This window comes from Pelobates fuscus, chromosome 1, assembly GCF_036172605.1.
Source record: "Pelobates fuscus isolate aPelFus1 chromosome 1, aPelFus1.pri, whole genome shotgun sequence".
NCBI classification, from domain to species: Eukaryota; Metazoa; Chordata; class Amphibia; order Anura; family Pelobatidae; genus Pelobates; species Pelobates fuscus.
In genome coordinates, this window is record NC_086317.1 from 289,731,193 (window position 1) to 289,803,281 (window position 72,089).

Consider the following 72,089-nt stretch of genomic DNA (forward strand, 5'->3'; position numbering starts at 1 on the left):
CTCTTTGACTCCGACCTCTCCTTCACACCTCACGTTCAGTCTATCGCCAAATCCTGCTGCTTCCATCTCAAAAGTATTGCGCGCATCCGACCCTACTTAACGCCAGATGCGACTAAGGTGCTGGTCCATTCCACTGTCCTTTCTTGCCTTGACTACTGTAATCCGCTTCTCAGTGGTCTTATGTGCTCCCAACTAGTGCAATTACAGTCCATAATGAAAGCGGCGGCCATGATCATCTTCCTGTCTTCCCGCACCGCCCACTCCTCACCCTTCTGTCAGTCCCTACATAAGATTCCTGTAAGTTATAGGGCTCAATTTAAAATTCTGTTTCTTGCTTTCAAATCTCTGCATAATGCTGCTCCCACCTATCTCTCCTCCCTAATACACAAGTAGGTCCTGACTAGGCCCTTACGCTCTGCTGAAGACTTACGTCTATCTTCTGTCCATACTCCCACCTCTGATGCTCGCCTTCAAGACTTCTAGAGGGCTGCACTGTTCTTGTGGTACTCACTTCCCTCCTCTGTTAGATGCTCACCCAGTCTCCACTCCTTCAAAAAATCATTAAAAACCCACTTCTTCATAAAAGCGTATCAAACAAACTGTTAATAGCTCCTGACTGATTCCTCTCTTAGTCTAATACTATCTGTGGTGAAAGTAACCTTGTCACTTGTACTTGGAGAGGCCTGCTTGCCAGCCTCTTGCCCTGTGACTATGGCCCCTGGGATGTATTGTCCTTTAAAAGCATTATTTTGTCTTATGGGGTTTTAATACACTATTTCTGCCCCAGGACTATGACAACCATGGGAAAATGTGTCTCTACCCCTCCCCCTTTTTCCTGTCCTATTGTTCTCCAGCAGGGTGTTGTCCCATGGACTGCCAGACCAGTTGAAACTGGCTGCTTTGTCCCTCCTCAATCTCCCATCAGCCCTTGCTATTGTCTGACCCCACCCTTCCGTGTACTATAGGGCACTTTTAACATTGGACATATTGAGTGCTCAGATCCAAACTTTCTGGGGATATGCTGGACATATAGTTTTTGTAGCATTTTTTGACTTAGAGATATTTCCTGTACCTGGAGATAATTAAGTTACCACAGCCACTTAAGCCAATTATCTCCAGGATAGAGAAGAAGATAGACCGGCCGCACAGCTTAAATCTGTGGAACTGTTTTGGGCATGAAAGACATGCTTGCGGTCGGTCAAATGTGACTTCCAGGAATTTTGGGGGGATATGTTGTGTTTTTGGGGTGTTTTCTATACTTTGGGGAAAATGTGTGTTTTTCTGCCTGTGGATAATTAGGTTATTGTATTAGCTGCTTTAATTATATCCCAGGCAGAGAGGAGGGCTTGTGTGCTGTATGTTGGAGTTTCGGACATTGTTGTATTGTTTTGATTGGTTTATGTCCCTTGTGTGCCTGTGTACCATCAGGTCCAGGGGGTGTGCCTCTGGCCTAAATTGTGAATGCTTGCTTACATTAAACAGACCTGCTTGACCCCTTCTTGAAGCCTTAGCTCATGTTTGGGGGATGGGATAACTACACTCTTGGGGATTGCTATAATCACAATACTCCCCTGAGTATAAGCTCTTGTAAGAGTTCCTGCTACGCTCTCTGGAAAAGGAGAGGTCTAACCACTGGAATCTGGATCCTGGTCTTGGGTCCAGGGTGGGTGAAGGACGGCGAGACCCCGGCGCAGCTGCATTGCTGGAAGTGCGGTCTGCAGTGCTTATGGTGTCTAGTGAAGTGCTTGGAGTCAGACTATCCTTACCTTTTGTGTCACTTTACCCCACTCCCTCTAGCATGTAGGCTCATTGAGCAGGGCCCTCAACCCCTCTATTCCTGTGTGTCCAACTTGTCTGGTTACAAATACATGTTTCAAAGCAGAGGGTAATAGGCGCTCGCTATAGTAAGTGATGGGCAGGCAGCAGTGTACAAAACAAGGATTCCCAAAACCTTGTAAGTGAAAATAGAAATCGGAAGAGAGGAGTGTATACCGCGCCTAGAGGTATTAGTATAAAAAATTATAAAAAATTATACATACATATAGTCGATGGAAATTTTGACAATGGATGGTAACCTCAAAATAAAAAGCAAAACATAATAGTGCAATACAGTAAATAAACAAGAAAGGTCAGATAAAGCTATACACAGTCCACTCACATGGGGATGAGCTATAACAGAGCTCAGCTGTGATGCGCCTGGACGGTATAATCCCCGTCTCGGGATATATGGTGGTTTTGCTTCAGGGATTTTCCAAGGTGCAGTGGTGCGTAGATCATAAAATCCAAAGATAAAAATATGGCAGCATATGGTGAAGTACGTACTGATAGAGTAGTAACAAGTATAAAAGGTATTATACTTACAATTTCTAGAGCATATAACCTGCTCTAGTATAGACAGCCTAGGTGGTATAATCCCCACCAGGGATATGCAGGATCCAGGGAGTAGAAGGTGATAATAATAAAACTATATATAAAAGTAGGCTAAAAGAAGTACTTTAATATATAAAACAAACAAGTATAATTACAAGTATAAAAGTCCACTTTACGCGTTTCGCCTCACAGGGCTTCTTCAGAAGTGTGGATCATCTCCTTCATGGATCCGTTTATATATGGCTGTCAATTTAGGAAAGTTAGTTGGTGGTGTAATGGTTTCTAGTTCCGGATTCGCTGTCCTGGAACGCTCGTTTCTATTTCCGGGTAGTGTCTGTGGAACGCAGGTGTCGCCAGAATGATGACGCGGCACCCGCGTCGTACCGGAAATGACGTGATAGATGCGTCATTCCGGAATATTGGCCAGAATGACTTTTTTAGATTTAAATATTTACATTAAGAACAATAAAATGCACACAAAAACTCATTTTAAAGATGTAAATGTGAACAACTATATAAGTACAGACAGTTGCCACAACAAGATATGGTTGGATAGCATCCCCAAAAGCCAAATTATGAGACTCAAAAGAAATTGCTCAGAGACATTAACTTTTCTGGAACAAGCAAACACACTAAAAGAAAGTTTTACACAAAAGGGATATGATGCAAAAAATATAGATCTAACAATCAAGAAAACAGCTGCAATAGATAGAAACCAGCTAATACATAAATTAAAACCCCTGCCAAACCAGGGAAATCCAGATTTTACCCTACCAATTGTTTTAGATTATAATAATAAAAACAAACAACTGAAAAAAAATTTAACCAAGCACTGGCACTTATTAAAAGAAGATGAAATTCTGGGAAAAATAATCCCAAATAAACCGAAAATAGTATTTAGAGGTGCTCCAAATTTAAAGATGCATTTAACTAAGAATTTTACAAAGAATAGTCCTAATAAAACCAATAATTTTATGGATAATAAAGGTTTTTATAAATGCAATTGTTGCATAGCGTGCAAGAAAACTAAAAAAAACAAAAAGAATGGTGACAGAATTTAAATCTAATTATACAGGCAAGAAATATAATATAAAGGACGTCATTACATGCAACAGTAAAAATGTCATTTATTTACTGGAGTGCCCGTGCGGCCTCCAGTATGTGGGCAGAACTATTAGACCCTTAAAAATAAGAATAGCAGAGCATTGTAGAAATGTCGAAAAAGGTTTAAAAACCCACTCTGTACCCACACACAGGGCCGGCCTTAGGGGTGTGCGAGCTGTGCGGCCGCACAGGGCGCCATGGTGCAGGGGGCGCCCTGCGGCCGCATAGCTCACACGGCATGTCTGTTAGCCGCAATGCTAACAAGACATTTGCCTTGGGCGGCATTTTCCAGGGGGCGGCAAAAAAAGCCGCCCCCAAATGCCCAAGGCAAATGTCTTGTTAGCCTTGCGGCTAACAGACATGCCTGGCTGCTGGGCGATCGGGCGGGCGGCCGGCGAGGGAGCACTTCCCCTGAGCTGTTTGCTCAGCTCCCTCGCCGGCCGCAGAGTGAGGCTGGGAGGCGGAGCCGGAATATGACGTCATATTCCGGCTCCCAGCCTCACTCTGCGGCGCGCGAGGGAGCTGAGCAAACAGCTCAGGGGAAGTGCTCCCTCGCCGGCCGGCCGCCCGCCCGACCACCCAGCCCAGCAGCCACTGGACCACCAGGGAGGAAGAGACCCCCCCCCAGCATTCCCAAAGGTAAGGAGGCTGGGGGGGTGTCTAAATAAATTTAAAAAAATGTGTTAATGTGGGTGAGTGTGTGTGTGTGTGTGTATGTTAGTGTGTGTATGTTAGTGTGTGTCTGTGTCTGTTAGTGTGTGTGTCTGTTAGTGTGTGTGTGTCTGTTAGTGTGTGTGTGTGTGTGTTAGTGTGTGTCTGTGTATGTTAGTGTGTGTATGTTAGTGTGTGTCTGTGTCTGTTAGTGTGTGTCTGTGAGTGTGTTTGTCTGTTAGTGAGTGTGTGTGTCTGACTGTGTGTGTGTGGCTGTCTGCCTGTGTGTGTGTGACTGTTTGCCTATGTTTGTGTGTGTGTGAGACTGTCTGCGCGTGTGTGTGTGTGTGTGTGTGTGACTGTTTGCGTGTGTGTGTGTGACTGTCTGCCAGTGTGTGTGTGTGTGGCTGTCTGACAGTGTGTGTTTGTCTGTGTGTGTTTGACTGTTTGTCTGTGTGTGTGTGACTGTGTGTGTGTGTTTGGCTGTCTGCCTGTGTGTTTGTGTGTGGCTGTGTGTGTGGCTGTCTGCCTGTGTGTGTGTGTTTGTGTGTGACTGCCTATGTGTGACTGTCTGGGCCGACTAGATGGGCCGAATGGTTCTTATCTGCCGTCACATTCTATGTCTGTGTGTGTGTTTGTGTGTGGCTGTCTGCCTGCCTGTGTGTGTGTGTGTGACAGGGTGTGTGGGAAGGGGTAAGGAGTGGGGGAGGGGAGGGGGCGCTGTGAAGATTTTTTGCACAGGGCGCCCAAATGCCTAAGGCCGGCCCTGCCCACACACTTCTGCTTACACAACAATGACCCCAAGCACCTTTCATTTACTGGTATAGCTGTAGTAAAAAAACATTGGAGGGGAGGGGATATTGTCAAAAAGATCGGCCAGATAGAAATGAAGTGGGTGTACCAGCTCGACACCCTACACCCTAAAGGGCTGAATGCAGATTTTGATCTTTACAATTTTCTATAATTATATATTTTTTTATATATATATTTTGATTAGCTCTTATTGGTTTTTTAATCCGCTCAAAGATCTGCTTATTTATTTTATTCTATTTTTTATTTTTTATTTTTAATTTTTAATATCATGTGTATTTACACTATCTCTTTATTTTATTTTATATTTTATTTTATTTTTAATAATTTTCTTCATTTCATTCGATCTTTTTTACACTTATCAACACCCCTCTATATATCCACTTGTTCTGCATGATTTTTGGTTTTATATACATAACCCTGCCTGTAAGAATAGAATACAGGATTACTTTGACCTCTAAGTTATGCTATGTATGATATTTATTGTAAGATAGTATATTTTTACTCATTTATGTAATACCGTATATACTCGAGTATAAGCCGACCCGAATATAAGCCGAGGCCCCTAATTTTACCCAAAAAAACTGGGAAAACTTATTGACTCGAGTATAAGACTAGGGTGAGAAATGCAGAAGCTACTGGTAAATTTCTAAATAAAATTAGATCCTAAAAAAAAAAAAAATTAATTGAATATTTATTTGCAGTGTGTGTATAATGAATGCAGTGTGTGTGTATGAATGCAGTGTGAGTGTATGAATGCAGTGAGTGTATGAATGCAGTGAGTGTATGAATGCAGCGTGAGTGTATGAATGCAGCGTGAGGATATGAGTGCAGCGTGTGGATATGAGTGCAGCGTGTGTATGAGTGCAGTGTGTGTGTATGAGTGCAGTGTGAGTGTATGAATGCAGTGAGTGTATGAATGCAGTGAGTGTATGAATGCAGCGTGAGTGTATGAATGCAGCGTGGGTATGAATGCAGCGTGGGTATGAGTGCAGCGTGTGGGTATGAGTGCAGCGTGTGGGTATGAGTGCAGCGTGTGTATGAATGCAGTGTGTGTGTATGAATGCAGTGTGAGTGTATGAATGCAGTGTGAGTGTATGAATGCAGTGTGTGTGTATGAGTGCAGCGTGTGTATGAATGCAGTGACTGTATGAATGCAGTGTGACTGTATGAATGCAGTGTGAGTGTATGAATGCAGTGTGAGTGTATGAATGCAGTGTGAGTGTATGAATGCAGTGTGAGTGTATGAATGCAGTGTGAGTGTATGAGTGCAGTGTGTGTGTATGAGTGCAGTGTGTGTGTATGAGTGCAGTGTGTGTGTATGAGTGCAGTGTGTGTGTATGAGTGCAGTGTGTGTGTATGAATGCAGTGTGTGTATGAGTGCAGTGTGTGTGTGTATGAGTGCAGTGTGTGTGTATGAATGCAGTGTGTTTGTGTGTGTGTATGAGTGCAGTATGTGTGTATGAATGCAGTGTGTTTGTGTGTGTGTATGAGTGCAGTGTGTGTGTATGAGTGGTGTGTGTGTGTGCGTGTGTGTTGCAGAGCCTTGGTGGGGGATGGGGATTTTTTTTTTATTATTTTAATTTTTTTTATTATTATTTATTATTATTTTTATTTTTTTAATTTAATTATTATAATTTTTGTAATATAATATTTATTATTTACTTTTTTTTATTTTTTATTATTACTAATTATTTATTTTTTCGTCCCCCCTCCCTGCTTGATACATGGCAGGGAGGGGGGCTCCTTCCCTGGTGGTCCAGTGGGATTGGCAGTTCAGTGGGGGGAGAGGGGGGCTGGCAGAGCTGTACTTACCTTTCCTGCAGCTCCTGTCAGCTCTCTCCTCCTCCGCGCCGTCCGTGCAGCTCCCTCTGTCAGCTCCCAGTGTAAGTCTCGCGAGAGCCGTGGCTCTCGCGAGACTTACACTGGGAGCTGACCGAGGTGCTGAACGGACGGCGCGGAGGAGGAGAGAGCTGACAGGAGCTGCAGGAAAGGTAAGTACAGCTCTCTGACAGCCCCCCTCTCCCCCGGTCTGTATTATGGCAATGCAAATTGCCATAATACAGACTATGACTCGAGTATAAGCCGAGTTGGGGTTTTTTAGCACAAAAAATGTGCTAAAAAACTCGGCTTATACTCGAGTATATACGGTATATATATTTTGTCTTATGCATAATATTTATTATTTTACGTTTCCATTGTATTTATTATAAGCAATTTTAGCTCTACATACTTATGCTACATCATATATTGATATAAATATGTATATCAAATTACCCCTGAGGTTGAAAGTACCCCACCTTTATATTGCTTTTATATTGCTTTTATATTGTTTCAAGTTAATGTAATAATCGTTGAAATGTTAATGCCCACAACTAATATGGCGGTTAAACACTCAGATTACTGTGCCCATATTCATTTTTCTATTGCAGCTATTTGCCTACAGACGCTCTGGAACGCAACGCACGCTGTTTTCGGACGTTGCGTGCGTTCCACTTGAGCGTCACGATCATTCTGGCCAATATTCCGGAATGACGCATCTATCACGTCATTTCCGGTACGACGCGGGTGCCGCGTCATCATTCTGGCGACACCTGCGTTCCACAGACACTACCCGGAAATAGAAACGAGCGTTCCAGGACAGCGAATCCGGAACTAGAAACCATTACACCACCAACTAACTTTCCTAAATTGACAGCCATATATAAACGGATCCATGAAGGAGATGATCCACACTTCTGAAGAAGCCCTGTGAGGCGAAACGCGTAAAGTGGACTTTTATACTTGTAATTATACTTGTTTGTTTTATATATTAAAGTACTTCTTTTAGCCTACTTTTATATATAGTTTTATTATTATCACCTTCTACTCCCTGGATCCTGCATATCCCTGGTGGGGATTATACCACCTAGGCTGTCTATACTAGAGCAGGTTATATGCTCTAGAAATTGTAAGTATAATACCTTTTATACTTGTTACTACTCTATCAGTACGTACTTCACCATATGCTGCCATATTTTTATCTTTGGATTTTATGATCTACGCACCACTGCACCTTGGAAAATCCCTGAAGCAAAACCACCATATATCCCGAGACGGGGATTATACCGTCCAGGCGCATCACAGCTGAGCTCTGTTATAGCTCATCCCCATGTGAGTGGACTGTGTATAGCTTTATCTGACCTTTCTTGTTTATTTACTGTATTGCACTATTATGTTTTGCTTTTTATTTTGAGGTTACCATCCATTGTCAAAATTTCCATCGACTATATGTATGTATAATTTTTTATAATTTTTTATACTAATACCTCTAGGCGCGGTATACACTCCTCTCTTCCGATTTCTACAAATACATGTTTGTTTGTTCGTCCACCCACTGTAAAGCTGTCACATATTCATCCGCACATAAAAATGTGGTTAATGTCATTTACTGTCCTGACTTTAAAAGTTGTGCCAAGCAGCAATCATGCTCATGGAAACCTGGTAATTTCTTTTGGGGTCAAAGGCCGGTCATGGCTAATCAAATCAACAGGAGGGGCATTTAAACCCAGCTCTCCTCTTGCTCTGTCTTGCCCTGTCGTGGTTTAATGCCTATGGTTATCTGAGAGTGCGTTTCTGATCTTGATTTTCTGGTATTTGACTTTGGCTTTGTTTTGACTTCCCTGATATCTGGTATCTTTGACTTTTGGCTTTCCCTCATCTTTGTGTCTGATTCTGTGTCCCTGACCTCGGCTAGTATTTTGACTATACTTGGAGACGTAAAGTCCGGAAATTCTAAGGTCCAGTTATACGTTATCATTAGTACTAGGTGTGACACAGTACTGCGTGCTGGATCAACTTGTAATCCTGACAAAACCTCTGCAGAATTTGTTGGAGCTATATCAATAATAACATAATAATAATACTTCCCTTGCATTTCTTCCCTTTGATTGTGATTAACTGATGGTGATTAAGTTCTGTTTTTTGTATTGATACCTATGTGGATTATGACATTTTGCCCATAAAGAATATGGAGTTTTCTCTTCTTGGACTGCGGGCTTATGCTGCCACCCCTAAATAGGCGCACTGGAGTGACATGCTGACGTCAGACCGGAATTGATGTTCTGACGTCATATCGGAAGTGATGTGCAGCTGGACGACATCATCTATTTCAGAAAGGATATTTAAACCGACCGGAGTGGAGTCTACACAGCACTAAAGAAGGCATTGTATGAAGCCGATACGCGTCTGCTGATTCTATTTAAGACTTGCTTTCAGAGGACTACATGTGCAGTGATTTTTATGCATATATTTGTATACCGTTCTCTACATATATTTTTATGAGGGTTTATATATATATATATATATATATATATATATATATATATATATATATATATATATTCGGGTGCACATATACACTGCCTTTTATACAGGTTCAAGTCCTGCAGTTTTTAATTGTATTTACTTTGGTTTTAAAAAAATCTGTTATTTTATACCTCCTATCTGATGCTTCTGTACTGGGCAACAGCCTGTATAGGCACCCTTAAGGCTGTCACTATACTTTTGTTTTACAGATTAATTGAATTATTGCTATACCATTACATTAAGTATACTTTGTGTGTACACAAGTGTCTTAGTGTCCCCTAGTGTCTCAGTGTCCCCATGTCATATGAACATATGAACAAGAGACAAGGACCTTGCTTTTCTTAAAGAAATTATATAGTGATACTGGGATTACACTACATTCAGGCATGTACCTAGAGCATTTGGCACTCAGGTCGAGTCCTATTTTTGGCACCCCTTCAACAGAACGTAATAAACACACACGCACTTTTTTATGTATTTAACACTGAGCAGTGTTTGTGCGTTTGAATGTAAGCATGTTGGCGTTGCATTTGCATGTATTGTTGGGGAGTTGCAGTGGAGCGGTTATATATAATGGTGATGTATTAAAACAGAGGTGTGTTGGTGTGTAGTGTTGATGTTTGAATGCAGGGTTGTGTCTGTATGTAGTGTTGACATTGGAATGACAGTGTGTATTTGTGTGTAGGGTTAGAGATATGCTGATATGTATAGAAGGCTGAACTTGATGGACACTCTTTTCATCCTATATAACTATGCATGCACATATACACATACACACACACACACATATACACACACAGAGACACATGCAGATATATATATATATATATATATATATACACACAGGTACACATGCAGATACATAGACACACACAGATACACAGACACATTGACACACATGCAGTTACACAGACACAAATACACAGACACAGATGCAAACTGGGATACACACAGAGGCGTAGCTAGAAACCACGGGGTCCTAGTGCAAAAATTGCCCTGTCCCCCTCCCCCTCATAAGTCTACCCCTTCCCCTCCCCCTCCCCCTCCATAAATCCTCCCCCCACATACACACAGAGACACATACACACACACACAAACATACATTCATACAGACACACATGCAGAGAAACATACACACATACATGCATACAGACACACATACAGAGAAACATACATACAGACAGTAAAAAATGGGTCGGAAGAGAATACTGAGAACGGGCAGCAGCTAAAATAGCCTGCCCTTCGGTCAATCCCCACTCAGTTCTCAAGCTGTTTTTTGCTCATCTTGTGCCATTACAGAGAGAACTGAAACATATCAGACTGGTCCCACCCATACGGGCAGTCCAGATCCAAAATGCCAGCAAGATCCCTCTGCACGAGAGACACAGCAACCCCAGACGATCGTTTCAGCCTTGTTAGGCATCATCAGTGAGGCATAGCTGATATCTCCCTAGGCACCGTGAGCAAGGGGTCCACGTCTGGATTATCCCTTTAAACTTGTGGAGAGTAAAAAATGGGTCGCAAGAGAATACTGAGAACGGGCAGCAGCTGAAATAGCCTGCCCTTCGGTCAATCCCCGCTCAGTTCTCAAGCTGTTTTTTGCTCATCTTGTGCCATTACAGAGAGAACTTCTCTGAAACATATCAGACTGGTCCCACCCATACGGGCAGTCCAGATCCAAAATGCCAGCAAGTTCCCTCTGCACGAGAGACACAGCAACCCCAGACAATCGTTTCAGCCTTGTTAGGCATCAACAGTGAGGCATAGGTGATATCTCTCTAGGCACCGTGAGCAAGGGGTCCACGTCTGGATTATCCCTTTAAACTTGTGGAGAGTAAAAAATGGGTCGCAAGAAAATACTGAGAACGGGCAGCAGCTGAAATAGCCTGCCCTTCGGTCAATCCCTGCTCAGTTCTCAAGCTGTTTTTTGCTCATCTTGTGCCATTACAGAGATAACTTCTCTGAAACATATCAGACTGGTCCCACCCATACGGGCAGTCCAGATCCAAAATGCCAGCAAGTTCCCTCTGCACGAGAGACACACAGGGCCGGACTGGGAATTAAAAGCAGCCCTGGAAAAAAATTATTTACCAGCCCCATAATGCGTCGCGCCAGCAAATAGCAAATACAGCGTTAGAAAAGATAATTTAAGATTAAAAATTATTACTCCAACGTGAAAAAAAGCACATATAGGCTTAAAAAAAAACAAGAGTGCAGATTTATTTTAAGCAGACGTGCCTTTGCATATAACCAATGTTTCAGTCCAACTACCTTGACATATTAAGAAAAGCTTGGTGATGGGACTGAAATGGTGAATGTATGTAGGGCACAACTGTAAAAAATGACGGTATCTTGTTTATTTTGAAGTCCTGTGGGTGCGCTCTTCACTTAGCAACAAGACTGGGCCAATATCTGCTCATTACATATGGTACATATCAATTACATTTCTCTGTGTATTACGTATATATATATATATATATATATATATATATAACTAATACACACATTAATATACATGAGATATATATATATATATATATATATATACACACACCCACAGCAGTGGCGGATCCAGAGCCTGATCTCGGCAGGGGCACTTATAGATTTAAAGAAATAATCCATGCACAATTACAACTACTGCTCTGTGTAGTGGTTATGGTGCCAGGAGTGCCGGGACCCGCTCCCAGAGTAAGTAGTCAAACCGTTTAAGAACAGTTTGACAACTTACCTGGGGTCTGCTGGGATATGGGGCTGTAGTAGGGTATAGGAGCAGGGGTGCAGTTTGTGTGAAAGGTTCAGTGTGTAGGGTGTGTGGGGCAATGTGTGTTTGGGTGCCTGTGTGTGTGTGTGTGTGTGTGTGGGCAATGTGTGTATGGGGGGGGTCTAGGTGTGTGTATGGGGCTAGAGGTCGCAGTGGTGAGAGTGAACTCTAGCCCATTGCTCCAGCGCTAGAGTTCACTCTCGCGAGAGCTGGAGCGTTGCCACTGTAACCGCGGCAACGCTCTGTACTCGCGCAAGAAGGACCCGGAGGAGCTGCAGGCTGAGCTCCCGGGTCCTCTCTTCCTCCCTCCCTTGCCGGCTGCCTGCATGGTGCCTCCAGAACAGGGAGGGAGACCTCTGATCTCCCCTCCGGTCCGTGAAGGCACATGGTGCTTGGACAGTGCCAGCCTTGCATTGGCCAGCAGGGGAGAGCATCTGGGGGGGAAAGGGCAATTGCCCGTTGCCCCTCCTGAATCCACCAGTCATATATATATATATATATATATATATATATGTTTCTTTCTCCCCCTCACTGCTCCTCTGTGTCCATGTCTCCCCTCTCCCTCCCAGTCACTCTCTTCCCCCTCTGCCTCTTTCCCCCCTCCCCTTGTGTATCTCTCTCTTCCCCTCTGTCTCTTTTTCCCCCTTCTCCCTGTCTCTCTCTCTCCCTCTCTAACATCTCTCTATCCCCCTCTTTCTCCCCTTGTGTCTCACTCTCCCTCCCCCTCTGTCTCTCTCTATTCTCCCACTGTCTCTTTCTTCCCTATCTCTGTTTTATTTTCCCCCCTCCCCTTGTGTCTCTATATTACCCCCCTTGTGTCTCTATATTACCCCATTGTGTCTCTATATTACACCCCCCCTTGTGTCTCTATATTACTCCCCCCTTGTGTCTCTATATCACCCCCCCTTGTGTCTCTATATCACCCCCCCTTGTGTCTCTATATCACCCCCCTGTGTCTCTATATCACCCTCCCCCTTGTGTCTCTATATCACCCCCCTTGTGTCTCTATATCACCCCCCCTTGTGTCTCTATATCACCCCCCTGTGTCTCTATATCACCCCCCATTGTGTCTCTATATCACCCCCCTTGTGTCTCTATATCACCCCCCCTCTTGTGTCTCTATATCATCCCCCCCCTCTTGTGACTCTATATCACCCCATCCCCTCCATTTACCTGAGAGTAGTCAGAGGGGGCCGGCCGCTTTCCACGCTGGTGCCGTCGGGCCGGGTGGCAGCCTCGCCGGTCCGGCGGCACTTCTAATGCTGAGGATGGAGGAGCATGAAGGAGGAGGGAGGAGCTCAGGAGCATGTCTCTGTACCATGCTCCCTCGCGGTTCCTGTGCTGGTAATTGTGGGAACCGCGAGGGAGCATGGTACAGAGACATGCTCCTGAGCTCCTCCCTCCTCCTTCATGCTCCTCCGTCCTCAGCATTAGAAGTGCCGCCGGACCGGCGAGGCTGCCACCCGGCCCGACGGCACCAGCGTGGAAAGCGGCCGGCCCCCTCTGAGTGTGCCACTGGACCGGCCACCCGGTGGCACATACCTCTGCAGCCCCCAGGTGCCGCGGCCCACCGGGAAATTTCCCGGTATCCCGGTGGGCCAGTCCGGCCCTGGAGACACAGCAACCCCAGACGATCGTTTCAGCCTTGTTAGGCATCATCAGTGAGGCATAGCTGATATCTCTCTAGGCACTGTGAGCAAGGGGTCCACGTCTGGATTATCCCTTTAAACTTGTGGAGAGTAAAAAAATGGGTCGCAAGAGAATACTGAGAACGGGCAGCAGCTGAAATAGCCTGCCCTTCGGTCAATCCCCGCTCAGTTCTCAAGCTGTTTTTTGGTCAGAGTGTGGCTCTCTGTGATTTCTGGGAGGAAGTGATCAGGACAGTCACTTCCTCCCAGCATCTGACATCATCACAGGGGGTTCGGTTGCGCTGTTAAAGTGCCACAGCGCTGACTGGGCCCCCTTGATATGTATTTCCATTGCGTGACCCTAACAGCATGGGCCACTCGATGGGCCCCTGAATGTGCAGCCTCGGTGGTTGTACAGCGTGGGCTGAGGCCCCGTTACATAGCCGGCAGGCACCTCAGTCACAGGGGTCCGCGGGGTGACCGTGCCCGTCACTCCAGGGGTCCACAGCTGTGACCCAATGCAACTGTGGTACTTACGCCACTGGATACACATACAATTACACAGATACACACACATGTTATATGTGTTATATGTTATCAGGGTGGGAATAATGGGGTTGGGTGTTCTATGGCAGACATGGTATTATGTCAAGGAGGAGTTTATGGCAGGGTGTGTATTATGAAAGGGTATTATAGCAGGGTGGGTGTCACAGGGCTGCCATAAAAAATGTTGGGGCCTCTGACAAAGCTCAAGGACCGAGCCCCTGGGGCCCGCCCATGAGTCCGCCCACAGTGCTCTTCCTGAGTTCCCCCACAAGGATGCAATATTGAATGTGGTGTGTGCATAGTGGATGTAAAATTAGTAATGGATGCAGAATGTGTGTGTAAAGTGGATGCAGAGTGCATGTGTAATGGATGCAGAGTGAGTGTGTAATGGATACTCAGGGCCGGACTGGGCATTAAAAGCAGCCCTGGAAAAAAATTTTTTACCAGCCCCATAATGCGTCGCGCCAGCATAGTGTGCAGATACAGAGTTAGAAAAGAGAACTTAAAATTAAAAATTATTACTCCAACGTAAAAAAAAGCACTCATATGGTTCAAAATAAACAAAAGTGCTGATTTATTTTAAGCAGATGTGCCTTTGCATGTAATCAATGTTTCAGTCCAACTACCATGACATATTAAGGAAAGCTTGGTAATGGGACTGAAATGGTGAATGTATGTTGGGCACAACTGTAAAAAATTGACGTTATCTTGTTTACTTTGAAGTCCTGTGGGTGCACTCTTCACTTTTAAATATGTTATTGTGCTGGAGTGTGCACCTACCTAGCAACAAGACTGGGCCAATATCTGCTCATTACATATGGTACATATTAATGAGATTTCTCTGTGTATTATGCATATATAAATGTACATTAATATATGTGTAAATATAATAGACATAATTATATATATATATATATATATATATATATATATATATATATATATATATATATATATATATATATATATATATATATATATATAATACACACATTAATATACATGTCATATACCAGTGGAGGATCCAGAGCCTGATCCCGGGAGGGGCACTTGTAGATTATTTAAAGAAAAAATCCATGCACAATAACCACTACTGCTCTGTGTAGTGGTTATGGTGCAAGGAGTGCCGGTGTTCTATCAGTCTGCTATACCTCGTCAGATTTCTATACCCTCGGCACTTCCGGGGAGGGGAAGCAGCTGGATCCTGTGCTGCACATGCGTGCTAGCACTCCTGCTACTCCTCCACAGCCAGGTCCTGGAAGGTAAGTAAAACTAGTGTTACACTTTCATTATATTTAGTGCATTCACTAAGCTTAGGCACACGGGACATTTAGGGTTAAGTGAGGGTTCAAATTAGGGTTAGGTAAGTGCTTCTAACCTCTCTCACTCTCTATTCTTACCCTAACCCTTGGGGTAAGGGTTAAAATAGAGTGTGAGAAATCCCTATTTAGTGATATTCCCCTATTGTGAAATATCACTAAATGTGAACAAGTCCCTAATCCTAACTCTAATTTGAACCCTAACATTACCCCTAAATGTCCCATGTCCTAAGCTTAGTGAATGCACTAACTATAATGAAAGTGTAAAACTAGTTTTACTTACCTTCCAGGACCTGGCTGTGGAGGAGTAGCAGGAGTGCTAGCACGCATGTGCAGCACAGGATCCAGCTGCTTCCCCTCCCCGGAAGTGACGAGAGTATAGAAATCTGACAGGTATAGCAGAATGATAGAACACCGGGACCCCCTCACAGAGTAAGTAGTCAAACCTTTAAGAACAGTTTGACAACTTACCTGGGGTTTGCTGGGATATGGGGCTGTAGTAGGGTATAGGAGCAGTGGTACAATGTGTGAGGGGTGCAGTGTGTGTGAAAGGTTCAGTGTATGTGTGTGTGGGGGGTGTAGTGTGTGAATGTGTAGCGTGTGTGGGGAAATGTTTGTATGGGGGGGCTGTGAATGTGTGTGTGTGCATGGGGGCAGTGTGTATGGAGGCACTGTGTGTGTGTATGAGGCAATGTGTGAATGTGTATGGTGTGTGTGTGGGGGCAGTGTGTGTATGGGGGGCAGTGTGTGAATGTGTATGGTGTGTGTGTGTGGGGGGGCAGTGTGTATATGGGGGGCAGTGTGTGAATGTGTATGGTGTGTGTGTGGGGGCAGTGTGTCTATGGGGCTAGAGTTCACTCTCAACACTGCGACCACCAGGAACTTGTGGTGAGAGTGAACTCTAGCCCATAGCTCCAGGGCTAGAGTTCACTCTCGTGAGAGCCGGAGCAGTGCCGTGGTAACCGCGGCAACGCTTTGTGCTCGTGCGAGAAGGACGCAGAGGAGCTGCAGGCTGACCTCCCGGGTCCTTTCTCCCTCCCCTGCCGGCTCCACCCTTTCCCTTTGTCTCTCTCTCCCCCACATCTCTCTTCCTCTCTGTCTCTCTCTCCCCCTGTCTCTTTTTCCTCCCTCCACCATCTCTCTATTCCCCCTCTGTCTCTTTCCCCCATCCTTTCACTGTGCCCCTCTATTTTATTTGCCCCCTCCCCTTGTGTCTCTTTATGTCCCCCTTCCCCTTGTGTCTCTTTATTTCCCTCCTCCCCTTGTGTCTCTTTATTTGCCCCCCCCTTGTGTCTCTTTATGTCCCCCTTCCCCTTGTGTCTCTTTATTTCCCTCCTCCCCTTGTGTCTCTTTATTCCCCCCCTCCCCTTGTGTCTCTTTATTTCCCCCCTCCCCTTGTGTCTCTTTATTTCCCCCCTCCCCTTGTGTCTCTTTATTTCCCCCCTCACCTTGTGTCTCTTTATTTCCCCCCTCCCCTTGTGTCTCTTTATTTCCCCCTTCCCCTTGTGTCTCTTTATTTCCCCCCTCCCCTTGTGTCTCTTTATTTCCCCCCTCCCCTTGTGTCTCTTTATTTCCCCCCTCCCCTTGTGTCTCTTTATTTCCCCCCTCCCCTTGTGTCTCTTTATTTCCCCCCTCACCTTGTGTCTCTTTATTTCCCCCCTCCCCTTGTGTCTCTTTATTTCCCCCCTCCCCTTGTGTCTCTTTATTTCCCCCCTCCCCTTGTGTCTCTTTATTTCCCCCCTCCCCTTGTGTCTCTTTATTTCCCCCCTCCCCTTGTGTCTCTTTATTTCCCCCCCTTGTGTCTCTTTATTCCCCCCCCTTGTGTCTCTTTATTTCCCCCCTTGTGTCTCTTTATTCCCCCCTGTGTCTCTTTATCCCCCCTTGTGTCTCTTTATTCCCCCCCTTGTGTCTCTTTATCCCCCTTGTGTCTCTTTATCCCCCCCTTGTGTCTCTTTATCCCCCCTTGTGTCTCTTTATCCCCCTTGTGTCTCTTTATTTCCCCCCCTTGTGTTTTTTTATTTCCCCCCTTGTGTCTCTTTATTCCCCCCCTTGTGTCTCTTTATTTCCCCCCCTTGTGTCTCTTTATTCCCCCCCCCCCTTGTGTCTCTTTATTTCCCCCCCTTGTGTCTCTTTATTCCCCCCCTTGTGTCTCTTTATTCCCCCCCTTGTGTCTCTTTATTCCCCCCCCTTGTGTCTCTTTATTCCCCCCTTGTGTCTCTTTATTCCCCCTTGTGTCTCTTTATTTCCCCCCTCCCCTTGTGTCTCTTTATTCCCCCCTTGTCCTTGTGTCTCTTTATCCCCCCTTGTGTCTCTTTGTCCCCCCCTTGTGTCTCTTTGTCCCCCCTTGTGTCTCTTTATCCCCCCTTGTGTCTCTTTATTTCCCCCCCTGTGTCTCTTTATTTCCCCCCCTTGTGTCTCTTTATTTCCCCCCCCCTTGTGTCTCTTTATTCCCCCCTTGTGTCTCTTTATTCCCCCCCTTGTGTCTCTTTATTCCCCCCCCTTGTGTCTCTTTATTCCCCCCCTTGTGTCTCTTTATTCCCCCCCTTGTGTCTCTTTATTCCCCCCCTTGTGTCTCTTTATTCCCCCCCTTGTGTCTCTTTATTCCCCCCCTTGTGTCTCTTTATTCCCCCCCCTTGTGTCTCTTTATTTCCCCCCCTTGTGTCTCTTTATCCCCCCCTTGTGTCTCTTTATTCCCCCCCCCCCTTGTGCCTCTTTATTCCCCCCCTTGTGCCTCTTTATTCCCCCCCCTTGTGTCTCTTTATTCCCCCCCTTGTGTCTCTTTGTCCCCCCCCTGTGTCTCTTTATTTCCCCCCCGTGTGTCTCTTTATTTCCCCCCCTTGTGTCTCTTTATTCCCCCCCCTTGTGTCTCTTTATTCCCCCCCTTGTGTCTCTTTATTCCCCCCCTTGTGTCTCTTTATTCCCCCCCCCTTGTGTCTCTTTATTCCCCCCCTTGTGTCTCTTTATTCCCCCCCCTGTGTCTCTTTATTCCCCCCCCCTGTGTCTCTTTATTCCCCCCCCTTGTGCCTCTTTATTTCCCCCCCCTTGTGCCTCTTTATTCCCCCCCTTGTGCCTCTTTATTTCCCCCCCTTGTGCCTCTTTATTTCCCCCCCCTTGTGCCTCTTTATTCCCCCCCCCTTGTACCTCTTTATTTCCCCCCCCCTTGTGTCTCTTTATTCCCCCCCTCCCCTCCCTTCCCTTCCACTCCCCTCCCCTCCCCTCCCATTTACCTGATTGAGTGGGGCTGGGGCCGGCCGCATTCCGCGCTGGAGCCGCCGGACCGGGTGGCAGCCTCGCCGGTCCGGCGGCACTCCTTTCACTAATGCAGACACGCTGGGGGCTGATGGAGGAGGGAGGAGCATGTCTCCCTCGCGGTTCCTGTGCTGGGAATTGTGGGAACCGCGAGGGAGCATGGTACGGAGACATGCTCCTCCCTCCTCCATCAGCCCTCAGCGTGTCTGCATTAGTGAAAGCAGTGCCGCCGGACCGGCGAGGCTGCCACCCGGTCCGGCGGCTCCAGCGCGGAATGCGGCCGCCGACCGGCCCCTTCAGAGTATGTGCCACCGGACCGGCCACCCGGTGGCACATACTTGTTCAGAGCAGCCCCCAGGTGCCGCGGCCCACCGGGAAAATTCCCGGTATCCCGGTGGGCCAGTCCGGCCCTGTGGATACTGCATGTATACTGGATGCAGATTTTACATTTGTGTAATGGATGTAGTGTTTGTGTGTATTAAATACAGTGTGTGCAGCAGATCCAGAGTCAGTGTTTGTGTAACAGTTGTGGTGTGTATAGTGAATGCAGTGTGTATGATTGTGTAGGGTATGTAGTGTGAATATAGTGAATAAAGAGTGTGTTTGTGTAGTAGATGTATTGTGTGTTTGTGTAGTCAATGTATTGTTTGTGTGTATTAAATGCAGTGTTTGTAGTGGATGTAGTGTCTGTGTATAGTGAATGCAGAGTGTTTGAATGTGTAGTGGATGTAGTGGATGTAGTGAATGCATTATTTATGTTAATGTAGGGAATGCAGAGTGTGTGTTACTGCAGTGTAGTGGATGCAGTGTGTGTAGTGAATGCAAACAGTGTGTGTAGTGAATGTAGAGTGTGTCAGTGTAGTGGATGCAGAGTCTTTGTTAGTATAGTGAATGTAGAGTGTGTGTCAGTGTGCTGGATGCAGAGTCTGTGTTTTAGTGTAGTGGATACAGTTTGTGTAAATGTTGTGCACACATTCCTTTTAATACATGTTATTCCCACCCTCTCTGATTCTTACATATATATATATATATATATATATATATATATATATATATATATATATATATATGTGTATATATATATATATATATATATATATATATATATATATATATATATATATGTGTATATATATGTGTATATATATATGTGTATGTATATATATATATATATATATATATATATATATATATATATATATATATATGCACATAGGGAATGTAGGGCAGGGACTCCCAGAGCAGTTCAAGCCCCCGAGGACCGCCAAGCCCATGACAATCGTCATGGATGTCACCCTTGATGGCGGCTCTGCGGTGTCATATGACAGATTGGGGGGTATATGGCAGGGCAAGTATTATTACAAGGTGGGTATTGGGGTATAGGGCAGAGAGGTTGGTAATATATGGCAGGACATGAGAGGGTATATAGCACGGAGGATATTATATGACTATGAGGAGGGGGGAGGTGTCACAGGTTGAATTTACAAGTACTGTATAATATTATTTGCTCAACATTTACAGGGGTGCAGGATCAGCAGGGGCTGTCTCTTACCATGTGTTGGCTGCTCTGTTTCAGCCTCCAAGCAGCTCCATTCCAGGGTCAGGCAGTGCAGTAAGTGCAGGCTTGGGATCCAAGGGGCAAGGTATCTATAGAGATTGACTCTGATTCCTTATATGTTCAAAGTGACCCCGCAGGGGAGCAACCTGGCAAAATGCCCGCTCTGCACCGCCTGCAGGTACACTCCATAATAACCTCTCTGGTGTTCAATGTGAGTCAAGCTGGGAATACTCTCAGCTGCACTCTGACTCACTAACTGAGCGCCGGAGCCGTGAGGGAGAGATTAATATGTTTGTACCAGGAGGAGGTACCACCAGGGAAGGCCATTCCTATTCAATCTGTCATACCCCTAAAGCTAACCCTGAGCGTGGCACCCCCCCTACTGAATTGCACCCCCCTCCCCCTATCCCCTCTTAGTAAGCCACTGACTGCATCTCCAATCACCAAATCTTGTGGAAGTCAAGATATTAGACAAACCAGAGGAAAAGAGACAGCCTTGAGGTGCATTACCCTGTTTCCAAAAAAAAAAACACTTGAAAAAAGTTTGACCCAAGCAGAGAATTCGGTGATTGAATCATCTATGCTCTAACCACCACAATGCGCTATATATACCTAACATTTTTCTTTTGCATGACAAAAACAAAATAGCATTGTATAAAGGCATTAAATGGAATGTATTTAAAGATACTCTTCATACAAGTCATATCTATGGTATGTTTAAAAGGTGATACACATTTATGTTAGGTACTGAAGCAAGTTCTACATGCTTTTATTAAATATAAGCCTTAACCGGAGACATGTGATTGATGTGATCAATTAAGGACTTACAAAAGCTTCTTCTCAGCAGTGAAAACAAAATGTTCGTATACAAATTCATAGAGGACAGAGAAACAAAATTAGCTGAATGAAGCAGAATACCATTATTATAAATGTATTTTTTTTATATTACATTAGCGTAATAAGTGGAGTCCATTGTGGCTCAGTTATGAGCTGCCTTCTATGTAATTCCATCATAAATAACTTTATCTAGGTATAGAAAGCCTCATTTTTCTGTAGAAGACAAAGATGTATGTTGTAATTAAGCTACACGGGGTTGATAAATCTATACATATGTATTTAGATATAACTGGTAGCTGACCTTGTAAAAGGGCAGCATATTCATTTGATAAATGTTATGTAGGTGGAATGGGATGTAAATAATATTGCTACCAAAGTAATTAATGGATTTCTATTAAGGGGAATCTCTTGTATTGAAAATGCAGGTGAATAGCTTGATAATTGACTTCAAACAAATCTTTAATGTATATTTTGAAAAACAAACATACTCTATGAAATAAATGGTAGAATATGTGTGTGTATATATATATATATATATATATATATATATAAAATATATTAAGTTAGTTAATCCTCACTTTCAACAGACTTTTTGTATGTTCCCTGCCATTTCCTTTCAAGACACATGCATGTTTGCCACTTTGAAATTTAGCTCATTGTCTTTATTTTTGTATATTCTAAATCAAAGGTTGGTAACCTTTGGCATTCCTGATGTTGTGTACTGCATGCCAAAGGTTTCATAACCCTGCACACTAACTCAATGTATCTGTAACGATACAGTCCCTTGCACTATGCCACTTACCTTGTGCCCCCGCTTCCACAAGTGAGAAACACAGCTGTTACACATCCTCAGACATTATTTCAGTGTTTCTGACACCAGATGCTGTAGCTCTGCCCCTTTTATTACACGGTCTTATTAACAGTTTGTGACATCAACACAGTATTGTCCCACTCACATTTTGGCACCATGGCTTTCAAGGAAATGCCCTGAGGCCTATGAATACTTGAAATTTCCAACTGTTAAGTGCCCTGTTGTGATTTCCTTGTGATGCCAATAGCACGTTCCTTATTCTGACATTTACTGGTTTTCTAATTTGGCATGCCTGACTACACTGTTCTCCATACTCTTTGACCTGGCTTGGCTTCTCTTTATTGTGTACCTCTGGAATCCATGACTATACTTTGTTCCTTGACCTTGCTATTTACTACAGCCATTGTGTCAAGCCTGGCCACTCTAAGGGCCGGTAATATGCTGTCAACCTTTGTTTCTCCATTTGGATAGCATAGGTTTAAGCACCGTGCATATGTTCTCATACCTACCCTGTATCCCTCTGCTAATTTAAGTCCTATTCTTTTTTCCTTAATTTGTTACTACTTTAGCCATTTTTACTCCTTTTTTTATATAACAAATATGTATGTATGTCTCTCAGATTTTCTAAAAGGTTTTCATGTGGTTAATAAAAGCAAAATGAATAAGTAGATAAATGTGGGCTACTTCACACTATAGAGAATGGCTTATATTTACATATGTCAGTATATATGCACATATGTCAGTATACATGCATACACCTTTTATTGCTTATATTGGGTCTTGCTGTTTTCCTATTAAAAAAATAAATAAAAATAAAAAATTCTGGTTAAGCTCGCAAACTTTGCCCGCCCCCTCTCCTCTGCTGACATGTACATGGCCTTTTTAGGGCCCTACATGATAGGAAGTCCCTCTGGTGGCCGTCTGAGTGACGGCCACTTGAAGGGATTCCTATCAATCAATGTAAGCACTGTTTTTTCTCTGAAAATACAGTGTTTATATTAGATTGCCTGCGAGGAGCTATAGATCTCACCTGAACAACTACATTAAGCTGTAGTTGTTCAGGTGACTATAGTGTCCCTTTAAGTTGTAAAAAAATCTTGATTCCTTCTTTATATGTATATTAGTTTAATATATATAAACACACAGTATCTCACAAAAGTGAGTACACCCCTCACATTTTTGTAAATATCTTATTATATCTTTTCATGTGACATGTGCTACCCCACCAGATAACTCAACACACAGCCATTAATGTCTTAACCATTGGCAACAAAAGTGAGTACACCCCTAAGTGGAAATGTCCAAATTGGGCTCAAAGTGTCAATATTTTGTGTGGCCACCATTATTTTCCATTACTGCCTTAACCCTAATGGGCATGGAGTTCACCAGAGCTTTACAGGCTGCCACTGGAGTCCTCTTCCACTCCTCCATGATGACATCATGGAGCTGGTGGATGTTAGAGACCTTGCGCTCCCCCACCCTCCATTTGAGGATGCCCCACAGATGCTCAATAGGGTTTAGGTCTGGAGACATACTTGGGCAGTCCATCACCTTTACCTTCAGCTTCTTTAGCAAGGCAGTGGTCATCTTGCAGGTTTGTTTGGGGTCGTTATCATGTTGGAATAATTTCCTGCGGCGCAGTCTCCGAAAGGGAGGGGATCATACTTTGCTTCAGTATGTCACAGTACATGTTGGCATACATGGATACCTCAAACTGTAGTTTCCCAGTGCCGGCAGTACTCATGCAGGCCGAGACCACCATGCTTGAATGCAGGCAAAACACACTTGTCTTTGTACTCCTCACCTGGTTGTTGCAACACACGCTTTACACCATATGGACTAAATAAGTTTATCTTGGTCTCATCGGACCACAGGACATGGTTTCAGTAATCCATGTCCTTCGTCTGCTTGTCTTCAGCAAACTGTTTTCAGGCTTTCTTGTGCATCATCTTTAGAAGAGGGTTCCTTCTGGGACGACAGCCATGTAGACCGATTTGATGTAGTGTGTGGCGTATGGTCTGAGCACTGACAGCCTGACCCCCCACCCCTTCAACCTCTGCAGCAATGTTGGCAGCACTCATATGTCAATTTCCCAAAGACAACCTGGGGATATGATGCTGAGCACGTGCACTCAACTTCTTTGGTTGACCATGGCAAGGCCTGTTCTGAGTGGAACCTGTCCTGTGAAACCGCTGTATGGTCTAGCCTACCATGCTGCAGCTCAGTTTCAGGGTCTTGGCAATCTTCTTATTGGCTAGGCAATCTTTATGTTTAGTTAACTTTGATTTTCCTTGTTCGGTATATAAAACTACCGAACACCGACCGCCCCATTAACATTAACTACAAAGCAAACTGCAGATTAAGGGCTCTCCCTGTGTGGCCACCATTAGTGTGGCCAAATGCCACATGCTGTAGAAAACTGTGGCCATCTTGTCACAAAAAGAGGCAGCGGGACTTGGTCATCAAGTGTCTGGAACTAAAATCAAACACTTGACTTCACGAACGCCGGTCAACTTTGCAAACGCCTGCGTCTTTTCACCGACCAGCCAGTAGAGCGCTATTCGGTAGGTTTGTTCCCACAAACTAGGGGAACAAATGCTACCCATAAGCCAGGGGAACAGTTCATGGATGTGTTCGATATTAGAACTCCCCGGAATAGACCGACCGCTACCTCTGAAACTGTGGAACTCTTTTGGTCATAAGACTTTGTGTGCAATCAGTCAAACTATGACTTTCAGGGAAATCCCAAACCCCTGAACCCCTGCTTCATTCCCAAACCCAATGAGTTTTCATGTGTTTTGGGGGTACTTTTGGGGTGTTATTAAAATGTATGTTTTCTGTGCCTGGAGATAATTGAGTTTAGTACAGTTCCTGACTCAATTATCTCACAGGCACAGGAGAGGGGTTATCTTGTTTTGTGTGGGAGTATCCTGGACCTAAGATCCAGTGTAGTTACAGTGTGTACTTTGCAAAAGTCTCCTCTCAGGTCCAGTGGGGAATGCCCCTGGAATATGTCACGTTAAACCCCTTGCATGGGGACTTGCATATAAACCAGCCAGTTGGCCTGAATAAATTAATTCCTGTTGTACCCTTCATCTAGTTTAGGCTGATGTTTGGGTATACATCTTATTGCTTGAAGAATTTACTTGGATGCTGCATTTTCTTTTGGAGAACGTTCGAATCAACACCCGAACGTTCGAATCAACACCCTGCAAGCTATAATCACTCAGCTTTTAGCAGTTCGGGAGGAACCAAAAGCAAACAGGTATCTGAAATACCAGCATTCCTAACAAGCAGCAATTCTCTTTTTTTTCACACCTTCAGAGAGTTCTTTGCCATGAGGTGCCATGTTGAACTTCTAGTGAACAGTATGAGAGATTGTGAGAGCGTTAATACCAAATTTAACACACCTGCTCCCCATTCACACCTGAGACATTGTAACACTTAGAGTCACATGACACCGGGGAGGAAACATGGCCAATTGGGCCTAATTTGGACATTTCAACTTAGAGGTGTACTCACTTTTGTTGCCAACGGTTTAGACATTAATGGCTGTGTGTTGAGTTATTTGGTGGGGACAGCACATTTACACTGTTATACAGGCTGTACACTCACTACTTTACATTGTAGCAGAGTGTCATTTCTTCAGTGTTGTCACATGAAAAGATATAATAAAATATTTACACAAACGTGAGTGGTGTACTCACTTTTGTGAGATACTGTAAGTATATATATATATATATATACATACACACACTAAGGATATCAAAAACTGTATATACTTTGGGTTATTGTAGTTAAACTGATTGGCATATACTTGGCAGATTTGATTGATATTTTATTTGATTGATAAGTCAACAAATATTTCAGTAAATTTGTAGTTTACCATATTGTTGATTCTGTAGGCTGGGCTCTACTTTACATTGATATCTCTGTTAAATGTATATTACTGATAAGATAGTAAATACAAGAAAGGAGTCATTTCTATCCTTAAAGGGTAAAGGAATGTACCTGTTTTTTTTTTATTATTTATGGTGGAAAACATTGGGTATAATTTTGTTGGTTTTGTTGCTTTGGATTTGTATAGTGTGTTATATTAAACATATATCCTGATCAATCATGGCAGCATTTACACATGGTCTAGAATTTTTTTTATGCTCACCAAGCTAATATTTTTATGTCCCTTTCAGGGTTCAGCCTCTAAGCCCTGAAGACCAAGCAACAGCACATCTCTATGAGTTTGCCAGCCTGGGTACCCAGTTTAGTGACCAGGCGTTGGACCCAATCTCTCCCTTAGGGGATGAAAGTGGTCCACTGCATTCATGCCAGGGTTCAGCCTCTTATCCCTGAAGACCCAGCAACAGTACATCTCTATGAGGTGCCTATCTGGGTAAACCCTTTAGTGTCTGTCGGTCTGACCCAACTCTCCCCCTCAGGGTGATGAATATGGTCCACTGACTACATGATGCCCAGCCAGGGTTCAGCCTCTAATCCCTGAAGATCCAGCAACAACACATTTCTATATATAACTTGCCAGCCTGGGCCATAAGATGACTACCTGTGTATGCCTCTACTATGTATTCCACCATAACTGGGATTTGTTTTAAACCTTTCCCCACTGGTGATGACGAATGGCATATGGGGTACAGATAGAAGCCTTCAGTTTAAACAGTTTAGGATGTCAGTTGTTCAAATCCCCATTTGCCGCTCAAATTCGGGCCTGTAGCTGTTCATCTGTCTCTGTGACTGTTTAGTATGTTTTTCCTTCTCAGGTAAATGCATTAGTAATTTAAATTAAAAACTAGCATAGGCACCTGGGTTTCTGTTCTTCCAGTTCCTCCTGTTTGCTAACATTAGGCTTCCTTCAAACAAATAGGTCACATTTAGGAGCTTTGCGTGGTGAGCATTTAGGTAAATTTATAAATGCAGCTCAAAGATAATTTTTAAAACTTTTAGCTGTATTTGAACTCTGTCTTGATAAGGAATATAGAAAATTGTTTCATACTTACCGTAATTTTCTTTTCCTGATCATTATTCATGGCAGCATTACGTTCCCACCCATCTGCTGTAAGAGTTGTGAAGCTTGTTACAAAGACTGCCTGATGGGAAGGGGGATGATCTATTTATACCAACTAGTGCTGTGAGGGGAGAAGCTAACCCATGAGTAAATATTGCCATGAATAATAATCAGGAAAAGAAAATTACGTTAAGTATGAAACTATTTTCCATAATATTTTAAGCAAAGTTTCTTTATTGTGCGATCTGCCGTTCATAAGTGTCTATATCACTGAAGGATGTATGTTTATGTGAATACAACCAGGTATTATTAAATCTTTATTCCATACATATAAAACCTTAGATTACCTAACATTACATGCCTTGGTGGTCTGGTGGTGAGTGAACTGTAGCCTGCAGCTCCTAGGGGTAGACACAAGATCTGGTCGAAGCATTGCTATGGTAACCATGGCAACGCTCCAACTTCATGAGAGGAACCAGGTGGAGCTGCAGGTTATAGCCCTTGAAACCTCTTCTCCCTCTTCTTATCCTAGGTTGAAGTGCCAGCTTGCCCATGAGATCTATGGTCTCCCCACTAGCCCATCACTGCAAACTGCAAGATAGCAAGTGCCATTCCTGCATAGGCTGGCAGGGAGATTCACCGGGCACCGGGCATTTTTCCTTTTTGCTGATGGCCAATCTGGGCCTGCATCCACTGTCATTTTGTAAATAATGGGTTTATCAGAAACTATCATCCTATGCATAAGTACAGTTAAAAATATGTAAGTGTATGGTGCTTTGTATTAGTACAGTAAGTACCTTTTCTCTTAGGGTTTGTTTTAATCTTATATAGATGGTGGGAGCCTGAGATTGTGGGAGAAGGGCTTCCCCAACTGATGTTCCCTTCGTGAAGGTGTGGACTTCGGTTTCTGGGTTCCTGACTGTCTGTTCTTCACTGTCATGTTCCTTATGGTTTGTTTAAATTTAATTTGTGCAGTATTGGTGAGTGCAAATGAACCGCTTCCGCATCACGATTCTACTCGCAATTCACACAACTAACTGTGAGTACGTTCGTTTCTTTGCCATTCACTTTTTTCTGTTTATGCACTATGTCTTTCATTTACTTTGCCAGGCACGTTCAGTATTTTCATGAAAATAAATGTGTTAGTGTTGTGATCCTGTATTGCATATAGCACTAGGGTATAAACATGCACAGTCTTGTAGGATTAACATAAATTCAGGCACTTTATTTTGAAAGCCACTTAGGAGGCAGCATTAGAAACAATACCAAAGAATCCGAATAATAACAAAGAAATATAACAGAAATCTGAGCTTGTACTAACATTCAGATCCCTTGACATGTGCACAGTCGCCTTGTCGGCATATGCACAAACCTCCCCACCAATACCCATTACAATAAAGACACTGACACCAGTTTTTGGCAAAAGTATATCACAGCTTTTATTAATTATTAACATAAATTATAAAAGGTCATTGTCAACATCAGGCCCACGTTGGCCTGCACAATTATCACAGTAGTTTACAATTTAACCCCTTGACAATGACCCACCCCCATGTAACATAATACCCAAACATTGTAACATATTAACTTAACATTGAAACATGACCATTGCCACCGAAGGGCACCATCCATTGCCACCAAAGGTCACCACCGGTGTAGGGGCATACCGAGATACCCCTACACACCCTGGTTCGGAGCTACCTACGAGCTCGAACCTTCCAAACCAGTCCAAAGGCCTACCTATTAGCCCTGAACTCCAAACATTTCCCCCATCTCACTCTTTTCTCCCCCCAACTTTACTCTCCATCCCCCGCCACCGTGACCAAACGGGAAACACCTGAAAGCAAAGGGAGGGTGGGTGGGACAACAAGAGGTAAGTGTAACTTTAGATTAAAAGTGATCCTTAGATCTAAAATGGCCACTACTTATACTCCCCTTATAACTCCACCCCACTCCATATCCTTAGGCCCATCCCAAACCACTGACCCCTAGATGGCCTGTCTCCTGGCAATGTCAAGGCCCACTCCCCTTAGCTACGCTGCTCCGTGGGCTACAATATTTCAAGTAAACTTAAACAAAATACAGGCTTCACCAACCTTGTTTACTGTTACTTTTCTGCACTCTTGTGCTCAGTCACCTTGACTGTCAACTTTCTGCAGTCCTGTGCTCAGTCACAAGCCAGCCTGCTGCTTCCAGAACCCAAAGTAGAAACAAAAGTTTCTGCTGCTGATTACTTGCAGCTGAGCAATGGGTTGGAGACTCTCTGAATTCCTGGTCTGTACTTTATTTCATTGGCCCGCCCTACTCTCCGAATGCTCAAGCCCAGGGGCCCACATATAAACATTAATTTATGTTGCATACAAAACATACCCCCCCTCGGGATAAATGTCATATGCTTCTCTACACTTTTAGAGGAAGTATAAACTCCTTCACAGACCACACCATGCACTTTATCACATTTTCCCCTCCCAAGCTCAGGCCCATCAAGACGAGCAGCCTTGGACAACCAACACTGAACTTGGGAGAGACCATCCGCATTACCTTGGGCTGTACCAGCCCTTTGAGTCATATTAGACTGTTTAGAAGTTTACATGACAGAATTGTTCTACCATCAGTCTGCCTGCACTATATAATTCACCTAATTGAGCTGCTCAGTGATTTCATATGGCCGTTGCCAGCTGGCTAAGAATTTGCTTTCAACATTGGGGATAAGAACCAGAACCCTGTTTCCAGGTTTGAATATCCATAGCCTTGCATTCCTATTATAACTGGCTTGTTGGGCTTTCTCCATGTTTTCCATAACTATGGGCATTATTGGTTCAATTCACTCTTGCATTTGAGATACATGTTATTTAGGGGCTTCACTATATGTAGGTTCTACCTCATTACCCAGGCACACCAAGGGTATCTCTTGCTCGATACCCAATTCATAATCAATATGCAATAATGGAAAAATATTATCTATTCCCTCTACCCCCTCTGTCACCTGAGTGTTTTTTCCCATATGGGGGACTGGTTAACGTGTGTATATATATATATATATATATATATATATATATATATATATATTTGTAGTCGGGGACATTTAAGCTGTACTTGATGTCGTTGTTGTAACCATAGTTGGTAGAGGTGTGCCTAAACCAATGATCGGGTGAACCTGAAATAAATGAGGGCCCACCTAGGGATTGATTGTTAAGGGGAGTGGTGGGTGGGGTGCCATCGGTAATGACTAGGGGTAGGTCAGAATTTAAGTAGGCCGATTAACACCTCCCACAACTCCAGGCTCCATCTTAACATTTGTAGTTGGGGACATTTAAGCCCTACTTGATGTCATTGTTGTAACCATAGTTTGTAGAGGTGTACCTAAACCAACGATTGGGTGAGACTGAAATAAATGAGGGCAAAAAGATTTGAACAAAACACTTGTAATTCTTCTATCTACATGACCGATTCCTTGAATGCTTTCCTGAGTTCTTTCTCTGGTTGTGGAATATATTTACAGTATATATTTACAGGCGGATTTCCACCTGCCCAACTTCTGTATGATGTGTGTTGGCACGTTTTTGCTGGATGCGGGTGAAACGGCGCCAATCCTGAATGAGTGCCCTGAGATAGACATTGGGTTGCGGCCTATTCTAGTAGCCATGGCCCTTACTTAATACATGAATTTGGCGGTGGTGAGATGTTCGTTGTGTATTTTGAACAGCCCTCTGTAGCTCTGTAATTCTGTGAGAGAAAGGCAAAAGGTATTTAAGATGGTAACAGGACACCATTTGTTGTGTGTCGGGAAGTATTGGACTTCTGTTGGGGGCCCCAACTGGTTAGTCTTGGAACATATTAATTGCAGTATGTAGTGGTCTCCTTGCTTGTGTAGATCCCTAATTCTAATGTATCAAGAATTCCCTGAAAGACTTCCCACCGTGAACTTGTTGGGGCGTAAGAACCAGTAAAAGGCGATATATATGGCTGCCTTGATTATGTTGTTAGTACGGGGTTTAAAAGGGTGGGTGTCCAGTAAGTCTGATAGGGCTTTGAATTTACCCCCGTCTATTGGCTGTCTCTTTGTAGCTCTTTGTACTCTTTGAATGGTCTGTGATTGGGGAATGAAGTGAGTAGGTGGTGTTGTAGTCCCGTAAGTTAAATTTTTATGGTGTTGTGAGCTAACTTTAGATGTAAATCGTGGTGAGCGGTGAATGCTATTATCGTGTCTATGGTATATGTGTCGGTGATGGTATGTTCGGCTGTGAACTGGTGAAGATGGTCAGTGCTCTGTCGTATGTTTTCTTGGTGTTGTCTGATAAGGCAGATTTTGCCAAGGTCTGGGCATGTTGTTTTAGCAGGACTAGATCCCTGAAAGCCGGGGTAGCCTCGGGTCGGCTCGTTGCCGTAGGATGGTGTTTGAAAAATACCTGTAAGTTGGAGCGAGAGAGAACATCAGCTGTGATGTTTTTTCTGCCAGGCACATGTATACACACTTGGTGAAAGCTGTGTGTTGCTGCCAGCCATGTGAGTCTCCTTACGAGTCTCATAATCACAAGTGATGTGGACCTTCCTTTGTTTACTATTTCGCAGGTGGCTTCGTTATCAGAGAGGTATTTAACTGCTTTACCTATGCATAGTGCACCCCATGTGTGAGCCGCTGCTACTATGGGGTATAATTCGAAAAGAGTGGATGTGGTGTTAAAGGCCTGCAGTGTCAGAGTTTCAGGGGGCCATGAGTCCCGGAGCCACTGGTTTTGATATATGACTGCGAACCCTGAGTGAGCTGCTGCGTCAGTCCAAATGACCGGGGAGACTGCGTCTAGTGGGGGGATGAATATTGATTTCCCATTCCAGGATGAAAGAAATTTACCCCACATGATTAAGTCTGCTCTTGCGTGAATGTTGATGGGAATTGTGTGGTTGTCATGAGGGGTCTCGGATAGTAAGTGTAACGACACCCCCAGGCATAAAAGGGGTTAACAGTCGTTTAGGAGATATTTCCTTCCAGATATACAGGCAGGTACTGTAGACACCAATCCACCGAACAGGAGAAGCACATTAATGCTCTCAAGCATACGAATGCTGTAAACAGCCGAATAGGAAAAAACATATGAAAGGCTTACACTACTAGCAGTCAAACTGAAAAAGCATACAATAAATCCCCCCCCAAGAACGAGACAAGGCTCTGTTTTGAGGGTCAAGCAGGAACAGGCAGAGCTGTGGGTTTATTGTTCTTATATACACATTCTTACACATTAGTACCACCTACAGGGTTTTGTAAAACTACCAATAAACACATACAATACACTCAGACACTCCCACACAAAATCCTCCCCTCTGCCTGTGATACAATTACCTTACACAATGGGTTAATGTTATTATCACAGGCAGAGAAATACAGTATTTCCACATTATTCATAACTTTAAAAGTATACATCACATTCACATAAACTTACATTTTCAGAATCGGCATACTCCAAATACAAACATATGTCAAAATCATCCAAATTGGTCCAGTGGTTCCTTTGTGACCAAATGAAGCATGGATTTTCTGCCCAAAACCAGTTCCACCGAGTCTTCTATCCTGGAGATAATTGGGAAGTAACTCCATTGAACACATGATAGCAAAAGACAATAAAATACATAAAAATATATAACTGTGCAGCTATTGCATAAAACAGGTAGATTCATACATATCCCCAGATAGCTTAGATCTGAGCGCACATTATTGCTGAATGGCGCTCAGATCACATACATTCAGTTCAATTGCCATGGAGCCAAAGTCTTTCACATAGTCTTTCGTTATACGAATGGGCTCCATGGCATAGCTATCTGGGGTATCACTGTTCAAATAGGGCAAGTACCGAATAACCTGGCTTTCATGTCTTTGCAGGGGAAAATCAAGCATTTCAACATGGGGCCATAGTCTAAAGGCAGCAGGCGGGCAACCAGGCTCCTCCAATGCACAGTGGCGAGATTGGTCTCGTCACAGTAAGTTCAGTAGGCGTGAAATTAACAAATGGCCCTGAGGTATTATGCGAATAGCGAAATTCAGTGAGTTGAGAAGCGACTGCAGTTCATTGCAGGAGCAATGATTCTTATGTAGGAACCCTTAAATTTCGTCCCTAATGCGGATACATTTTTCGTTAGGCAGACTGGCTGTCATGGTAGCCGAATCCAGTTGGATGCCTAGAAAGGTTAGCTTTGTTCCCACAGGAACCGTAATTTGGAGAATAGTGCCATGGTTTTGTTTATGCTATGTGGAATTTTGCTGGGTTCTTCTACAGTGAGGAAATCATACTGGCCCTTAAATTTGACCCAGTGCAGTTGCCACAGTGATGGGTGCATGGGTAACAGTTTGAAGGCATTTGAAATATCTGTCTTGCCTAACCAGGCCCCGTGCCCTGCTCTCATGATTGCTCCCATGGCGTTATCCACTGTTGTGTATTGTAGTGACAATTCCCCCGATGGTGTGAGACTAGGAACACAGGAGGAATGAGGGGCTGACAGGTCGATGATTAAACATTTTTTATTATTAAATTTACCCGTGGCTATGCCGATTGGGTTTTTCTCCAGTTGGAGTAGGGAGGATTTTTGAAAGGCCCAATCATGAACCCATGGTGAAGTTCGGCCGTGATCAGGATATCCATAGTGTCTGGGTGTAGGGTGGCTGATTGGAGATTCTTACATTCTAAGGTGCCCCCCGGGAGTGCCTGGAACCCTTCGGTGAACCCTATGATAATGAATTTGACAAAGTGGGGGGAGGGGTGATTTGCTAGGTAGAACTCAAGGTTGTCGGTGTGAATTTTGGTGAGTCATTGTTTGGGGAACATTCTATTGGGGCACATATGAAAGGAGCAGACATGCAATAACCTACAAGCGCTGAAGCTACAACCTCCAGCATTGAAGTTATTGCATACCTGCTCCTTATCCAGGAACACGATGGGCCTGCCCAGTTTGTGTTTTACTGTCCTGTCGCATTTCATGGGGATGGGTTTGCTTTGACTAGTAGAGGGAAAGCTAATGTCGGTAGGGCACAGATTGGTGGTATGAGCGATAGACACGCAATTGGCGGCAGAACAACTCTGTATCTATTTGGCTCCAGTCAGAGCATATATTAAATTGGATCAACACTGCCGCTGCCTTCGCCGAGAATGATCTATGGTAGTCATAGAAAGAGTAGCCTCTGTACTTGTTATCAAGGTCCACCAATTTGTGGAGGTATAGGTCGAGTTCTTCCCTGCGTTGGGGAGATGCGGAGCATATCAAGTCCCTATATAGGCCAAAAGCTATAACAAAGTCAGGTATTGATCATTTATTATTGAGCCTGGGGTCTCTGGCCTTAAGGACTACTGAGATGTCCCCATAGATATAGGCTTTATTCTCGACCATGTCTTGTGTGGCGATCAGAAGGGAGACTAAGTTTACATCCTTCCCTTCTAGTATATCTCTTTTGATGTTTTGAGGAACTAAGTGGGCAGGCGTGATGATGTGTGAAGCGGTTGGTGTCGAAATAGGGTTAGTGCTGTTACCCGGGGTTGGTGTTGTTGGAGGACATGTGGCCGTGTTGTTTGTCAGGGTGATAATTGCTACTTGGTTTTCTAATTTTTCCAATCTGTCGTCAATCAGATTAACGGACGACAATAGTGCCGACATGGTGGCCTGGATTCCTGATGTACTCTCGTAGTTCCCTTGAGTGCTAGTACCCGGTCTCGGGGTGTCGGGGTTCGCATTTAATGGCCAATAAAGTACTGCTTTGCGAGCCGTGGTGGGGTATGGGATGCCCCTTCTCCTAAGTTCAGCCATGATCTTGGGAATGGTCCAAGAACGCAGAGATCCCGTGCTAGCTGTTTCTGTGTTCTCGACTGTGGTGCTTAGTCTGGCTGGGCTGGGAGCTCTGGCTGGGGTGCAGGGTGGGGAGATATCCTCTGCTATGTCTGATGCGTGCGACATTCTGGAAAAGGAATATGTCATTAGTTAAGTGACCATTGTTATGGCCGATGGCAGTCCTCAGGCATGAGTTTTAGGCCCATCTTTATGGGGGGTGATGCCCTGTTTGATGTGAGGGGAGGTGGGGTGACCGTGTGGGTGTTGGTTGGGGACGTAAGATATTCAAGACTTCTTTTTGTGATGGATGTAGGCTGATCGGTACCCGCCTTGGTGTGGTGGAATCTCAGTAAAAATAAATTTACTAGGACAAGATTGCCATGTGGCATATTCCCCTCCTCCATTGTTCTGGGTGAGCCATGTGGTCTAACAGGTAAGGGAAGTTAGGCTTTGTTCAGCTGATTGTGTAAAGAGTATATGTGGGTAGAGTTAACTATAGGAGGAGCTATATGTCTATATTATGCATTTACACAGTCAGTTCTGGGCTCAGATCTTGTTGTATTTTGGTGACATTAGTCCCTCTGAGCCCCGGTCGGTGAATCGAATAAAGAATCTCTTCCTTCCTGAAGAAACCTGTGTCCACTTCTCTGTGCTTGGCTTCCGTCAGTTTCTCCGGTATCATTTGGTGCATTGGGCCGGGAAGCTCATCGTTCAACGGTAGCTGAGAAGCAGAGGCGTGAGACGGTCTATCTTTGCCCACGTTCTCTACGGCTGCACCCCTGAACTTCTGCGTGGACCTCCTTTCGTCTCGGCGCCACTGGTCTGTTGTCCAGGAGATCATCGGCCTCTACGTAGTAAGTGCTGGGGTGCCCCCGTTGATGAGTGTGAACCCAGGTTCAGGAACGAGGAGGTAAGACGACTACTGTTTTAGACGGTGGACCCACTAGGGGTATTGGATACCGATTGTGCGGTAGGCCCATAAGGGGTTATTTGTGTATGGAATCTGCCCCCTCCAGTGGAGGGAAGGAGCGAAGGCGCACCGCTCAATTAAACGCCCTTTAGTAAGCCCGTTTAATTTTGGTTTGGAGTCAGGCGGGGTTCTGGTGTAAATAGCCCTAGCCGGACACCGGTGTCTTGTCTAGACTAGCGTTCTAGGGTGTATATTTTGTTCGCTAGGTCGGAGGGACCGGGAGACTAAGCGGCGTCTGTGTAAATTCAGTCCGCTAGATCTCAACCTATCTTGGATAAGTGAGAAGGCGTGTAAATTTGGAACCCACTAGATTTTTGATAGAGTATATAGACTAAGAGGGTTCTGTGTAAATTCCGCCCTCAAGTTCGCTATATGTGGTGTTTGGGCAGCGTGGCTAACCAAAACGGATGTAAATTGTTTTAGGTAGTCCATCAAGGTACTGGCCAATAGATTAGTTGGGAATTGTAAATGTGTTAAAGATTGTTGTAGTAGTGTGTATATCTTGCTAGATAGCGTGAGCTCTGCCGTCTAGCGAGAGTGTGAATAGTGTGTAACTGTATTATAGCGCACGGTACCATAACCATGTATAATAACTACTGATATTGTAAATAACTACTAATAACTGTTGTCTAGTAGTGTTAATGAATTAGGTGATAAGAAGTTACAATAGCTGTTCCATAGGCTTTAACTGAAGCAAGACAGATGCAGCTAACTGATATAAAGTATGAGTTGAAGTTAGCTGTAACGGGTTTGTTTTATCGAAGGACTTTAGAGACAGGAAATAACAGCTTTGAGATGCAACGCTTATCACAGAGGTTTTACTTAGCTTCCGGCACATAGAACACTGGTTCCCGAGATCTCCTCAGAGGCGGTTATCCTGAATGGCGAGAGTTCAGCTTTAGTCGTGGATGAGGAGAGGTGAAGGGAACTTGAAGTCTTCCAGTCCGGTCCGGTAACAGAGGGCTTTCACAACGATGTTGTAGCCGGTTCGTGAGTACGGAACGTAGTTCAATAATCCAGCGTCGATCAGCTGGTGCGGTCGGATTAAATAAGGAGACCGTGTCATAAAGGGGTGTGGCTAGGCTCCGTGGAACCAGGAAGTAAGAGGATACCATAGTTAAGGCATGACAGTACCCCCTCCTTAATGAGCAACCTCTGGGTGCTATTGACTTGGTTTAGAAGGGTAACGCTTGTGAAATTTGGAAATCAATTTGTCAGCATGAACGACAGAGGAGTCTTCCCATGTATCTTCATCAATTCCATATCCTTTCCATCTGATGAGGTATTGTAAAGAGCCACGATGGATCCTTGAATCCAGTATACTTTGAATTTCGTATTCTTCTTCACCCTGGACCAATATGGGATCAGGAGAAGTAGTGACATTTCTTTGGAAAGGGTCAGGATGATGAGGCTTTGGTAAGGACACATGAAAAACAGGATGTAGCTTCAAAGTAGGTGGAAGTTTCAATTTAACAACATTACGGTTGATAACCGATATTATTGGAAAAGGACCAAGAAAAAGGGAACTTAACTTCTTTGATGGACGGTTTGTAGAGATGTTCTTTGAGGAAAGCCAGACAAGATCACTGATTTCATAAGAGGGTGAAGGTTGTCTTTTTGTATCAAAAAACTTCTTTTGATTGGAGGAGGCCAATTCTAGATTTTCATGCAATTTCTTGAATAAAGAGGACATATGAGAGATTTGATTCGAATCGGAGAGATTAGATGAAGAAACTGTCTGAGCAGGAAATGAGGAAGGATGAAATCCATAATTGGATAGAAATGGAGTCATTTTGCTGCTGGTATGAAAAGAGTTATTGTATGCGAATTCTGCCATGGGTAACCATGTTATCCAATCGTCTTGTAAGTGAGAGCAATAACATCGTAGATATTGCTCTAAGCATTGGTTGACTCTTTCAGTTTGTCCATCTGTTTGAGGATGATATGCAGATGATAGTTTACGTTGGATATGAAGAGTAGCACATAATGCATTCCAGAATTTGGAGGTAAATTGAGTTCCTCGATCTGAAATGATTTCGTCTGGCAGTCCATGAAGTTTAACTATGTTGTCAAGGAATATTTTTGAAAGTTCAGAGGATGAGGGTAACTTCTTTAAAGGAATAAAATGAGACATTTTCGTGAAGCGGTCTACTACCACTAAAATGGTGGTATGATGATGAGAAGGAGGTAGTTCCACCAAGAAGTCCATAGAAATGGATTGCCAAGGTCGTTCAGGAATCGGTAAATTCAATAATTGACCGAATGGTTGATGATGGACATGTTTGGATCTTTGGCATATAGAACAAGATTTGACATAAGATTCAATAGTTTGGTCTTGACGAGGCCACCAATAGTATCTTTTAGACAATTCAAGGGTCTTTTTTATACCTGGATGACCTGCCAGAGGAGAATCATGAATAAATTCGAGTACTTCAATTCTGAAAGAGGGAGGTACATAAATCCGGGCTTTAAAATAGTAGAGACCGTTTTTCTTGGATAATGTAATTGATTTAGGAAGTTCAAGAGCATCTTCACTGAGATCTTTAATGTCGTCAATAAGAGAAGATAAAATTCCAATGACTGAAGGCGGAGGAGGTTCAAATATATAAGGACAGTACCCCCTCCTTAATGAGCAACCTCTGGGTGCTATTGACTTGGTTTAGAAGGGTAACGCTTGTGAAATTTGGAAATCAATTTGTCAGCACTTGGTTTAGAAGGGTAACGCTTGTGAAATTTGGAAATCAATTTGTCAGCATGAACGACAGAGGAGTCTTCCCATGTATCTTCATCAATTCCATATCCTTTCCATCTGATGAGGTATTGTAAAGAGCCACGATGGATCCTTGAATCCAGTATACTTTGAATTTCGTATTCTTCTTCACCCTGGACCAATATGGGATCAGGAGAAGTAGTGACATTTCTTTGGAAAGGGTCAGGATGATGAGGCTTTGGTAAGGACACATGAAAAACAGGATGTAGCTTCAAAGTAGGTGGAAGTTTCAATTTAACAACATTACGGTTGATAACCGATATTATTGGAAAAGGACCAAGAAAAAGGGAACTTAACTTCTTTGATGGACGGTTTGTAGAGATGTTCTTTGAGGAAAGCCAGACAAGATCACTGATTTCATAAGAGGGTGAAGGTTGTCTTTTTGTATCAAAAAACTTCTTTTGATTGGAGGAGGCCAATTCTAGATTTTCATGCAATTTCTTGAATAAAGAGGACATATGAGAGATTTGATTCGAATCGGAGAGATTAGATGAAGAAACTGTCTGAGCAGGAAATGAGGAAGGATGAAATCCATAATTGGATAGAAATGGAGTCATTTTGCTGCTGGTATGAAAAGAGTTATTGTATGCGAATTCTGCCATGGGTAACCATGTTATCCAATCGTCTTGTAAGTGAGAGCAATAACATCGTAGATATTACTCTAAGCATTGGTTGACTCTTTCAGTTTGTCCATCTGTTTGAGGATGATATGCAGATGATAGTTTACGTTGGATATGAAGAGTAGCACATAATGCATTCCAGAATTTGGAGGTAAATTGAGTTCCTCGATCTGAAATGATTTCGTCTGGCAGTCCATGAAGTTTAACTATGTTGTCAAGGAATATTTTTGAAAGTTCAGAGGATGAGGGTAACTTCTTTAAAGGAATAAAATGAGACATTTTCGTGAAGCGGTCTACTACCACTAAAATGGTGGTATGATGATGAGAAGGAGGTAGTTCCACCAAGAAGTCCATAGAAATGGATTGCCAAGGTCGTTCAGGAATCGGTAAATTCAATAATTGACCGAATGGTTGATGATGGACATGTTTGGATCTTTGGCATATAGAACAAGATTTGACATAAGATTCAATAGTTTGGTCTTGACGAGGCCACCAATAGTATCTTTTAGACAATTCAAGGGTCTTTTTTATACCTGGATGACCTGCCAGAGGAGAATCATGAATAAATTCGAGTACTTCAATTCTGAAAGAGGGAGGTACATAAATCCGGGCTTTAAAATAGTAGAGACCGTTTTTCTTGGATAATGTAATTGATTTAGGAAGTTCAAGAGCATCTTCACTGAGATCTTTAATGTCGTCAATAAGAGAAGATAAAATTCCAATGACTGAAGGCGGAGGAGGTTCAAATATAGTGTCTTTGTGGATCCTGGAAAGGGCATCTGCCTTTTTGTTTCTAGACCCAGGTCTAAAGACGATTTGGAAGTTGAACCGGGAAAAAAAGAGATTCCATCTTACTTGTCGAGCAGACAGTGTTTTATTGGAGTGAAGATATTCGAGATTTTTATGGTCAGTATATACGATTAAAGAGTTCTGAGCACCATCAAGAAGGTGTCTCCAGGTTTCTAAAGCCACTTTGATACTTAATAATTCTTTTTCCCCTATAGGATAATTCTTTTCGGCAGGAGATAATGATCGTGAGAAGAAGGCGACAGGATGAAGAGGTTCCTGAGGAGTTTTATGTTGAGAAAGGACAGCTCCAATTGCAATTTCCGAAGCATCCGTTTCAGGGACATAAAGATATGAAGGATTTGGAAGTTGAAGAACAGGAGCTGTTGTAAACTTTCTCTTTAATTCATTGAAGGCAGTTTGAGCCTTCTCGTTCCAATTGAAGGGATGTTTTTTTCTGTTAAGTTGATTGAGTGGGTGAGCTATCTCAGAGTAGTTTTTAATAAATTTTCTGTAGAAGTTGGCGAACCCTAGAAATCGCTGTAATTCTTTTACTGTAGAGGGAACAGGCCAGTTGATGATACAATCGACTTTTGAATTATCCATACTTATTGAATGAGGGGAAATAACATAACCTAAGAAGGTTATTTCTTTGACGTGAAAAATACATTTTTCGGGTTTAGCGAATAGTTTGTGAGTTCTGAGTCTGGATAACACCCATCTGACATGTTTCCTATGTTCATCAGGAGTGTTGGAGTATATGAGAATATCATCTAAATAAATGATAACACAGACGTCCAATAGGTCTCTAAAGATATCATTTATGAAATGTTGAAAAGTTGCAGGGGCGTTGCAGAGGCCAAAAGGCATCACCAGATATTCGAAGAGGCCATATCTTGTTCGGAAAGCAGTTTTCCATTCATCATTAGCCTTTATCCTGATGAGATTATATGCCCCGCGAAGGTCAAGCTTAGTGTAGATGGTAGCAGTTTTCAATCGTTCAACCAGTTCATTGATGAGGGGAAGAGGATAACGATTTTTAACTGTTATTTTGTTTAAGGCTCTGTAATCAATGATAGGACGTATAGTCTGGTCTTTGTTTCTCACAAAAAACATACTTGAGGCAGCAGGTGAACTAGAGGGTCTAATGAACCCTTTCCGTAGGTTTTCATCCAGATATTCTTTGAGAATTTGCAATTCAGCCTCAGAGAGAGGGTAGATGTGCCCAAAAGGTACTGGGGCACCAGGTATGAGGTCTATAGGACAATCGTAGGAACGATGAGGTGGGAGCGTTTCAGCTTCTTTTTTACTGAATACGTCTGAAAAGTCTGAATAACAAGAAGGTATAGTTGGTTCTTTGGAGATCTGAAGAATGGGAATTTGTTGTAAACATGTTTCTTTACAATAATGGGAGTTAAAGGTGAGAGAGAAGGGAGACCAAGAAATTTGAGGGTTGTGGTTCCTTAACCAGTTGATCCCTATTATAACGGCATAGAGAGGTGATGGAATAACATCAAATACTAGAAATTCAGTATGAATATGATTGGTGGTTACCTTTAGAGGGATGGTTTCATGAAGAATCGGTCCCGAGGAGATAAGGGAGCCGTCAATCACTTTAATAGGAACAGAAATGTTTTTTCGAACACAAGGAATTTTATTCTTTGTTACAAAGGTTGAATCGATGAATACTCCATTTGCACCAGAATCGATGATAGCTTCAGTCATAATTCTCACCTTATCCCACTGTAGTATGAGAGATATAGGAGTGAACTGAGTGGTTGGTGTAGAAGGGAGTGCACTGAAGATCGTAGAGGTATAGGCTTGCCTACCGGCCTTTGTCCGTTTCAATAAGGGACAATCTGGAACCAAATGATCTTGAGAAGCACAATACATGCATATTTAATTGACGTCTTCGGTTCTTCTCTTCAGGAGTGAGAGGACTTCTTATTACCCCTATTTCCATAGGTTCACTTGGTAAGGAAGTCTTTTCAGGAGCTTTTGAGGGAGTGAAAGGTTTGCGGTCTTTAGAATGTAAGAGGGCTTTTTCGGCCTTTCTTTCTCTTAATCTTCTGTCAATGCTGATTGATAAGTGAATTAGAGCGTTCAAAGTAGTAGGGAGTTCTGTTCTAGATAGTTCATCTTTTACAGCTTCAGATAAACCAATTCGAAATTGGTTGCGCAATGTGATGTCATTCCATTGCGTTTCTACTGCCCATCTTTTAAATTCAGCAATGTAATCTTCAACGGGTCTATGTCTTTGCTGTAGAGTTCTGATTGTTAAATCAGCTGTTGCTTGTTTGTTAGGATCTTCATAGAGAAGAGACATGGCTTCAAAAAATTCATCCAGTGAGTCTAAGATGGGGTCATCGTTTTCCAGAAAGGAATGGGCCCATGACATAGGTTCACCTCTTAGAAAGGAAATAACCGAACAAACCTTAGTTCTTTCTGTAGGATAAGATCTAGGTTTCAAAGCAATTAATAGTTTGCAAGAGTTGAGGAACTCCCTGTATTTAGAACGATCTCCAGAGAACTTTTCAGGGTTACATACAGCAGGATCGCTAGCCGAGTGCAGAATGGTATGAGGAGTATGAGTTTGTAAATCTCTGACATAAGTGAGAATTCTTTCGTTAGTAACTTGCAGGTCTTGCACACCTTGGGCTAGTGTATCAACTCTTTGATTCAGCGTAGTTATCGTAGAATCGAAATCTGCTGGATCCATTACAAGGGCTGGATTATTCTGTCACGTCTAAACATTTGTTATGAAGGAACACAACTGCAGATTTCTTATAGTTTGAATATTTATTATAAAAAAGTAAAAGGTATTGACTTTAATTCCAATTTACAGGTACTGTAGCTTTAATTAGTAAACGATAACTGAAGTCCGCAATTACAGGCACTGTAGCTTTAAGTAGTAAATGATAACTGAAGTCCACAATTACAGGCACTGTAGCTTTAAGTAGTAAACGATAACTGAAGTCCACAATTATAGGCACTGTAGCTTTAAGTAGTAAACGATAACTGAAGTCCACAATTATAGGCACTGTAGCTTTAAGTAGTAAACGATAACTGAAGTCCACAATTATAGGCACTGTAGCTTTAAGTAGTAAACGGTAGTAATTAGCAGACACTGAATCAGAAAGAGTCTCTTAGTAGTGTTAATGAATTAGGTGATAAGAAGTTACAATAGCTGTTCCATAGGCTTTAACTGAAGCAAGACAGATGCAGCTAACTGATATAAAGTATGAGTTGAAGTTAGCTGTAACGGGTTTGTTTTATCGAAGGACTTTAGAGACAGGAAATAACAGCTTTGAGATGCAACGCTTATCACAGAGGTTTTACTTAGCTTCCGGCACATAGAACACTGGTTCCCGAGATCTCCTCAGAGGCGGTTATCCTGAATGGCGAGAGTTCAGCTTTAGTCGTGGATGAGGAGAGGTGAAGGGAACTTGAAGTCTTCCAGTCCGGTCCGGTAACAGAGGACTTTCACAACGATGTTGTAGCCGGTTCGTGAGTACGGAACGTAGTTCAATAATCCAGCGTCGATCAGCTGGTGCGGTCGGATTAAATAAGGAGACCGTGTCATAAAGGGGTGTGGCTAGGCTCCGTGGAACCAGGAAGTAAGAGGATACCATAGTTAAGGCATGACACCCACATGGAAGCGTATGTGGTTGTTTAGTCCTCATACAGACCTCACATGCCCCGACGAAGTCCTTAACATCCTTACGTAACGAAGGCCACCAGAAATCTTTAGAAAGCAGAGAACACGACTTGCGTATGCCAGTGTGTCCAGCAAATTTACTGTTATGAAAACACTGCATCAGTTCCAGTTGGAGTTCAGGAGGAACGAAGTACCGATCCCTAGGAACAAGTCTGGGAGCCAGATGCTGTAATTTCTTGATCTCAGCAAGCAACGGGGAGTGAATCTTGATGCTCGTGTTGGCAACAATATTACACTTGGGAACTACAGAAGAAAAAACCATATCAGACATAGTAGAAGGTTCATGTTGGCGGGACAATGCATCAGCCTTAGAGTTCTTAGAACCAGGTCTATAAGTGAGCACGTAGTTGAAATGAGTAAGGAACAAAGACCAACGAGCCTGCCTGGCGGACAAGCGCTCGGCTTCCCCTATATATGACAAATTCTTGTGATCCGTCAAAATAGTAACCGGGTGTAAAGTCCCTTCCAACAAATGTCTCCACTCCTTTAAAGCCATAATGACCGCTAATAGTTCCCTGTCACCAATACCATATCTGCTTTCAGGCCCAGACAATTTCTTGGAAAAAAAACCACATGGGTGCAGCGGTTTATTAAAACCTAACCTTTGGGACAAGATAGCGCCTATACCTGTCTCTGAGGCGTCTACCTCGAGTAAAAAAGGCAAAGAGGTGCAAACTGTTCCTTGAGAGTTCTGAAAGCAACAAGCGCCTCAGGAGACCAGGTCTTGGTATCAGCACCCTGTCTAGTCATATTGGTAATAGGAGCAATAATAGACGAGTACCCCTTAATGAAGCGCCTATAATAATTGGAGAATCCGATAAACCTCTGAATGGCCTTGAGTCCCTTGGGCAATGGCCAATCTAAGATTGATTGGAGTTTAACCGGGTCCATCCTAAACCCGTCTCCAGAAATAACGTAACCAAGAAAGTTTATCTGAGATTGGTCAAAGCTACACTTCTCCAATTTGCAGTACAAACCATGTTGTAGAAGCTTACGCAATACCCTTCTGACTTGTTTGTGGTGAGTCTCAAGCTCTCTAGAGTGTATTAGTATATCATCCAAATAAACTATAACACATTCATGTTGAAATTCCCTAAGAACCTCATTAATTAGGTCCTGGAATACTGCAGGAGCATTGCAAAGCCCGAAGGGCATTACCGTATACTCATAGTGGCCATACCGGGTATTGAAGGCCGTTTTCCATTCTCACCAAGTTATAAGCTCCCCTCAGATCTAACTTGGTAAAAATCTTGGAGTCTTTCAGACGATCAAATAGCTCAGTAATCAAGGGAATAGGATAAGCATTTCTGATCGTTATCTTATTCAAGCCCCGATAATCAATGCAAGGCCGTAGAGTGCCGTCTTTCTTATCTACAAAAAAGAAACCGGCCCCGGCTGGAGAAGAGGATCTCCTAATAAATCCCTTGTCTAGGTTCTCCCGTATGTATTCCTCTAAGACTAAGTTCTCCTTAGTGGATAGAGGATATACAGTACCCCTCGGAGGCATAGTACCAGGCAGGAGTCGAATCTTACAGTCAAAGGACCTGTGTGGGGGTAAAGTATCAGCCCTCTTTTTATCAAAGACTGCCTTTAAATCCAGGTACTGAGATGGTATCCGTAAATCTGTGGACTGGTTAGAGTTACTTGGTGCGTCAACTACGCAAACCGGCGAGATTTTCTGTAAACACCCTCTCTGGCAACCCTGACCCCAGGAGACTATCTCACCTTGTTCCCAATCAATAATAGGGTTATGCTTCTTAAGCCAGGGATACCCCAAGACTATGGGAACTGAAGGAGATGAGATAGAATACCAATGGTTAACTTAACTGGTATGGTCTCATGAAAAATAACAGGGTCTGATAATGGTCTACCATCTATGGCCTCAACGGCCAAGGGTGTATCCCTTAGCTGAGATGGGATAGAGTGGTTCGTGACAAAGGCTTGGTCAATAAAGCATTAAGTACTCCCTTTTCCCAAGCTAAAGAAACAGGTAACAGAAGCCTATGATCCTTGTAATCATATGTAGAGGACAAGATAGAAACACCCAAGGCCTGTCCTCTTGAGAAACTTAGGTGCGAGCGTTTCCCGGACGGTTAGGGCAATTTAGGCGTAGGTGACCTCTTACTCCACAATACATACACAAACCCTCCCTTCTCCTGTATTGTCGTTCACTTTCTGAGAGACGAGTGTTACCTATTTGCATAGGTTCTGGGAGAGCTAGAGTTGTAGATTCAGAATTTTGAAATGCAGGAGCTAGTCTTAAGGAAGGTCTATAGTGGCAACCTCGTCTAGGATCTCATCTGATAATCCGTTCAGAAATACGTCCATATAGGCCTGTTCATTCCACTTGACCTCTGCCGCCAAGGATCTGAACTCTAACGCATAATCCACAAGGGTTTGGCTATGCTGTCTAAGACGTAATAGTAGTCTAGCTGCACTGGCCTTTCTTCCTGGAGGGTCAAAAGTCCTCCTAAAAGTAGTGACAAATGCATTATAATTATAGACTACTGGATTATCGTTTTCCCACAGAGGGTTAGCCCATCTAAGAGCTTTGTCAATGAGTAACGAGATTATGAATCCAACCTTCGCACTGTCTGTAGGGTAGGCGCGGGGTTGTAATTCAAAATGAATCCCTATCTGGTTTAGGAAACCTCGACAGGTATCCGGAGAACCGCCATAGCGTAAAGGGGAAGTAACACGGGAAGAGGCTCCCACTGTGGCTACCTCTAGGCCTGTATTAACAAGAGAGATGGGTGTGTACGCATCTCCTCTGATTGATTACTAGGATGGGATAGCAATGCTTGCAGCGCCAGAGCCATCTGGTCCATTCTATGGTCCATGGCTTCAAATCTCGAGTCAGGAGAACCAATCTGAGCGTTTGTACCTGCAGGATCCATTGGCCCTGTCGTAATGTCAGGATCGGGACAGGGATCCAACACGCAGAATACAAACAGGAGCTAGGTACGTATACCGGACCTTAGAATGGCCAGACTAACGTAAGGAGAAAGCAAAGAATGGTCAGAGACAAGCCGAGGTCGAGGGAACGAGAGAACAGGTAAGCGAGAGACGAGCCGAGGTCAAAGGACACGAGAGTTAAGCAGGAACGAAAGTACAAGCCGAGTCAGAACCAAAAAGACAAACAGAAATAAGAGCACTGAGTGACCAGACAAGCTAGAACCACGACAGGGCAATGAACCATTACACACATCCCTATTTTATACCTTGGCTCTTTGATTGATGACTCTGCCCTTGCCGAGCCCTGATTCGTTGTTCGGAACTGGATTGACAGATCGGGACGTGATTGCCGTCATGACCTCGGCTCCTGAGCGCCGCGTCATAAAAGAAAGCGGGGCTATCGCGGCCGGCGTGTAAACGGCTATGAGAGCTGTGAGGATTGGGTGAATCAGCCCCCCTGAGAGGACGTCCGTTTGAAAGTCTAACCTCCTCCGAGGTAGAGACTTCAGGTACCCTGACACGTTGCCACCGTTTAATTAAATACATAGGTTTTTTTTTTTTCTTGGACCTACTCTTGGGTATTTAATTGGCCCCGCTTTGGTGTATACTGCCGGTTAGTCTTTCCGAAGTGCATATTGACCGGTGGAGTTGTGATTTGTGGGTGCCAGGTATTACTCACCTTGAGGTTAGTATGGTTGTAAGAACTGGTAGGTCCTTAGGTGATTATGGGTATCCTGGTTGCTTGGAGGCCTAAATGTTTCTTTGGATGAGGGTATAGAGTAATTGGTAGTTCAGTATTAAGGTTGTGTAATTATTTAAATAGATTATATATATATATATATATATATATATATATATATATATATATATATACATACTTTTTTTTAATATCCTACCTGTTTCCAACTGTAAGGATGAATCCTACCAGCAGGGTGTAAGCCTGGATTGTCATGGACGTACTTTGGTAAGAACTCCTGTGGTGGAGAGGCATAAGGAGAGGTTGTGAGTATTAGAACCACTGACCCCCCCCCCCCCCCCCCGGGATTTAAGTCTGTGCTTTACCTCCCCCCCCCTTCCCTCTTTTTTCCTATGGATTTGGCCACTGAGGGGCGTGCCTGGGGTTGATGGGGATTGTGGTCTGTTTAATAAGGGCTAATTGATTGTGTTTGTGACCTATTATCTGTGGATTACTTCCTCCACCACCCCCCTTCTCTACCCTCCCCCTCCCTCCCCTCCTAACTTTTCCCTATGACGAGGGCGTGGCCAAGACTCCAATGAGACTGGCAGCATAACCGCTGAGCTCCGTGCGTGACAGGGGGATTTCTACAAAACCCGGCACTTAAACCGAGCGATGACAACCAAAAAGCAACGCGGTACCACGGGCAACACCCCGGCTACCGATCACCCACCTGCAAAATCCTCCCTACGGAGATTTTTCACGGAGCAATCCGACCCGCAGATGCGGAACAAAATGGCGCCCGCTTCCAATACACGAGGCAGTCATCCCTCCAGTCCTGCGATGTCAGTGGACTCGGAGGAGGACACTGATATCAAATCTTTAATCAGCCAGTTACCCTCGAAGAAAGACATCGCTGATATGTTTCAGAAATGGGAGGACTCCTACAGCGAAAAACTACTGGCAGTGAGCACGGATGTGCAACACCTTGGAAACAGAGTACAAGCCTTAGAGGATGCAGAAGATTCCACTGACAGGCTATGGTCAGAATCTCACAAAACGCAGACCCTACAAGCTGAGGCTATACTATATCTCCAGAGGAAATTGGATGATGTTGATAATAGGGGCCGACGGAACAACCTACGGGTAAGGGGAATACCCGAAAGCCCAGAAGGTACCCCTGAGAATCCGGTCCAGGTACTGACCTCCCTATTTAACCTGATCCTCGATAGGCCCACCGAAACAGCGATCAAATTTGACAGGGCGCACAGAGCGGCGAGGCCCCGGTCTCTCCCGCCAGACAAACCCCGCGACCTTATTTGCCGCCTTCATAACTTTCCTCTTAAAGAAGATATTTTTCGCAAGGCGAGGCAAAATAGAGAATTGCAGTTTGAGGGACACCCTGTCCTCATATTCCAGGACCTCTCTCCATCCACACTACAGGCCAGGCGGGCGCTGAGACCAGTCACCCTCGCATTAATGGAGAAGCAGATTAAATTCCGCTGGAGCTTCCCATTTGCCCTTACGGTAACTACCCAAAAGGGAGCGCACGCCATCTCTGCACCGGCTGATGTGCCAGACTTTCAGCGGGCCTTGGGCCTACCCCTTACGGAAGTAGAGGACTGGACCGGGCTGGTGCACTCCACATATGCACCGAAACAGCAAAGGCCGAGATGGCAAAAAACGCCGAAGAAACGCAGACGGCAGAACCAGATCGGGTCTGATACACCCACGACGCCGAGAGACAGGGCAACCTGAAATAAGCATATATCCTTTATTGTTTGTTTTTTCCTCAGACTCTGAGGAAGCTATTACCAATAGTTTACGTTATACATGCTTATTCCTCATATGAACTTTCATGCAATAATGTTTTCTTTTCTCTGTTGTCATCGCCAAATTAACATATAAGTGATAACGTTATGTCACATGTACCCTTAGGGCTAATCCCACTTGTGAAATCCACTTTTGATCGAGAACTAGGGGTATTCTGGACCTTTAGCCCTATACTGGGCCTTTCTTTTAACTAAAGCCTAGTTTATAACTGCAGAAAATTGATGACTGTGCTTGTATTTACATATGTTGATTCCTCAGCTAGATCTGGAGGCAGTTATATAAGCTCTCTCAGAATGTTCTTATTCATTGAATTGTAGTAGGTAGCAGCACTCCGAGTGACCACAGTCTATTTACTTTATGATGCAACCACATGATCCTACAATCCCCTTTCACTGGGGGACTGTCTATGATGCTTTTCCCCATAGCATTATGTCGGTTTTAGTGGTCATCTACGGTAGTCACGATGCCTTTCTGCACCATTGAGTGAGGGCTAACTGAGCAAGCTAGGCCTCTATATTTTGAATACGTACCCACGCCTTAGAATTAAGGGTCCTTTGACAACCCGAGATCGGGTCCACCCACCGGGACACTACCAACCCCACCTATGGGGTATCCCATCTCAGAATTTACTGTCCCGCGATATATATAATTAACGTTTACCCTAACCCATTAGGGCCCTGTCACAGCGGACTAGGCTCCACCCACCCCACTAGAGAGGCGCTTGGTAACCTGCTTGGGGACACGACTTAGTCTCCCACAAGAGCAGCGCCAACTCACTACCTATATGACGCTACGGCATTATATACCTGTACATAGTTTTCACCTTCCCGTTCCCCCCTCTCCCCCTGAATTCAGCCTGCAAAATTATATAACACCAAGATCCTACTCAGCGTCCAAACTTATATTTATCCGATGATGGCACACATTAAAGTAATGTCCCTAAATGTAAGGGGCCTCAACACTCCAGAAAAGCGTACCATACTAGCGCAGGAAATTGACAGACAAAAAGCCGCAATTACATTTATTCAGGAGACGCACTACAGAGGTGATTTCCGCCCAGGTCTTAGGTCTAGACAGATCCAACAAGCATTTTATAGTAATTATAGCAAAAGTAAATCCCGAGGGGTCGCGATTTTGGTTACCTCGCAAGCGGCCCTCACAAATACTAGCGTTAAATCAGACCCCGGGGGTAGATTTCTATTCGTTAAAGGGATTTGTCAAGGCTCCCTACTAACTCTTGCTAATATTTATGCGCCAAACTCGGACCAGGGTTCCTTTGCCAGGTCCTGTTTGAACAAATTGGAGAGCTTTGCGGAGGGTGTAGTGATTGTTGGAGGGGACTGGAACATGGTTCTTGACCACTCAGTGGACAGCTCTTCCCTCACCACAGACACTAGGCGCCACCAACGTACTCTGCTGGCGAACTCACTGTTTTCACACCAGCTCATGGATTGCTGGCGTCTGGTCCACACACAGGACAGAGACTACACCTTTTTCTCCCCAGTTGCAAATAGCTACTCTAGAATTGACATGTTGTTCATGAGCCACAGACACCTTCATATGCTGCAAGACGCATCCATAGGTAATATCACCTGGTCCGACCATGCCCCAATATTTTTGACTGTAACTCTAACGAACGCAGCTAACTATAAAACACAATGGAGACTTAATGAGACCCTTCTAGACGATTCCAGAGTAGTTGAGGACCTGAAGATGACACTTCATAACTATTTCATTGATAATAACACAGCCGACTCCTCACTGCCCTGGGTTTGGGAAGCACACAAGGGAGTTCTCAGAGGGACATTGATAAAATGGGGCGCTAGAATTAAAAAGGAACGTTTGCATAGACAGGACACTTTATCAGCAGCCATACATGAGCAGGAAACCCTACACAAACAGAATCCCACCCAAGACACCTTCCGGGACCTGACAGCCCTCAGAGTCGAGCTCAAGTCTCTCTTATCCATCAAAGCGCATAGATCAGCTCAATTGACGAGAAGCTCTTTTTATGCGCATGGAAATAAGAGTGGGAAGATGTTAGCTCGAGCGCTCAAAGCCAAATTGCAACAATCCTTTATAGCAAATATCACAGATAGCCTGGGGATCCAACGTAATACCACTGAAGCGATAGCCGAGGCTTTTCGCGAATTTTATCACAATTTATACAACCTTCCACCTCCAAGAGGTTCCCCCCTCAAGGTCCAAGATTACCTAACAACTAACCTCACCTCCATACTCACGGAAGGGAACGCACAAGCCTTAGACGAACCATTCTCCCACGAAGAGTTCGCCCTGGCAATTAAAACAATGCCAAAAGGCAAGAGCCCGGGCCCAGACGGATTGACTGCAAAGTATTATCAGACACTATCGAGGGAATTAGAACCACATTTCCTTAAAATGCTAAACGAATTGGGACAAGACTCCCCATTACCTCCCCCAATGTTGCGGGCCTCGATCACTCTTATTCCTAAACCCGGGAAAGACCCTGGGGCATGTGGAAACTACAGGCCCATTTCCCTTATTAACTTGGACCTCAAATTGATAGCCAAGCTAATCGCCAACCGCATCAAACCCCTTCTACCAGACATAATCCACCCAGACCAAGCAGGATTTGTACCTGGCCGCGAGGCCAGGGACAATACTACAAGACTTATAAACATTATACATGGTGCAAATGCGACAAAAACACCGACACTTTTATTAGGTATAGATGCTGAAAAAGCATTTGATAGGGTGGATTGGAACTACCTGTTCCAGGTACTGGAGAAGCAGGGCTTTGGCCCGAGACTTAGAAACTGGATATACACTCTGTACAGAGGCCCCACAGCCTCTGTCAAGGTGAACGGCCACTTTTCTACCCCCTTCCAAATTAACAATGGGACCAGACAAGGTTGTCCATTATCGCCCCTCTTATTTGTTCTAGCAATGGAACCTTTCCTCTCAGCAATCCGACATAATCCTAAAATTAGAGGCCATCAACACCCTGGAGGTGAAGTGAAAATCTCCGCATTTGCGGACGATGTCCTATTTTCTATTACCGACCCGCTCCACACACTTGCTCACATACAGGGAGAAATTGAGACTTTCGGCACCTTGTCAAATTTTACAATTAATACTGGGAAATGTGAGATCCTGGGGATCGCTATACACCCCTCTTTACAAGCCCACATTCGACAGTCACATGCATTTTCCTGGACAAAAACAGGACTGACGTACCTAGGGACTCGCCTAACCTCCACACTCAAGGGCCTTTACACCAGAAACTACCCGCCACTCGTTGACCGCATAGGACGGGACCTCCAAAAATGGGACCTGCCCCAATTCTCCCTGATGGGCCGGGTGAATATTATAAAAATGATGGTACTACCGAAGGTGTTGTACCTGTTTCAAACACTGCCTATTCCCCTCCCAGGGGAATTTTTCAGACGCATGAAATCCATGATAACGAAATACATTTGGGCCCATAAACATGCGAGACTAGCCTATTCCACCCTTACGTCCGCCCAGGGAATGGGCGGACTTGGTCTACCCCACCTATATAAATATTATGTGGCAGTTCTATTCACTCGCATCATGGAATGGACGGGGCCGGGTGCAGCAAAGTCATGGTTTAGTCTAGAACAGAATTTTGCGACTGTTCCACTCCACACACTACCATGGCAAACATGCCAAATTATTAAAATCTCCCCCACACATCACCCACTAATACACAATATTCTTCGAATATGGAGGAGGCATAAAGAGGACTGGGGCCTATCGCCCGGGTTGTCCCAGAACTTCCCAATAGCAAACAATCCAGACTTCCAAGATGGACAGGGAGGTAGCACCCTTGCACGACTATTCGGAAACCCCGCTTCTACATTAGCGGACATCACGACAGAGGATACTCCACTTAAATTGAAAATTTCCCCCACACTTCATAGACAGGAGACGCTGCTAGAGGTTATGAGCAGAGCTCAACTGACAAACTTCCTGACCAACTCAGTGGTCCCATGTTGGCGCAAGAGACACGAAACGCAATTCGAGCGACTGTGCTCTCAGGGCCATTCTACTAGGCGACCATTGTCTACCGTCTACAAGGTTTTGCAGGCCCACACAGGGACACAGTCCAGACCCGCATTCCAACACAAGTGGATGAGGGGCTTACACATCCACATGACCAGTGATGAATGGTCATACATCATGGCCTTCGGGATGAAAACCCCGATTAGCATAGCTCGCAAAGAATCCTTCTATAAAAGAGCCACTAGATGGTATAAAACTCCAGAACAACTACACTCCTATTGGCCTTCAGTTAGCGACTCCTGTTGGAGGTGTGAGGAGGCTAAAGGGGACATGGAACATATCTGGTGGGGTTGTAAACACATAACGCCCTTCTGGACACAAATACTATCTGATATTACGAAAATAATGGGGTCATCTTCACGGCTTTCCCCCTCTCAGGTGTTGCTGGGTTGGCCTCGCTCTTTCAAAGAGTTACCCAGACAGCAGCTCCTGAACACACTTCTAGGGGAGGCCAATGCTCTAATCCCAATGTATTGGAGACAAAACACCGTTCCGTCTAGGGATCAATGGGTGCAGAGAGTTGAAAGAACGAGAGAGCTAGAAGAGATCCATTGGTCCATTTTAGGGAAAAGGGATAAATATTTAAAAACTTGGGCTCCATGGCTTGATTTCTGGATAAACCCTAGTTAGGGATTTTCACCACTAGTTTCTGGAGGTGTACAGAATGTACAATTCACATAAGTGCCACACGTTGACGTGTAAGTTTTTTTCTTCTTTTTTTAATTAATAACTACGCTGTAGGAGATCGATTGTTACACAACTAGCTGACAGCAGGATACCCCCCCTCACCACCCCCCCTCCATCTTCCCCCCATTCCTCCATGCCCTCATTGCATGGACCGAACCCCGAGCCAGGACAGTTTTAATAACACTTTAAGGTATCAATAACACTTTATGATATCAATGTTAATTGTGTCAAGTTAACATGCTACCTGGCCTGTTACTGATCCCCACTATGTTATATTTGTGTATACCCTTTTCTTTATTCTGTATCCCATTGTTATCTTATCTTTGAAACAATAAAAAAAAGATATTAAACAAAAAACAAAAACTTTTCCCTATGACCGTGTCTAAGGATGATGGGGTTTGTGGTTAGTTCAGACGAGCGTGACCCACGTGATTGGTTAATGGAGTGGAACTTATTCCCGGTAGTGTGTTACGTTCCCGTGGTGGCAAAGTTTGGTTGCGTTGTGTTTGCGACCCGTGGTAGCTGTTGGGAGCGTTTCCCGTGCCGTGGTTGCTGGGTGGGAGCCTGGACTGGGGGTGTGTGCCGGGTAGAGGGTTTGCGTATTGTGAGTGGTGGATTGACTCACGTGACCGGCAATACGGAAGCAGTTCTAAGCGCTTCAGCAGGACCGGGTGTGAGCCCTGTTTGCCACTGCTGGTTGTTACTCTAGCGGCCTGTGTCTTTCGGGTGTTTGGCTGAGAGCTGATGAGGGTAGGCGGTGGTTTGGAGTCTCCTTGCCGTCAGCGAGCTGCTACTACGGACCGGAACCGGAAGCAGACAGGAGTCTGGTCGGCATCGGTAATGACTAGGGGTAGGTCACAGTTTAAGTAGGCCGGTTAACAGATCCCACAACTCCAGGCACCGCCTTAACATATATATATATATATATATATATATATATATATATGTACACACACACACGTTAATATTTATTTCTGTAAAAAGTCTCGTGCTCCAGCATCGTCCCATGTATATATAAGACACCAATACAAAAACTTTCCCGACTCGTGTTTAGCCACTAACAGGCTCTTCCAAGATAGTTCCCATAATGGCAAAACATGCATCGGGAAAGTTTATGTGTATTGGTGTCTAATATATACATGGGACAATGCTACAGCACAAGACTTATTACAGAGATACCTACACCTTACACCTAGTAGATAATTCAAGATGTTTTTTTAATTGTTATTTGTTTTTATTTTATAGTGGGGTTGAGTAGGAACCAATATTCACAGCTGAGCCTTACCCCTTCATCTTTCCTTAGCTACTAGAGATTGGGTGGAAGGTTAGCTTTTTCTAAGGGGTGCCCTCGAAGGCACAGCAGTATACTTAGAGATATTATATATTTAAACTTCTATTTATCTATTTAATAGTTGTCTAGATTTTACCCTATACTGCACGGATCATACTGGTTTAGCATACCCTTAAATGCCCCCCCCCCCCCCCCATTGCATTTGAAGTGCGTTACTTTGATATTATACATACTCCCATAGGAATTTGTGTGCATACATATTTTTTATTTTTGTTTGTTACTTTCATACATTATAACTTGATCTACTCTTTCTACTAGATAGTTTTTTTTTTTAATCTATATTACTTGATAACGGTTCTACTCTATCTAAGTCTATTCAAGCTTATAACCATCAGCTACTCAATATTAGAATCTAGATAAACAGTGAATTGAATATTTTTTTTGTCTTTTGATTATATTATCACACTTGTGACTTTTTAAAGGATTATTTAATAAAAGCTTAGTTTTATTGATGGGTTACTCTATTTTCATACCCCTACACACGTGAGTAACCTTATACTCTCTCCTTTAAACTATCTGTGTTTAAGGTTTTAAGGTTTTCATTTCTTCTTAACTGTCCATTCTCTTTATACATTATATAGCCTATGTGATGAAGTGCCCTTCGCCACTTGTGCTTGGAGAGGACTAATGGCTAGCCTTTTGCCTTGTGACTATGGCCCCTGGGGTGTATTGCCTGTTAAAAACTCAATTTGTGCAGATTGGATTCTAAAACACTGTGTCTGGCCCTTTAAATCCTATGGGAAAAGATCTGCACTTTCGAACTGGCACTTCGAATACAGCCAAAGTGCTGAAGTAGTCGAAGTGGCCGCCATTCGACAAATAAACACGTGGCGGCGGGCATTTTAATTCAGTTGAACGTGTTCAGCGGTATTTGGTCTTCCAGTCATAGAACTGAAATCGGACGCGACGGCACGAACACCGCTAAACTTCTGCCTTCTCTGGAACTTCAATACTTCGAATGGAGTTGAACGACGTTCGACAATACGAACGCCAAATTAACATTGCTATTTGCACGAATGGCCCAAGTTCGTGCATTTCAACAGTATTTGAACTAAGGTGATTGGACTGGCCGCACAGCCCAAATCTCTGGAACTGTTTTGGGCATGAAAATGTGCGTGTGGTTGGTCAAAATGGGACTTCCAGCTATCTCCCGAACTACTGGACCAATTTGCATGATTTTGGGATAAGTTTGTCCCCTAAGTATGCTGGTTCTGAAGATTTTACTTTTATTGGGATTGAATGTATAATATTGGGGTTATAAAAATTGTGCAAAAAGTATATTTTTAGCTTGGAGATAATTGAGTTGATTATCTCCCAAGCAGAGGGGAGGAATTTTACAGCAATGAATGTTTAACTTTGTGTCTGTAAATGATTGGTTGTTAAGTTTGTGTTTTCGGTGCCCAACAAGGTCCACGTGGGTGGTGACCTTGTGTGGAAAACTGTATAAAAGAAATGCCACTTGCATCAATAAACAAGATCTTCTTACCCTCAACTAGTAGCCTTGTATCTTGTTGTAGGGAACAGCTATACCAGCTATATCACTGCTAGCTCTTGTAAGAGCTCTCTCTCTTCAGCTATACTCTCCTGGAGGAGAGAGCCCCAGGTATACTCTCTCGGAGGAGAGACCCAGCTATACTCACTTGGAGGAGAGATCCTTCCCACACGCTCCTGGACCCAGAGGTTGGAGTCCCAGGGTGGAGTCCCAGGGTGGGGAGGAGATGGCAAGATCCCAACCAAGCTACGGCAGTTCGTGGAGTCTGCGGTGCCTATAGTGTCAAGTGCAGTGCTGATGGTCCTTGAGCAGCGCTAGGAGCATCCATCGGGGGAGGTGTCCATCACAGCCTATTTTGTACATTGTGTTATTTCAGCCATTACAAACATGGCCAAAAACCCACAATAGCCTAAAACAATAAAATAATAAAAATTAAAAAAAAGCTAAATCTGCTGAAACAAAATTGTGTTGCAAAAATCAATATGATTCATTCTCTCCATAATCATAACTAAAGAGCTTGGTAAATTAAGGGAAATTATATATATATTAAAAGTAGAATAAAATAACAATTACTAATCATACAGCAGTATATCCACTGTGAATTTATGAATGACTTTTTAGAAACAAAAATAAATACTGAATTGACAAATAATAATAATAGTACACAATAATGTACATAATGAAAAAATGTTGCTGACATGAATCTTTTTATGTAAAAGCTGAAAATCACTTGATTTAGTTTCCACTATTATCCTCTAGAGATATTTTATTTTCTCATCATACTATCCATTTGTAGGATGTACATTTTAAGTGCATTCCTCTGTTGGTTTCAGACACATGGAAAATGCATCTTTGATGAGCTAGAAGACCTTCTCTGGAGAAATGCCAAGACAGATACATTGTAATTTATGGTCTTTGTACCTAAACTGACCAGCAGTAAGAGACTGCACAAAGCATTACAACAGTTCTAGAACTTCCATCATTGTACTAACATCTCCAGAATGCCTTTACTAGCAAGTTTACTGTGACACAGTGAGCCCAGTAGAAACACAAGTGATGAGTGACTAGTGATGAGTATACTACAGTTGAAAATAATTGCTGCATTGCCTCTATGGTGATGTGCTTGTTATATGAATGTTTCAACCATTACGTGAAATTCATTATGATGTACAAATTGGATTTAATTAAGTTATCGAGTTTAAGAGAATTGAAGTAAATCAAATTTTTCCAATAATTCTATCTATCTATATGTGTCGAAACCGACGTACCAGAAGTCCAGTACAATGAATAGGGCCCACCTATGAAGGTGTTGAGAAAAGGTTTTGAAAAAAGGGAGTGGAGGGAGGGATAAGTGATATGGACTAGCGCCTCTCACAACTGCAGGCTCCACCTTCACATTTGTTCTCGGGCACCAAAGCCGTAGCTTTATGGCCTACCGTGCACAGAAGTATATATTAGTCGGTTGTGGTGTGCTGAAATCAACGTACTTTTAGGCCTGTAAAATAAAGAGGGCAAAAAGATGAATACCAGATAAACATTTATTTCAATCAACAAACACAATATTTCACAATTCTTATTATGCCAAATGCTGAAAAGTTACCTTTCCGGTTGAGGTATGTAATGACAGTAGGCCACTGACTTTGAGCGTGCTTATGTTTTATGGACAGGAATGTTTCTGTTTGAGGCAGCAGAGGCCGCACCTTTACTAAATGAATGTCCTGAATAATGTTTGGGGTTGAAGTCTAGTCTCATACGTCAGACACGTACATCTAGCATCAATTTGATAGTGGTAAGAACGTCCCTGTGTAAAGTAAATAATGTTTGAGTCAGTGATAAGCATATACAAGATAGATATTCATCTCTTGTTTTGACAGGACACCACGTATTAAGTGTAGGGCAATAGGGTATGTCGACCATTTGTACCATTATGCTGGTTTCAGTATGGGGTAAAAAAAAAAGTAAATGGTGGTTGTCCTGTGTCTTGATATGGAATACTTTAAGGCATAGTTCAGTTCTGGTGGAGTTCATAGTGAATTCTCTAGGTATGAGAAAACCATAGAAAGATTGGTAGATTGGTGTTTTAATGACATATGTGAAGGTAGTGGGGACCTTGTAGAACCTTTCTACCACCCTCTTCGAAGATCACACCTGGTTCCGAATGATGTAATTCAAACATAGCTTGGAGTAAAACAGGCCACAGCTTTATTAAATTAACCAAAAATATCATAAAACATTAATCTAACATATAAATAAACAATAAATATACTAATATAATATTACTTAACCCAGAACCATACCTTGGCAACAAACCCCAACTCATTGTGGGCACCTGTCCTCAAACCTGGCCTTATGTTAACATAATGCTACAAGGAAAGGTTAAAGGATCTTAACTTGTATAGTTTGGAGGGAAGACGAGACAGGGGGGATATGATAGAAACATTAAAGGAGGAGACTATATTTAAAAGAATAATAACTACCACAACAAGAGGACATAGTCTTAAACTAGAGGGGAAAAGGTTTAAAAATAATAGGAAGTATTACTTTACTGAGAGGGTAGTGGATGCATGGAACAGCCTTCCAGCTGAAGTGGCAGAGGTTAACACAGTGAAGGAGTTAAAGCATGCATAGGACTAATGAGAGTATTTAGAAAATTGGGAAGACTAGATGGGCCGAATTATTCTTAACTGCCATCACATTCTATGTTTAACCACTAGCCAGCCTTTAGCTTGGCTGGCACCTCCGTCAATCAATACCTTATGCCAGAAATTATCGGAGGAATGCACCCTGCTCATGATTTTTCCATGGACTCCTGGTCGAATCCTGGTTGGTAGGGACCCATCAGCCAACAGTTCCTGCTGTTTTTACCCTAAAATCAGCAGGGACACCCCACCACCATCTAAATGGCCGGTTTAAACACATTCTGAAGCAAATCAAGGCCCACTTCCGTAAGGTGAACCCAGTCACACTGGAAATACATTGCTGCGTTCTGTTCTAAAATGCAGTGATGCACTGTGAACCTGCTGGACAAACGTAGACAAACACTTGTTCAGTTTAATCCTGCACCACTCCAAAGTCCTCTGATCCCAAGCACATCTCCAATAATTCAGTGACATGATTTTTGACCACATCAAACAGAGGTCGGGAACTAGGATTAGTAACTGGGCCAAGTCCCGCTTCATCACACCAAGACCCATACCGGAATGTTACCTAAATCGTTGCCCCAAAGGTGAATCAACAGGACTTCCAGAGTGCCAAAGAGATGAGCAAATTGCACGCAGGAGATGAGCCCATGGCATGCTCCAGAACCCAGACCACCGAACAACTGCCACTGCAGGAGACAAGCTAAGGGAAACCCCCAGGGTGAATGCCCGCATGCTGGTGAGATCAGTGCATGTAAGAGTGTCCAACCAACTATACTTGCTGCCCATACCCTATAGAGACAAAACAGGGGAAAATGGAATCAGCCCAGTGGGCCAGTGGGGCGCACATATGACCAGAATCTCCAGAATCCCACCTACCAATCCTGCGAATAGCCAGCTCTTACAAACCCACGTGAGATGCATCAGCCACGGCAGTCCGAAAAAAGTGACCCCCAAATTCCTGACTAGGAATGCCCAATGTATCCAAATCCATCCAAAAGACTCAAAAAAACTGAAGAGGGGACAAAAACCAAGAGTCCCGGTGAACTAAAAGGGGCGAATCACAAAAACCTTAAAAAACAGTCAACCAGGCACACCACAGACCTGTGAATATCATAAATAAAAGCCCACTTACATCTCCCAAAAACATCTGTCTAGCATCGGTGCAGCAAGAAACGCATAGACAAACCGTCGCAGGACACGTACCAAAACAAAATGCCTACCCGGAACCCGCTTGCTCAGACTAACCAGCTCTCTCACTTATGGGACCCCAAAAAAGGCAAAAGCGAATGCCACCCAAAACAGGACCACTTCAAACTCAGGCAAAACCAGGTGCCGAAGCAGCCGGACCACCATGGAAAAGAGGCCAACAGACTATTCATGGCCGAGAACACCCCCAGATTGTCACAATGAAAGGCAGCCTGGCGATCCCAAAGCAAGTCAGCCCATAATTCCAACGCTACCACAATAGAGAATAGCTGGAGTAATGCCAGGCTCCTCATCAAGCCCAGGATGCTGGCCATGTATCTGCATCCAATGAGCACTAAAAATGGCCCCAAAGCCCACAGAACCGGCTGCATCAAAGGTCAACATTGGAAACCTCTGGAGCCTGCTAAAACGACCTACCATTATACCCTTCCAGAAATGCACCCATTACTGCCAAATTGTCCAGCAAGGGACAAGTGAAGCGTACAAAGTGTTGTGACTTGATGACACCTGACAGCCCATCGGCATGATGCGGCAGGCAAATTCAGCTTGCCCAACAAAGACTGTAGCTGCAGCAGAGTAACATTCTGGAGCACCTGCATCGCAGCCACCAGGCCGCGCAAGTCGTCCACCTTAATCACAGGAAGCTGATTGAGTCACTGTAAAACCAAGTGAATGTCTCAACTGAGTGCAGGAAGTGCGCACACACTGGTGAGGCCTCAGGACCGACGCACAGGAAGTCATCTAAGTAGTGCAGGATGGAATTGAAACCAGACTATATATTTATCCTAGGATAAATGAGGGATCAAACTGAACTTTTTAGGAACCACTATAAACTTAGCAGCTTCCGATTCTTATAGCAGCTTATAACAGCTTAGGCATTGCAACGACGTCCACTGGCTTCCTTTAGCACCCAAGGCATCCCCTTTCTCACTAGACTTGGCCCATTTGAAGCAACAGGAGATGGAATGGATCACTCATGTTTGAACTTGTAACCTGCGTCACACTTGCAGTGGCTGTCATTGAATTGTTAACAGAAGCCCAACCGGTGCAGAGTGAGTAGCGAAGATGGAGAACCCGCCATGCTGGCCCCCAAAGAAAGGATGAGAGGCCCCCTTGGTGAGATGCTGGGTAAGACACAATCTCCAGCCACAATCCAGTGTCCATTTGGTCCCATTCTATAGATGGGCAGAAAGACAGCTTCTGGTGGAGCTGCTTGTTATAGCGTCACCCAACAAGGCCCCCGTAAACCTGAAGATGTATTCCAAATGGTGTCCTGGTAGTAACAAAAGCTGAGCATTTTCTGAAATCTGTACCCCAACCACGCTGACCAAATTAGAAAATGCCCTTATCCAGTTCCTAAACATCTTAGTAATCTTCCAGAAAGGGTACTTCTCCATATCTTTTTTCTGAGTCCTTCAATTGTTTCTCTGGAGGTAGCAAGTCCTCCTTGGGCAGAAGGGAAAATATCTCCACAAACTCTCCGTTCCAGATCTTCTCACTAACCTCCTGCTTCAGGTGCAAACCCAGCCAGCTAGACCAGTACATATATGCCGCCCCATGCGCGGCCGGCGCCACCTCCCCAAATGGGGCATCTGCAGTGGGTGCCAACCACCCCACTACCTTTACAGCTAACTGGAGGGGAGTTGGTGTGGCTGGGGAAGAACACTCACACCCGGAGAACTCATGCCCCCCCACCCCCAAAAGAAGGGAACACACCGGACCCCATCCCTGCTTACTTAACCTCCTACCTACACTTCTGGAGACTCCCACATGTCCCTTATCTGGCTAGCTTTGACTGCCTCCTTAGGTTCTTAACTTCTGTAAGTTTCAAATGGGGTTGAGTCTAAAAGGTCTGATAGGGAATAAAATAAATTACGATGAAAAGGAAGTAATTTTTTTTTAAATTCTTTATTTTTGGTATGCAAGTGAGTACAACAGTGCCTGTATCGCAACAACAACATCAGCAGGCTCAATTTACATAGTCATAATAGAACAGTGTTGTGGCATGTTAGTCTCGCATACGTTTTTAAATGGGAAGGGTAACGATGAGGTGAACATGTTATAAGCCATATATATAGGTGAAGCTGAATCAGAATAGCTAACTTGTGGCATTGTGGTGATTGTAACAAGCTGTTAATCTAATATAATAAAACAGTGGGATAAGCTTTGTTTGCCGTATCGTGTATAAAAAGCATGAACTTTGCCGTTACACTGTAGTCATGCTTTAATAGTTTAGGCCAACCGTGCGAGATGTGTCAAGAGGTTACAAACTGAACTGTGCTAGCGGCTGTGAGATTTGCACGGAACTGTGAGATTTGCACGGTTTGTAAGTAGCATTTTACCCATTGGTTATACGAATATTATAAGGTGGATGTAGTGTCGCCTGTGTGTCATTAGGGGTCCGTGCGTCCCCTTTGTAATGTCATGATTATATAGCACATTTTAACGCTTATATCTAAAGGAGAGATACCATGCTTGGTGTTGTAAACAATAATAAAAATTTACGGGGGTAACAAAGCCGAGGTGAGTGTATGTTCAGTATAAATTATGGGCTACCAAATGAAGTTCCATCATGTTAAATGATTGGTATGCGTGACGGTAGAACCGTGCTAGTGTACCTACAAAGGGGGGGGGGGTAGGTAAGTCTCAGTAACCCGTGTCAGGGTACCTTTCCGCTGCATACAGGTTATTAGGCAAATATAAGACAACATACAATAGAGAAAATAAACCATCAGTTTCGATTGCCTGATAACCCTCATCACCCCAGTCCCGAAATACTTGCACCCGGCAGACGTAAGCCCGTAATTATCTGCTTTCCCAAGCCGTCTCTGGTGCAGTCTGTTCTCTCGTGGCCATTGTCGGATTCGGGTGCAAGGTCTGTGCCGAGGTGGTGTTCTTTCTCCTAGAATGCCTGGGGGGGCTCTCTGCTGGGTTCAAGTTCATGGGGTGGCTGTAGCGTATGAGTCTGTGGGTGGTCTTCTGGGCACAAACTCTGCGGCATCTACGGTGTGTCTTCCTAGTGTGGCCCGTGAGGTGCGCTGCTTGAGCTGGTGGGTCTGTGGGGATGTTCAGTAGCCCCATTATCTCTACGGCCTCTTGGGGGTCCTTTGGTGATGTTGAGGGTGTGGTTTGGGCCCCAGTGGTATTGTATTTGATGGAGGCACAGGAGGGCTGTAAATGAGCTCAGGGATCTCCTCCACGCCAGTGTTCCGGACGACAGGTCCACGTAGAAAGAGAGGGTCATCCCCTCAAAGGAGTAAGAAGACTGTCTTTTATGGCCTCAATGACCATCTTCTTTTCTCTGGCTGATTGGAATTTTAGTATTAAGTCCCCTGTGGCAGCAGGAGGGGCCTTTGCTGGCTGTGGTATACAAAATAAATCCTCCAGTGTGATCACTTTGGCCACCTTTGGTGTCAGTAGTTCTGTGAGGAGTCGCCTAACAAAGTGTGGTAGTTAAGCCTCCAGAGTCCGCGATTCCTCTGAGCTTGAGATTATTTTGGCGGTGCCTGTCTTCTTGAGCGGCCATTAGGTGTTAATGTTGCAAGGTTTTATGTTGCAGGTCTTTGATCGCAGCTTGCAAATCCATGATCTGGTTAGTGTGGCTGGCGGAGGAGGCTTCCACCATTCCCAGCCTGTCTGTAATGCCTTCGATGTCATCTCTGATTAGATCCACGTCGGCCGCGATCTTCTTATGGAGAGCCGCCATTAAATCTCCGATTGCTTCCATGTTCACAGGGGAGGGGGGCTTTGTGTGTGGTGGAGCCCTTGGTTGTGGGGGGGGGGGTTGGTGTGACAGGTGTGGGGTCTCCCTCATCTTCATCCGACGACCCCTCTGTGAAGTCCGAGCATCCGCCATGCAGGGACTCCATCTTGGTGCCTCCTGCCTCGTGTGCCTGCCACCATAATTCCCCAATGTCCATGCCTTTGCAGGGCTTGTCAGGCCTCGCTTTCTTGTTCTTCCGCCCCATCTGGTTCTCCTGGCGCTCCGGGCTGTCCCTGGGTATATTTTTGGTTGGGTCTGGTGCTGTAAGTGTCGCTTTTTCTGCTGTCTATCCTGGAGCTCTGCGGCCATGCGACCGTTCGCTTCAGGTGCTTAGCTCCGCCTCTGAAAAGGAAGTAATGCATGTGTTTGTTGTACGCATGATTTCTGAATGCCTTTAAGAATGTTTTTTTTAATTTGATAAGAAGAGAGTAAGGTATGTTTAACCATAGAGTAAGCATGTGTTGCTGTATCCCTGCCAAGTATAATTTTATTGTACTATAAGAAATATTTAATTTGAGTTGGCAAAAGGATGTAAAGGCCACTAATGACTCCATAGAAAACGTATCAAAGTGAAATTCAGTGGTGAATCTATTAAAGATACTAAAAGCTCTGTGATAGGGATGTCTTTTGTTCTCAGAAAGCACCAGTCGCATGAGTTCTCTACCATGTGCTAATAGGTTATTCAATCCATGCTGTTGGTAGTTGTGAGGCTATAGGATGAGCTTTGAGAAATGCATGAAAATTGAAGTGACATAGATGGTCAGCCACTACATTATGGATACCTGGAACATGTACACATACAAGATGAAATCGGTGATAAGTGGCTAACTAGAAAAAAAAGAAAGTGAGACAAATCTTGGAGGGAACACCTGAAGCGTAATCAAAAACTGAAAATGAATGATAAAGTGTATCCCAAAGTGTAATTAGTTGATTGGTTACTAATTAATAATAATATTGGAGTATCCAGACATTGATTCTTAAGAATCCAAAATTAAAAAAGAACTTTAATGGGTATAAATTCAATGATTTACATAAAAAGTATATTGGATAAAAAAATATTAATTTAATCCACCTAACAAAGGTAGGCTTAGTGCCTAAGTGGGGATAGTGCGCAAAATATAATTAGAGATAAAATTAGAGATGCTCTTTTACAAAAGCCGTTCAAGATTACTGTAACGGATCGACGGGCACCCCGACTGGGTACCTCCATTGAAGGATGCTCCTAGCACTTCCTGAGGACTCCAAGCACTGCAGCAGACACCACAACCACCGAACCGGAGAAGCATTGAATGCTCTCAAGCGTATGAATGCTGTAAACAGCTGAAATGGAAAAGCATACAATCAGCTTACACTCCTGGCAATCAGCATACAATCCAATTCCCCCAATAACGAGATGACACTTCGTTTTGAGGTCAAGCAGAACATATACAGGCTATATGAAAAATAATTACTGTATAATGTGTCCCCTGTAGTATAGTTTAAAACTACTGCACAATGTCTTTGTGCACCAAATACCGACAAGATGGCACTGTGTAGAAAAGTCCAAACAGTGTCTGTGAGTTAAAATGGCCGCCATCCATTGTTCTCACCATGTGCTTCATCCATTGTTCTCACCATGTGCCTCTGATACATGAAATGGTGGCCACCCAGTAACTCCACAGTGTGTCCCCAGATGGTTCTTAAAGGGCCAGCAGCAGCATAATAAAATACAATATGCCCAAATCAGTTCCTAGAAGGGCAATACATCCCAAGACCATAGTCGCAGGGCAGGAGGCTGGCAAACAGGCCCCTCCAAAAACCAGTGGCGAGGTCACTTTCGCCACAATCACTATATCAAGGTAGTATAGATTGACTATTTTAGAAGATCAATATTCAAAGATCTTCTATTGCAACATAAATATGAACAGAGATTGACAGGTTCTGATGCTGACAATTTGCTCATGTCTAAAATTAGATCGAATTTCCAGACACTCACCATAACCAGATAATTAGCTGCTGAAGAGATCAACAATATACTATCCCTTACATATACCTACAAGGACTTTCGCAAGTTCTCTTATAGTCTTTATTATCCAAAGAGCTTCTTCTGATACAGTACTATATGTGGTGTAGATCTGCAGCAGCGCTTGAAAATTAAGCGAGTAAAGAAATTGCTTAGTATCAGAAATTGGATAGTTTGTCATAGTGATTACTATGTTGCACAAGTTGCTGGATTGTGTAACTAGCCAGATTGCTATATTAATATACAACCAGTTTACAGATAATGTAACTCTTATCTAGAATTGCGCACATATCTAATAGTGATCAGAGCGGTCGGGGAAAGGTTGTTGGGTGACAGCTAGACAGAGTTCCACCATAGGCCTGCTATGAACGCCTCACTGATACCTTCCTGGCACAAACCAAACCTACATGAGGTAACATGTGGGCTCCCTGACCTACCTAACAAGTCTAGAAGCAGTCCGATGGCCCGTTAGTAGCTTATTTACCTACCATAGCAGTTGTGGCCTAGTGTGCGCCGAGAGGTTTTGGATGTAAGCAGAATTTTTGCCAAGTAATTTTTTATTTATAATATATTTGAATTTTATATTTCTATACACTATACACCTAGTTCAAATAGCAATCTTCACTTTTATTGTGGCTTTTATTTTTTTTTATAAACCAGAGAACCTCTTAAGTAAAAAATAAATTTTCTGTCAATTTGGGCTATTAGATTTATGACCATAAAGTCATTTATAGTAAATGGAATTACTCTACCCAGAAGGCTTCCTGTATGCTCGCTGACATAGTAACCATCTCATTCTCTATAAAAAAGAATTCATACGTTTTCTGAAAATTTGCTGTCCAGGTTAAAACCTCCAATTAACAGTTCAATATTGCCTTTAAAAAAAATAGATTAGTAGCATGGGAAAGAAAATGTACTAGATTTAGCTAAAGGTGATGTATTATGGACTAGCTTTTTTAAGATAAATGGAAATTCAGGAAATGTGTTTTAACATATATATTTGCATTTCATAGAAGAATGAATAGTGCCGTTAAGATCCAAGTGCCATTTTATAATATAATGCAAAGCTTCTGCATTAGTAAAAATAGTATTTCAAATAGTATTTCACATTTACTCTGACCCTTTTTAAATTTAGTGTATGTTTCTTCAGCTAAATTGCAAACCACTGATTCGTATGGCCAATTTAACCCCTTAAGGACACATGACATGTGTGACATGTCCTGATTCCCTTTTATTCCTGAAGTTTGGTCCTTAAGGGGTTAAAAAGTGATAGACCTAGACATATTGAGAGAAAAGGATCACAGGAGAATGTTCACTAAACAACGAGTCATAAAGCAGACTCATTAGACTCTGTTGCAATAGAGCTACTAATCTAATTCTGAAAATAAATTACCATTTTATTTTAACTTAACTGGGAAAAAGGAAGGATGTTGTTTATCCTGCATAATATTTTATAAATTTCTTCACACATTCATTGAAGATCCATAGCATATTAAGGGATTACTCTGCTTACCAAATAGTAATATTTCACTAGATTTTAATGGAAAACAACCAAAACACCATAACGACTTTAGCTTAACCCCTTAACGCTGTTACGGCGTTCTATTCCGTCCTGCATTAAATCGGCTTTAAAGTCATTGCCGCGCCATAGAACGCAGCCCCAGCAGCTCCAATTTACTTACCTCCGCCGCGATCCTCTTCTGACAGCCCAGTCAGCCCTCCCACTGCAAATGAGACCCCGGAGGGGCAATGTGATCGCTCCCCTTGCTGGTGGGGAGTAGTAAAAAGAAAAAAAAAATACACATGTTAAAATAAATTATATGCATTTATATATATATATATATATATATATATATATATATATATATATATATATATATAATATATATATATATATTATATATAATATGTATACATCTTATATATATGTAACGTCATACGTGGTGTATTTTAATATTAATATAAGTACATGAATGACGTTACATATATATATATATATATATATATATATATATATATTGGTAACAAAATACACTTAGAATGACATTCTATACAGATAAATATATATATATAATTACATATATAACTAAATAAGTGTACAGGTAGACTTCAAATACATATATGTATATATATATTAAAATTATACGTGTATATTTACCGTATATACTCGAGTATAAGCCGAGTTTTTCAGCACATTTTTTGTGCTGAAAAACCCCAACTCGGCTTATACTCGAGTCAAGGTCTGTATTATGGCAATTTACATTGCCATAATACAGACTGGGGGGAGAGGGGGGCTGGCAGAGCTGTACTTACCTTTCCTGCAGCTCCTGTCAGCTCTCTCCTACTCCGCGCCGTCCGTTCAGCACCTCGGTCAGCTCCCAGTGTAAATCTCGCGAGAGCCGCGGCTCTCGCGAGACTTACACTGGGAGCTGACAGAGGGAGCTGCACAGACCGCGCGGAGGAGGAGAGAGCTGACAGGAGCTGCAGGAAAGGTAAGTACAGCTCTGCCAGCCCCCCTCTCCCCCCCACTGAACTACCAATGACACTGGACCACCAGGGAAGGAGCCCCCCTCCCTGCCATGTATCAAGCAGGGAGGGGGGGACGAAAAAAAAATATAATTAAAAAAAAAATAATAATAAATAATAATACAAAAAAAATAATAATATAAAAAAATTAAAAAAAAATAATAATTAAATAATAAATAATAATATAAAAAAATAATAACATAAAAAAAATTAAAAAAAATAATAATTAATAATATATTAAATGCCCACCCCCACCAACACATACACAAACACACACTGCATCACACACACTTCATTCATATACACACACTGCACTCACACACACTGCACTCATACACACACTGCACTCATACACACACTGCACTCATACACACACTGCACTCACACACACTGCACTCACACACACTGCACTCACACACACTGCACTCACACACACTGCACTCATACACACACTGCATTCATACACACACTGCATTCACACACACTGCACTCACACACACTGCATTCATACACACACTGCATTCATACACACACTGCACTCACACGCACTGCACTCACACACGCACTGCACTCACACACGCACTGCACTCACACACGCACTGCACTAACACGCACACACTGCATTCATTATATACACACACTGTAAATAAATATTCAATTAATATAATTTTTTTAGGATCTAATTTTATTTAGAAATTTACCAGTAGCTGCTGCATTTCCCACCCTAGTCTTATACTCGAGTCAATAAGTTTTCCCAGTTTTTTGGGGTAAAATTAGGGGCCTCGGCTTATATTCGGGTCGGCTTATACTCGAGTATATACGGTAAGTAATATTTTAACATAATTATGTGATTTATTTTTTTTTTTAAATTCTTTATTTTTGCATACAATGGGTAAGGCAAGAATTAGACAATTCGAAGGCTTGCGCAGAAGCCAAAGTACAAAAGAACAGTAATGTGAACGTAATAATGCAAATATGCCCATATCACAAGCCCCCTTGTAAATGCTATACAACTTGCCCCCCATCGAGGATTTTGTGTTTTTTATATGGCATCAGTATTTAAATTCCCCACTCTTGCCTGCATTTGTCAAAACAGAAACAATATGACCGTGTGGCCTGCGCAGAAGCCTGAGCGTAAAAGAGCATTCTTAACCAGAAGCAATCTTAATCGATATCTGTCTACAAGACACGCCTATCCCTAAATTCCATTCCACCCGCCTCCCATCGGGGATTCGGTATCATTCTAATATGTTTTGGTTTAAGTCCCCGGTGTTCGATTCGACAGGAGGCACAAGTACATAAAGCTACGTGTCAGGTGGGTAATAGCTAACGGTGGTGATTCGAGAAGCGAACTGATAGCAAATGCACAACCACCCCTGGCTTCCCCGTTTAAGTCATCTAAGTCATCTGGCTCTCTATGAAGGTTGTTTATAAGTCTCAGGCAATTCTAAGTCGTCCCCTAAGGGGGTTAATAGGAAAGGGAACCGGATAATACCAGGTCTCCACCTTCCCTTATCACACCGATCGCACCTGAGGAGATGTTGGTAAGGCAGGCAAAATAAGGAATAAGATAGAATTAGACCTATGTTATAAAGAGAGACCCACCCCCATCGCTCGAGAACCGAGAAGTAAGGGTGGTCGAAGAAGAAGGAGAAAAGGAAAAAGTCCAGATAGAGAGAAGAGAGAAATAAGGCGAGGCGCCGGAACCGGGACGCGGCAAGAGCGGGACGACCAGCCTGGGCCAGCGCGGGACGAAAAAAAAAAAAAAAAAAAAAAAAAACCCCAGGGCCCCCCAAACCCCATCATACTGATGTGTATGGTCCGTCTACGTAGATCCTGCTAAACTATTATCCCAGGGCTCCCAAAGTTTTATGAATTTCTCCGTCGTCCCCTTCACTCGTGCTGTCAGATCATCCATCAGTCGGCAGTCTCGAATCCTAGATATCACTCCCGAAATCTCCGGCCCTGCAGGAGAGAGCCAAGCTGTGGCAATAGTTCGTCTAGCCCCAAGGGTTATTTTGTGGACAAGAGTCTGCTCCCTTTTGGTCCATCCGTCAATGGATCTGTTCAGTAGGTATACCCACGGGTCTAATAGTAGGGGCTTGTTAAAGGTCTGCGTCAATAGGCCTTCAACTGCCTTCCAGAAGCTGCGTAGTTTCGGGCATTCCCACCACATGTGGAGATACGTACCCCTGGTACCACATCCCCTCCAGCAATCATCCGTATCCAGTTTACGCATCTTATAGAGTTTGACAGGAGTGGTATACCAGCGGAACATGGTCTTCCATGTTTGTTCTTGGAGGGTGACGCAAACGGATGAACTTTTGTTAGCTTCCCATATTTCCTGCCAATCCACTCCTTCCAAAACTTCTCCCAGATCCGCCTCCCACTGGGCAGCGTAGGCCAAACGGCCCCATTCTTTGTTCTCCGTGCTAAGGTGGGCGTACAAGTGTGTTATCATACCCTTGGGGACGGTTCCAGCTCGGCATAATTTCTCATAGAATGTCAACCCTGCTTGCGCAGCTCCCTTTATGTGGGGCTTTCTAGCAAAGTCCCGAATCTGAAGATAGCGAAAAAAGTCCGTTGGTGTTAAGTGGGATTCTCGCTGAAGGTCTGCAAATTGGACTATCTGCCCATTATGGTAAAGTTGATGAATCCGCTGCAACCCTAATCTTTCCAGATTCTGAAATTCTCTAGGAGCCATTCCCGGCGGAAATTCCCTATTCCGGAGTATCGGGGTTAAGGGGGAGGGGGATGATGCCAGTCCGTATTTGCGACCGTTCTCGTCCCAAATGCGGAGTGAATTTTGAATGGACGGGCAAAGTGCCCGTATCCGAGGCCTATGGTCCTTCGGGACCCACATGGTAAAATGGGGGACGTCCCACCCCGTTATCTCGGATTCTATCTCCACCCACCGCCTCCCTTCCGGCGAAGAGTGCCACATCGCTACCTGTGTCAACTGGGCAGCTAAATAGTAGAAATATAGGTTCGGTAGGCCCAATCCCCCTCTATCCTTACGTCTGTATAGGACCTGTCTAGATATCCTATGTCTCCTATTCTGCCATATGAACTCACCTATTGATCTTTGTAACGGAGTCAATTGGGTTTTTGTAACTCGAATAGGTAAAGCCTGGAATAAAAACAGAATACGTGGGAGGACGCTCATTTTAACCGAGTTGATCCGTCCGATCCAGGAGATTGGCTTGT